This window comes from Malania oleifera, chromosome 3 (genome assembly GCF_029873635.1).
Source record: "Malania oleifera isolate guangnan ecotype guangnan chromosome 3, ASM2987363v1, whole genome shotgun sequence".
Lineage (NCBI taxonomy): Eukaryota > Viridiplantae > Streptophyta > Magnoliopsida > Santalales > Ximeniaceae > Malania > Malania oleifera.
In genome coordinates this window covers 54,731,025-54,803,113 of record NC_080419.1, presented here as the reverse complement: position 1 = coordinate 54,803,113, position 72,089 = coordinate 54,731,025, and the positions used below count along the sequence as shown (strand labels likewise).

The window sequence follows — 72,089 nt, the reverse complement described above, 5'->3', positions numbered from 1 at the left end:
ATCAATTTTTAATATGATTTTCACAAGTGATTTTCACAATAGTATTCTGAGCAAATAAATCTATCAATGTAAATATCTTTAAATATGAAAGAGGTTATGCTATGATATCAATATGTGATCAAACTATTTCAATAACAATGGTATTCCTATCAAATAAATGTATCAATATAGATATCATTAAATATGAAAGAATTTATATTATGCTATCAACATGTGACAAAACTACACAATAAAAATAATATTCACAGCAGATAAAAATCAATCCTTAAATATGAAAGAGTTTATGCTTTGATTTCAATACGTGATCAAACAACACACTGAAAGTAATATTAACAACATTCACAACATATAAATAAAAGTAATCTTTACATCATTCACAACAAATAAATATCAACTTAAATATGCTTAATTAGAAATAAAAGAGTAAAGCAAGAGAGATGACACCAGATTTTTATAAGTATTGTCCTAACAAGGCTTACGAATCTTATTTTGATGATAACAAATCAAGGAAATTTAGCATGTGTTGGTTAAAGTAATAATGTTTCAGGAAACAAACATATATCGAGTGCTCAAAATGCTCACAAGCCTTATTAAAATAGAAAGCTTATACTTCAAAGACAATCAAATGAAACCTTAACGAATATTGAAGCTTGGATGAAAGCTCAAATGGATATTGAAGTTTGGTTTCAAAGATAGAAAAATCTAATGAAGCTTGAAGAATGAAGTCAAAAAGGATTCAAAGAAATGGAAAAGCATGAAGACTTAGTGCTTAGAGTGTTTAAGTTTAAGAAGTCTCATGTAAGTGCTTCATTCGATATCAATATGGATATATGAAGCTCTTTAGGTTTCATTATATACTTAGAGACCAATTTTTGAAAACCCCAGAAAATGATTTTTAAAGTTACATACGAGTTTTTCAAAAATTAAAGCATCAAAGTCTTGAAAATAAAAAATTATGGAAAATTGACAGCTCAACCGACTGACCCAAAAAGCCTAGTCGACTAGCATATTTTATTCCAATTTTTTGCTGAAATAGAATAGGCCTAGTCGACTAACCCCAAACAGAATAGGCCTAGTCAATTGACCCAATTGACTTACCTACAGAAATTTCAAATTTTAAACAGTAACGGAAAATTTCCAAAATTAAGTTTTTGAATTCTAAATGTTGTAAAAACTTGGGAAACACTCCAAGTAATGTCGGAAACATGAAATTACTTTCTAAACTCTATAAGTACTCCCTAAACCCAAGGATTTTTACACAAAAAGAAATACAATCAGCATTCAAGCGTTGATATTGTAAACTCTTCAAAAGCTCTCTTTTGCTCAAACTCTTGCTGAAGATTTCTATTGAGATTTTGCTAAACAAAGCCTACGGTTCTTTTAGTAATTACCGAGTTTATCAAATTTAAGAAAGAACCCCTGGTGATTAACTTATTGAGCTTCAAATTTATTCTTTATTGATATGTGATTTAAAGTATATTAGTGCTCTTATTAATTAGCTCTATTGTGAGAGTGTCTTTGTACAAAAGAATTTGTTCTTGTTTCTTGTTTCTTTTTGATAGTTCAGGTTGTTGAATCATTGAACCAAGCGTGGGGTATCGCTTGGAGAGGAGGGCTCTATCCTATTGAAGGAGTGTTGCAAAGGTTTGCTCCATCCGTAAAGGAGTGGTATAGTGGAATATTTAGGTGTGTTGCCTAAGGCGAAGACGTAGTTAGGTATAGCCGAACCTTGCAAAAACTCATTGTCACTCTCTTCCCTAATCTCTTTAAATTTCAGCATTTATAAACTGCGTGGTTGTGTACTTAATTTACTGGATATTAATTTGCCTTTGGGAATTGCGGAAACCATAAGGGAGTATGATGATTGATCAATATATTGCAGAAACCACAAGGGAGTACGTTGATTGATTAATACCAAAGCTTATTAATATATTGGTTGGATTTTCTATTTCATATTGCGTGGTTGTGTACTTAATTTACTGGATATTAATTTGCCTTTGGGAATTGCGGAAACCATAAGGGAGTACGATGATTGATCAATATATTGCAGAAACCACAAGGGAGTACGTTGATTGATTAATACCAAAGCTTATTAATATATTGGTTGGATTTTCTATTTCATATTGCAATATCAAGCTTACTTCATTGATTGGTTTGAGTGTTGGTTGTTACAAATTAATTGTACTTGTGAAGTTGATTGTTGTGATTGCAAATTAATTTGAAAAAGGGGTTAATACTAAACTAAAGAACTTGTAAAACAAGAACTTAAAAAGAAAGTTTTAAAAACCTAATTCACCCCCCTATTGGGAGTGCACCTTAGTTTTCAATTGATATCCGAGTGGAGTTATAGCAAATCTTAAATTAGAAGCTATATGAAGATCTCTATGGCACACCTAGGCGTATCTCCCTTTGCCGAGGGTCAATCCTCAACTAGACCTCCCATTTTTTTTGGTAATAACTACACTTTTTGGAAACAAAGAATGAGAATCTATTTACAAACTATGGATTGGAAAGCATGGAAAGTTGTCACACAAGGTGACCTTATCCCCACTAAAATCATAGACGGTAAAGAAAAACCTAAAGAGGAAAAAAATACCGACAATGAACATAAAATGCTACAAGTAAATTCAAGTGCAATGAATGTATTGTATTGTGCTTTTGATATAAATGAATTTAATAGGGTCATGACATGTAAATCAGTTAAAGAAATATGGGATAAATTAGAGGTAACCTATGAAGGAACTGTTGATGTTAGAGATGGTAGAATTGACATGCTCATAAGCGAATATGAGGCCTTTAGGATGAACTTAGATGAAACTATTACTAATATGTACACTAGGTTCACTCATATAATAAACTACCATAATGCCTTAGGGAAAACTACTCTACATATGAGATGATTTGAAAAATCCTTAGAGGACTTCCACCAATTTGGGAACCTAAAGCCACATAAATTACCAAAGGAAGAAATCTCAAAAATACCTCCTTAGACAAATTAATTGGATCGCTTCTCACCTATAAGATAGCTATGAATGAAAGTAATTCTGAAAATAACAAACAAAAGAAATCAATAGCCCTTAAGACTGCAAAAGAAAGCTTTAGCGAAGAAGAAGATGATAATGAATTAGATGATGATGAAATAGTTTTACTCACTAAAAGACTCGAAAAATTCTTCAAGAAAAATAAGAAATTTTCTAGAAAGTTTAGAGGTGCAAAATCTGGAAAGGGAGAAACAAGTAGAAAGGAAACTAAGAATGAACCTCCTACTTGCTACAATTGTAAAAAAGTTGGACATATTAAACCTGATTGTCTATAGCTCAAGAAAGACAAAAAGAAGAAGAAGGCTAGGGAAGCTACTACATGGGATGACACAAGCTCAAGTGAATCGGAGAACGAATCAAGTGAAGAAGAAGGAGCGAACATCTGCTTGGTGGCAAAAAATGTTGAGGTAAATTATTATTCTAGCTCATCAAAAGAATCAAGAGATGAATCATGCAGTGACTCATGTGAAAGTATGCCATCATATAAAGAAATCCAAGCTAAGTTGTTTGCATTAGATAATAGGTTTATAAAGAAACATAGCTTTAAAAGAACAAAATGAAACACTCAAAAATCAACTAGAAATTTCAAAATAAGTTGAAAAAGAAAAAGAATCATACATTGATGAACTTATGAAGAAAATCAACAATATGTCTCAAGAGTTGGTAAAACTTCAAGTAAATGGTGAAAACAAGAAGGAGTTAGAAATAAAAGACTTTAAAAGTAAAATTGAGGATAAGGATAAAAGCATTTACAATTTTACAAAAGGAAAAGAGGACTTTGAAAAATTAATTGGAACCCAAAGAATGTGATTAGACAAAGAAGGAATTGGATATAATGGAATTGAGAACAAAAAGAAAAAGAATCTATATATGGGATACTTTGTAAAGGAATGAAAGTATTATGCAAGTACATCTTCCACAAATATCTATGAACACACTATGTGCCTCTTGTGTAAGAAAAAAGGAACATGTAAAATTTGAATGCCCATTTAAAAGAAAAAAAATTTAAAGTCAACGAAGTAAGGAAAGTCAAAGAAAATAAATCTAAAATAAAAAGACCTAAGAAGGTTTGGCTACTTAAAATTAACACATTGAACCCTTCTTGTTGGTTTGCTTTAGGACAACCCCATCAAAAGACAAATGGTACTTGGACAACGGGTGTTCAAGGCACATGACTGAGGATAAATCAAAATTCACCACACTAATGTAAAAAGATGGTAGATACATCCTGTTTGGCGATAATGCTAAAGGTAAAATCATTGGAATTGGAAAAATAGCTAAGGAACTCTTTTTGACCATTGATGATGTTTTGTTGGTAGATGGGCTGAAACATAATCTCTTAAGTATAAGCCAATTAAGTGATAATGGATTTGACATAATTTTCAAACAAGACAAATGCATTGTTGAAAATAGAGAAAAACATAATGTTCTATTCACTACTAAAAAAATTGATAACGTGTATTGCATAAATTTGGACAATCTAAAATCTCAAAATATCACATGCTTAGCAGCCATGAATGAAGCAAGTTGTGTTGACTTTATGAGTCCTTCCTGTTTTGATCATGACAAATCCAACGGTTCTTACCTATGCACTGAGTTCTTTGAATAGGATCATCCGTTGTATGTACTAAGGGTAGGAATACAAGGAAGCCATAAGGAACGCAAAGGCCACATCAACTATGGCATTTGAAGAGCAGAGAGGCTGAAGAACCAAAAGGAAATGAAGACCATTTATTTATTGTAAATTGCATTTTTATTTTGGGTTTGTAATATTATTATGGTCTGTAATAATTGATGCATTGCATGCTTGATAGGTAAAACAAGCTCAATGGCCATAGATTGTACTTAGGACCCCATGCACATAAATGAAAAATCCCTTAAGCTAAAAATGTCACATTTATACAAATAGGGACAAAATTTAGGGTCAAAATTATGCTTGTAAATAGCCCTGGTCAACCAACCCAAACTAGTAATAACTATCTTGGTCAACCGAACACTTTGATGGCTGAAAAGTCAAAGTGTTGACTAAGCCTCAGTCGACCGAACCCTAGGTAGTGTAAAAGCCTTTGTCAACCAAATCGATTAGAAGTCAACATGTTGACTTTATGCGGTCAACCCTTCTGAAATGAATGTAAAGTCCTCAGTCGACCGAACCGAAACATGTCTGACCCCCAACTTTTCAGCCAACCAAATGTGTAGTTCATTTTGGCCATGGTCGACTGAACCTAGATGAGTGGTCAACTGAACCTTAGCCATGGTTGACCAAACCTACAAAGGGTTCAAAATCGCCTTGAGACAGTCGACCATTTCCGTAGCTCAAAATTGCCATGGTTGACCAAACTTAGTAATATGGTCAATTGAACCTCTCGGGTTGGCAAAATTTTTACCGAGGTTAAGTTGGGTTATTTTTCATTAAACATAATTAAACATTTTCATAAATACCCATTGAGTCCCAAACAGTTATAATTTTTGGAGTGTCAATATATACTTCTTCATTTGTCTTGATTAGCATTAGTTTAGAAAACATCATTAGCAAAAATCTTCTGAATTTTTGAACACTCATTTTTCTCATACAAGCTTACAAATCCCATTCGTACTCATCCTTCTTGTTAAAATACTTTGGTAAGAGTGTTTTAAAGATCTTCCATATAAGCTTACACTCTCATATTCTCTGATTATTGTTAATTTTTATTAAGAGTAAGCTTGAGTTTTTTCTTGTGATTTAATTCATAAGTCTTCTTTGGGAAAACTCTCTAGGGCTTGTGAGTCTTGTATTCTTGTTGCAAGATTCAAGAGCTTGTCTTGTGCTTTTAGCAAAACAATTTAGACAAGTTAGAAATCCAAATATATCTTATACTTAAGACTTGATAAATTATTTTTGACATTTTTGTTTGTGTTTTTAAAATCTTTGAAACCATATTTATGACAGATATATATATACATATATATTGTTTTAAAGAATCTATCATAACACGCTCTCATATATTACTTGCTATATTTGCATTATCTAAAGAGTAGCTATATTAATCTTCATTGAGCTTATAAATCCTATTATATTGAGGTGCATTGATTTTATTGGTACATATATGCTTTTTGGATAAGCACGCATATCATACACGAAAATTTATATTTCATTATCAGTTGTATTCCAGGCCTAACCTGAGGGGGTCTTGATCTAGCCCGTAAGGATTAGTTGTAAAGGTTGGGGTCAGCCCTGTTAATCTGACCTACGGTTTCCCTTTTCCATTAAGGAAAGGGTGTCGTATCCTATGTCGCTCCACCTACAAGTGAGCTTTAGTGGAATCCTCGGACTTGCGAGCTAGAGGCGTAGACGTAGGCACATTTGCCGAACCTTGATAACACATTTGGTATCATCTTTACTTTATCTGCTTTGCTATATTATGCTTGCTTGTTTAAGATTTATCTGGAGTAAATTAATTGCAGTTGCGTCTATCTGTTTATGTTTTAAATGCTCTAAACTGACTCTAGGTTTGTGAAATACTGCTGCTGATTAATTAACCTAGAAATAAAATTTTTAAAATATCTAATTCATCCCCCTCTTAGGATTACACTAAAGTCAACAACTGGTATCTGAGCCTAGTCGCTTAGACTTAATCAATTTTCTGCAAAAAGATAATAATGGCTCATCCTAGTGTAACCCCTTTTCCTGAGGGACGCTTGTCCACACATCCTCCTGTTTTCAATGGTGTGAACTACACCTTTTCGAAATAAAGGATGCATATTTACCTTCAAAACATTGATTGGAAGGTGTGGAGAGTGGTCTCTAGAGGAAATTATGTTCCCATGAAAATTATAGAGGAGGCTAGAGTACCTAATACTGAGGATGAATACAATGATGATGACATAAAAGCAATAAATGTAAACACAACTACTATGAATAATTTATATTGTGCACTTGATGCAAATGAATTCAATAGGGTTATGGCATGCACAACATCTAAGGAAATATGGGATAAATTAGAAATTGCTTATGAGGGCACTAGAGATGTTAAGGATAGTAGAATTAACATATTGACTAGTGAGTACGAGGCATTCAGGATGAACACTAGTGAATCCATACAAAGCATGTACACTCGTTTCACTCACATCACTAACTCTTTACATACATTAGGCAAAACATATCCCATATACGAAATGATTAGGAAAATTCTTAGAGGATTGCCATTTGTTTAGGAAGTAAAGGCTACTATTATAGCCGAGGGTAGAGACTTAAATACAACGAATCTAGATGAACTAAAAGTGTCACTTATCACATACGAGATGGCTATTAATCAGAGATTGAATGAGCAAAATATAGTAAAGAAGGTAACTGCCTTAAAGATATCTGCTAACACCTCTAGTGAATGCAATGAACCAGAACAGGAGAAGATATGGCTATGCTTACCAAGAAATCCAATAAGTTCTTTAGAAAGAATAATATACCATATAGAAGATTCCAGAGCTTAGTATTTGAAAAAGGAGAATCGAGCAAAAGAAAAGAAAAATCAAATGCTCCCATATGCTACAACTGTAACAAAGTTGGGCATGTCAAACCATATTGCCCACTATTAAAAGATGAATCAAAGAAAAAGAAGAAAGCAATGAAAGTCGGCACATCATGGGACAAACATAATAGAAATGATTCAAACATGGACTCTAGTGACTCTGAGGTTGCTAACTTTTGCTTGATGGCACACAATGATGAGGTACTATCATTTTGCTTCTTATCTTCTAACTATTCTGATGATGATTTTGATTCTGACAAGATGCCTACATATAAAGAGCTGCAGTATGAATATATTCGCGTCTCTTAAAGAAAAGGATTTGAAAATTTTTTAGCATGAAAGAAAATTGGAGGAAAGCTCCAACAATATCTATAAATTTATAGAGGACCAAAACAATTTTGAAAAACTTCTTGGGGCCCAAATAAATTCGCTTGGTAAAGAAGGTCTCGACTTTAATGAAATTAAAACATAAGACGAAATGATCTGTATTTGGGACATTTTACTTGTAAATCAAAAACCCACATTCCACCTAAAGAATCATTCAAGAAAATGACTTGTTTTAAATGCAAATAGAATGGTCATATTCAATTTGACTGTCCATTAGAAATAGAAATGTGAAAATTAAGAAAGTATGGAGAGTCAAAGGTGAACCAAGCACAAACCCCTTTGGACCCAACATAATTTGGGGACCAGCATCAGTTACTTAAATATTTTAGCAGGTGTGCTTAAGGTCATCCTCATCTAAGGACAAGTGGTATATGGATAGTCGCTATTCACGACATATGAGTGACGACAAGGCCAAGTTATTGTCCATTGCTCCCAAGGAAGGAGGGTTCATGACCTTCGAGGACAATGTAAAGGGTAGAATCATCGGAGTAGGTAAGGTTGGTAAGGAACCTTCCCTTGTTATTAACAATGTCTTATTAGTTGATGGTTTAAAACATAACCTACTGAGTATAAGTCAATTGTGTGATAAAGGTTATAGAGTGCCCTCTAAAAATGACAAATGCATTGTTGAAAATAAATATGATAACAAAATTCTTTTTACTGCTAATCGTCATGAAAATGTTTACACCACTAGTTTTGATAACTTAGCTTCACAACATGTAACATGTTCTTTGCTATAAATGAAGCAAGTTGGTTATGGCATAGGCGTTTAGGGCATGCTAGCATGAATCCACTATCAAAACTTGTGAAAAAGGATCTTGTTAAAGGCTTACCAAAAACACCTTTTGTGAAAAATAAAATTTGTGATGCATGTCAAATGGGTAAGCAAACAAGATCTAGTTTTAAGACAAAGAAAATAGTATCTACTACTGGGCCACTTCAAATGATGCACTTAGACTTATTTGGTCCTAATCAAGTTCAGAGTCTAGGAGGAAAATTGTATGCATTTGTAATTGTAGATGACAATTCTAGATTCACATGGGTACTATTTCTTACACATAAAGATGAATCATGCGAACAATTACTAGACTTTGTAGAAGAATCCAAAATGAAAAAGGGTACAAAATAACACACATTAGGAGTGATAGGTGAACTAAATTTAAAAATGAAGGCATAGAGAACTACTATGACTTAGAGGGCATATCTCACAATTTCTTTGCGCCTAGGACCCCACAGCAAAATGGTGTTGTAAAGAAAGAATAGGTCCTTGAAAGAAATGGGTAGAACGATGCTTAATGAACATAAATTACCCAAATATTTCCAGGCCGAAGCAGTGAGCACTACTTGCTATTGAATTAACAGAGTTTTGATTAGGCCCTCTCTCAATGAGACTCCCTATGAATTATGGAATGGCCATTGACCAACATCTCTCATTTTCATGTCTTTGGCTGTAAATGCTTTGTCCTTAGGAATAATGAGCACCTAGGAAAGTTTGACTTGAAATTTGATGAAAAGGAATTTTTCTAGATTACTCACTTGATAGCAAGGCTTACTGGGTATTTAATAAAAGAACCTTAACTTTTATTGAGTTCATCCATGTAGTCTTTGATGAATCTAATCCTTTTTATAAAAGAGCTTATGAAGATGATATTGAAATTAGATCAGGATTAGAGAAGCTCTCCATTGAAAATAATGTAGATAAGAATTCAGAGACTAATGATAAATCAATTGAAGATAATAAAGCTGAAAATGAAGTTCAGGAACTATCTAAAGACTGGAAATTCATTAGGAACAATCCTTTGGAACAAATCATAGGTGAACCATCTCATGGAGTTGCCATTGTTGACTCTATGAGTCCAATCCTGTTTTGATAATGACAATTCACTTGGTATTTGATCTGTGCATTAAGAATGTGAGCAGGAACATTACTTAGCATGCACGGAAGGTGATGAAGTCATGGAAGTCACGCGGATTAAAGCATATATAACCTGACACAATCCATGGAACTAAAAGAGTAGAAGAATGAAGATGCAAACGTCAAGTTCAAGATAGTCATGAGAATGGGTATTTAGAATTGATTGTATTTGCATATTTTATATGATATAGCTAGAAGCTCAAAATAGGCCCTACACATGCATCTTATAAAAATCTTCTAGGGTTAAACGTGGACTTAGAGACCTTAATTTGAACCCCAGAAAATGTTTTATAAGGGATCAAAGTAAGAGGGCAAAATTGATTTTGAAACTGAAAATAAAAATTCTAAAGTTGGTTTGCCCAGACGACTGAGGTGTACCCTTAGAAGTTTGAAGATGCAACCTCAGACGACTAAAGTTTTACTTCATACGTCTTAAGAATTTCCTCAGAAGACTGAAGAATTATTTCAATCATCTGAAGAATTAATTTTGAAACATAGAACAAGCAGAACACCTTTAGATGTCGGAACCCTCAGTTTAGTCATCTGAGCTGGGACTTCAGAAGACTAAACCTACAGTTCAGTCGCATGACCTTGTATCCAGACTATAATTTTCAGTGCTTTAAAGAACATCATACTTCTGAACTCGAACGCTCAAACGTCTAAACCCGCAGAAACTTTAAAAATCTAAACTTTAGTGAGAAAACACGTGAGTTATTCACTTAATCAAATTGATCCAACGGTCAAGACTTAACCTAAGGTTGAGATTACTTATAAAAACAACCTCTAAACCCTAGTGCCTCATTTTTGGCATATGGTTGGGAGCCTTGAACCTATACGTAACTCTGGAAAGAATTGAACACATTGCTAAGCTCTTGCCTGCGATTTCAAAGCATTTACATCATATCTAAGCTTGCGCTACATTGATTTTTCAAAAGGAGTTCCAGCGAATATTGTGCAAACAACTTGGGTATTGAGGTTTGGCAATCAAACTAATTATTGTTTATTCTCAAAGACTTTTTCATCTCACAAACTTATTGTTCAATATTCATTTTGAGAGATTGATCTTGAGTTATTAATTATATATACATTTTGTGAAAGATCACTACTTGAGAAAAGTTTTTGTTTAAAACTAAAATATTGAAGAAATTTTTAAATACATCTTCATTCAAAGATTTGCTATTTGATTAGTGTCAGAATTATTTGATTGCAAATACTAAGAGCTTCTAAATACATATTCTTGAAGAATATTATTTTTGAAACATAGTGTTTAAATCTTTGCAATATTCAAAGTCGTGTATTCATTCAAAGATTCAACTTTACAAATTATTGATAGCAAGAACATAGATCTGCGCATTATTGAAGATTATTTTTGAAAGGATCTTATTTTCTAATCTTGCATAAAGTATTCTGTAATCGAACCATACGTTACTCCAAAGCATTTATTTATAAAATCATTTTTGGGAGATATCGATTTAAAGGGTAGATTTGTGAAGCATATCATTCATATAACAATCTCATCATTATATACAAACTGAGCTTCAAGTTTTATTATATGAATATGTATTAGGATTTCTATTGTGCTCTCTAGCTTGTTTAGAAGCAATATTGAGTTTTGTAGAATTGTAATTTTATATTGTAATCATGGTTTGGGTTGTGAATCGGGGACGAGGAAGTTGTGCCTCTTGTAAGCAGTAGAATAGGAGGAAGTTGTGCCTCTTGTAAGCAGCGCATTGTAAGGGAAGCTTCGTCCTGGTTAAAGGAGCAAAGATTTAGTGGAATCCTTGAGTGGGTTGCTCAAGGTGAGGATGTAGGCCGGGTTGGCTAAACCTTGTAAAATCATGTTTGCCTTCTCTCTTCCCTTAACTTTTTAATTTCTGGTTGCATTTCATTATCAGCTTTTGCATGTTTGTATGTTGATTAATATTACATGCACTTGATAATTAATTGGGTATAATTGAATTTATTGAGATAATAATTTGAATTAATTTCAAGCCCCCTACGATTATTTTGTTAAATATAGAAATAGGTATTAAGTGGTAAAATAAACTTAAATAATTTTGAATTACCCAATTCACTGCCCTTTTGGGATAACACCGAAATTCACAGCCACACATTCTTCCTTAAGAAATCTGGTTAGTCACTATGCATTTTTATCTCAGGAAGAACCTAAAAATATTAATGAAGCCATAGAGGATGAATCATGGGTGCTATCTATGTAGGAAGAGTTAAATCAATTTGAAAGAAATAAAGTCTGGATCCTAGTTCCTAGACCTAATGATCACACTATTATTGGAACCAAATGAGTTTATAGAAAAAAAAAAAAAAAAGATGAAAATGGAATAGTGACAAGAAACAAAGCTAGGTTAGTAGCCCACGGGTATAATCAGGAGGAAGGGATAGACTTTGAGAAAACATATGCTTCTGTGGTTAGGATGGAAGCCATTCACATGTTACTTGCATATGCCGCTTTTGAGGATTTTAAACTATATCAAATGGATGTTAAAAGCACCTTTTAAAATGACTATATAAATGAGGAGGTCTATGTAGAACAACCACTAGGATTTGAAAACCATAAATATCCTAATCATGTATATTGATTGTCTAAAGCCTTGTATGAATTAAAACAAGCTCCTAGAGCTTGGTATGAGAGGCTTAGTGGTTTTCTTTTAAAAAATGGATTTACCAAAAGTAAGATTGACACTACACTTTTCATTCAATCTAAAAATGATCACATGCTCCTTGTGCAAATATATATTGTTGATATAATATTTGGAGCTACAAATGATGAATTGTGCAATGAGTTTGCCAAATGCATGCAAAAAGAATTTGAAATAAGCATGATGGGTAAACTAAGTTTCTTCCTATGACTTCAGATTAAACAAGCCAAACATGGGACTTTCATATGCCAATCAAAATATGTTAGAGACTTACTCAAGAAATTTAGTATGAAAGATGGTAAAATTCTAGGAACTCCTATGAGCTATTCCACTAAACTTGACAAAGATGAGCAAGGTATTCCTGTTGATGTCAAACTTTATCGTGACATGATTGGTAGTATCTTGTATCTTACAGCTAACAGGCCTGATATTATGTTTAGTGTTTGTATGTGTGCTAGATTGCAGGCTACACCTAACGAGCCTCACTTGTTAGCAGTTAAGAGGATAATTAGGTAACTTGTTGGGACTATTGAATTAGGATTATGGTACCCTAAGCATACTTCATTTGAGATTGTTAGTTACACGGATGTTGACTTTGCTGATAATAAAGTAGATCAAAAAAGCACTAGCGGCACTTGTCATTACTTAGGACAATCTCTAGTTTCTTGGTTCTCTAAGAAACAAAACTTAGTTGCCTTATCCACAGCCAAAGCTAAATATATTGTAGCTTAAAGTTGTTGTGCTCAAATGCTTTATATGAAGTAACAACTCATGGATTTTGCTTTGCACTATGACACGGTTCCAATCAAATGTGATAACACTACTGCAATCAATATCTCAAAAAATACTATCTCACATTCGCGAACCAAAAACATTGAAATTAGACTTCATTTTATTCGTGATTATCTGCAAAAGGGGGATGTGACACTTGATTTCATGTGCACTAATGAACAATGGGCTGACATATTCACAAAACCTCTTTAGTAGGATAGATTTATACAGATTAGACATGAATTAGGTCTAATCCACAGTAAATATGTCACCTAGAAGTATGATTGAGTGCATAAACTAAAGGGGAGCCACTTAGCTTAGAAAACTTCAGCTCTAAAAATTTAAACATTCTCTCACATCAATTTTTATATACTTCATACTTTTTGAGATCACTTGTGTTATCCATTTTACAATACATGATTATACTATCTTTTGGATATTGGAAGTAATGTATTTATTGTATAAACATCTTTGATCCCTACTGGAGTGCTTGAGCTTATTGATGTGAAATATTGTAAACTATTTATTGAATTCAATGAGGTCTTTGATTTACAGATTTTTTTTTTGGGAAATTATCTACTTTCAAATGGCATGCGGCCAAAATTTCTAAAAATATTCCCAAAACTATATCTTGTAGTTGAATGACCATTATCCACTGCACACTTATAAGCCTTTGTCTAAGGTCATTTTCACATGATTATATCTTTTCTACCTCAACCCTTTTGCTGATGCCAAAAGGGGGAGAAGTATGCAAAACTAGGTAAATCAAATAAATCAAATTGGGTTGTGCTATAACTATCAAAAATTTAAAATTGCATAATGAATTTTTTGGGTGTCTTTCTTCCATATATGCTTGAGATTTATTATAAATTTTTATTATGCATATTATCAGGGGGAGCCTATTAGGCTTTTCCCACTTTTGCTTATTGTATTTGTCATCATCAAAAAGGGGGAGAATGTTGACTCTGAGTCCTTCCTGTTTTGATCATGACAAATCCAATGGTTCTTACCTATGCATTGAGTTCATTGAACAAGATCATTCGTTGCAAGCACTAAGGGTAGGAGCACAAGGAAGTCATAAGGAACGCAAAGACCACATCAACTATGGCATTTGAAGAGCAAAGAGGCCAAAGAACCAAAAAGAAATGAAGACCATTTATTTATTGTAAATTACATTTTTATTTTAAGTCAATAATATTAATATGGTTTGTAATAATTGATTCATTGCATGCATGATAGGTAAAATAAGCTCAATGGCCATAAATTGACCTTAGGACCCCATGCACATAAATGAAAAATCCCTTAAGATAAAAATGTCACATTTATACAAATAGGGATAAAATTTAAGGTCAAAATTATGCTTGTAAATAGCCCTAGTCGACTGAACCACACTAGTAATAACCAGCTTGGTTGACCGAACACTTTGATAGCTGAAAAGTTAAAGTGTTGACTTAGCCTCGCTCGACCAAAACCCTAGGCAGTCTAAAAGCCTTGGTCAACCGAACCTGTCAGAGGTCAACATGTTGACTTCACGCAGTCGACCATTCTGAAATGAATGTATTGTCCTCGGTCGAGTGAATTGAAACGTGTCTGACCCCAAACTTTTTGGTTGACCAAATGTGTAGTTCATTTTGGCCATGGTCGACCGAACCTAGATAAGCGGTCAATCGAACCTTAGTCATGGTCGACCAAACCTACAAAGGGTTCAAAATCATCTTGAGACCGTCGACCATGTCCATAGTTCAAAATTGCCACAGTCGACCGAACTTACCAATATGGTCGATTGAACCTTGAAAATGGTTGACCGAACCTCTCGGGTCTATGAAATTTTTATCAAGGTTAAACTGGGTTATTTTTCATTAAACATAATTAAACATTTTCAGAAATATTCATTGAGTCCCAAATGGTTATAATTTTTGGAGTGTCTATATATACTCCTTCATTTGTCTTAATTAGCATTAGTTTACAAAACATCATTAGCAAAAATCCTCTGAATTTTTGAATACTCATTTTTCTTATACAAGCTTACAAATCCCATCCTTACTCATCCTTCTTGTTAAAATACTTTGGTAAGAGTGTTTTAAAGGTCTTCAATATAAGCTTACACTCTCATATTCTTTGTTTGTTGTTAATTTTTATTGAGAGTAAGTTTGAGTTTTCTCTTGTCATTTAATTCATAAGTCTTCTTTGGGAAAACTCTCTAGGGCTTGTGAGTCTTGTATTCTTGTTGCAAGATTCAAGAGCTTCTCTTGTGCTTTTAGAAAAACGTTTTTGACAAGCTAGAAATCCAAATATCTTTTGTACTTAATACTTGATAAATTATTTTTGAGATATTTGTTTGTGCTCTTAAAATCTTTGAAACCATATTTGTGATTGATATATATGTATGTTTGTGTGTGAATATATATATATATACACACACATACATACATACATACATACATACATACATTCATATATATAATGTTTCTAAGAATCTATCATAACACACTCTCACATATTACTTGCTATATTTGCATTATCTTGAGAGTAGTTACATTAATCTTCATTGAGCTTATAAATCCTATCATATTGAAGTGCATTGATTGTATTGGTACATATCTACTTATGGAGCAGCACGTATATTGTACACAAAAATTTATATTTCATTATCAATTGTATTCTAGGCATGGCCTCAGGGGGTGTTGATCTAACCCGTAAGGATTGGTTGTAAAGGTTGGGGTCAGCCCTATTAATCTGACCTGGGGTTTCCCTTGCCTAGTAAGGAAAGGGTGTTGTATCCGGTGTTGCTCCACTCGCAAGTGAGTTTTAGTGGAATCCTCAGGCTTTCGAGCTGAAGGCGGGGACGTAGGCACACTTGTCGAACCTTGATAACACATCTAGTGTCATCTTTACTTTATTTGCTTTTCTATATGGTGCTCGCTTATTTAAAATTTATTTGAAGTAAATTAATTGTAGTTGCATCTATCTTTTTATGTTTTAAATGCTATAGACTGACTCTAGGTTTGTGAAATACTGTTGCTGGTTAATTGTCTTAGAAAGAAATTTTTTAAAATATCCAATTCACTCGACCTTTTGGGATTACACTAAATTCAACAAGTTGATTATGGCATAGAAGACTAGAACATGCTAGTATGGACTTACTATCCAAATTAGCTAAAAAGAACTTAGTTGGAGGACTACCAAGCACTAAGTTTGTAAAAGATAAAATAGGTAATGCTTGTCAACTAGGAAAGCAAACTAAGTCTAACTTTAAGAAGAAGAAACATATTTACACTAGCAGACCCTTAGAGCTTATTCACTTAGATTTATTTGGCCCTACTAAAACACAAAGTTTATGAGGAAAGCAATATGCTTTCATCATCATTGATGACTACTCTAGGTTTACTTGGATACTCTTCTTAGCTTCAAAAGATGAAGCTGGCAATATGTTGATGAACTTATGTAAAAGACTTCAAAATGAAAAGGGATATGGTTTTTTAAATATTATACTACAAAAAAACTGATTTTTAGTGACAAAAGTAATAGTGACGAATTCAATTTCATCACTAAAAGTTGGTATTAGTGACGGTTTTTAAGAATCGTCACTAAAAGTCTTAGCATTAGTGACGGTTTTAGCAGCCGTCACTAATACGACACTATTAGTGACAGTTTAAAAATCGTCACCAATACTTTCGTCACTAAAATAGCGCAGTAAACAATTTTAGCGCGAAAATTTTTCAGGAAAATATTAGTGACGATTTTATGGTATTAGTGATGGTTTTGAAACCGTCACTACTAGTTTTTTTTATTTAAAAAATATTAAAAAAGAAATGGTTAAGGGTATTAGGGACGGTTTGGGAGAACCGTCACTAATAAAGGGGTATTAGTGACGGTTCTGAAACCATCGCTACTAGTGTTTTCATTTAAAAAATTTTAAAAAGGAATAGTTAAGGGTATTAGTGACGGTTGAGGAGAACCGTCACTAATAAAGTGGTATTAGTAACGGTTCTGAAACCGTCGCTACTAGTGTTTTTATTTTAAAAAATTAAAAAAAAATAGTTAAGGATATTAGTGACGGTTTGGGAGAACCATCACTAATAAAGAGGTATTAGTGACGGTTCTTCAACCGTCGCTACGAGTGTTTTTATTTAAAAAAATTTTAAAAAAGAAATAGTTAAGGGTATTAGTGCGGTTTGGGAGAACCGTTACTAATAAAGTGGTATTAGTGACAGTTCTGAAACCATCACTACTAGTGTTTTTATTTTAAAAAATTTTAAAAAAGAAATAGTTAAGGGTATTAGTGACGGTTTGGGAGAACCGTCACTAATAAAGTGGTAGTAATGACGGTTCTGAAACCATCACTACTAGTGTTTTTATTTAAAAAAAAATTTAAAAAGAAATAGTTAAGGGTATTAGTGATGGTTTGGGAGAACCATCACTAATAAGGGGGTATTAGTGACGGTTCTGAAACCGTCGCTACTAGTGTTTTTATTTAAAAAAATTTTAAAAAAGAAATAGTTAAGGGTATTAGTGACAGTTCTGAAACTGTCGCTACTAATATTTTTATTTAAAAAAATTTTAAAAAAGAAATAGTTAAGGGTATTAGTGACGGTTTGGGAGAACCATCACTAATAAGGGGGTATTAGTGACAGTTATGAAACCGTCACTACTAGTGTCTTCATTTAAAAAATTTTAAAAAAGAAATAGTTAAGGGTATTAGTGAAGGTTCTAAAACCGTCGCTACTAGTATTTTTATTTAAAAAATTTTTAAAAAGAAATAGTTAAGGGTATTAGTGAAGGTTTGGGAGAACCGTCACTAATAAGGAGGTATTAGTGACGGTTCTGAAACCATCACTACTAGTGTTTTCATTTAAAAAAAATTTTAAAAGAAATTATTAAGGGTATTAATGACGGTTTGAGAGAACCGTCACTAATAAGGCGGTATTAGTGACGGTTTTGGAACCGTCACTGATGATCAAAATATGAAATCCTCGCCTTTTTACCTGCATAATTTCCCCCACTTTCCCAAATTTATTCTTTCTCCTCCCGCCTCCTTCTCCCTCCTGTCGTCTCTTCTTTCCCCAAATTCAGATTTTCATTTCCCCAAAATCTGATGATCAATGTTGTGCTTAAGCATGTAAAAGGCGGAGATGGCCATGATGGAGGCACCGATCAAGGCGGCCATGGCCAGATGTAGCAACGACACCAGTGACTCGCAAAGCTGATGATCAATGTTGTGAGTTTTTTCCCATTTTATTATTAAAAATAAATAAAATATCAAAAAATACTTTGACTGGGAAAAATTTTCCCAAAGTAATGCTCACGTAATCTTGCAGCTTGATGCTGCGAGATTTAAAGTGATGGGCCGCTGGAAAGACAACGTGTGGCAAGGAGAGAACCAAATCTCGCAGCTTGGAGCTGCGAGATTTAAAGGGAATAGCCAATGGGAAGTTGACACGTGGCGCATAAGGGGAGAAAATCTCGCAGCTCCAAGCTGCGAGATTTAAACAGAGAAGCCTCCTGCTGATTGAGTTGCAGGGAACTTAACTGGATGCTGCCGGAGGTGGGAGAAGGCTAGAATGCGATGGCGACGGAAAAGGATACGAGCAGCGTGGGCAGCGACGCCGGCAAGGATGGTAAGCGACGACGGCGGCAAGGGGTGTTGGCGACGGTGGCGGCGAGGACTGGTTCTGCTTTAAGAGGTGTTGCAGGGTAAGGACGGGGAGGTTGCCTGAGGTGGTGATGCGTGGTGGTTGTGTCGGTTTTCTGGTGCGATCCGGAGCTGATAACGACGACGATGATGGTGACGATGGTTGCCGAAGTTGTTTGCAGTTGTGTGGTGTCGTGGCCGGATCTGCTGGTTCGTCGGGTGAGGTGGTTAGGTTGCCGCAAGGAAGGCTGGGCGAGTGGAGCAGGGGGTTGTTGTAGTGCTGGTGATCGCGGCTGCGGAGCAGAGAGCGGCAGCAGCGGTTATTGTTGCTGCGAGTTGCCGAGAGGAGTGGGTTGTCGTCGGAGTTGCAGAGGCTTGAACTGACGGCGTTGGTGACGGTGAGGCTCGACTCCTTTAAATCTCGCAGCTTGGTGCTGCGAGATTTGCTCCCCTCCTCTGCCACGCGTCCCCTTTCCACTGGCTATTCGGTTTAAATCTCGCAGCACCAAGCTATGAGATTTTCTTCCCTCCATGCCACGTGTCACTCTTCCAGCGGCCCATTAGTTTAAATCTCACAGCATCAAGCTGCGAGATTACGTAAACATTAGTTTGGGAAACTTTTTCCCAATCGAAGTATTATTTGATATTTTATATTTTTTTAATAATAAAATGGGAAAAAACTCTCAATGTTGTGCTTGAGCATGTAGAAGGCGGAGATGGCCATGATGGAGGCATCGATCAAGGCGACCATGGCCAGATGTAGCGACGACACCGGCCATGGCCATAACCATCTTCCACCCTCCCTGTTTCACTAGCAAAACTCACCTCCGCCACCCTCTAGTACGACCACCCGGCACCACCATCATCTCCAAGCAGCAGTGGCAGTACCCAATACCCGTGACCACCAATCTCCATAACCTCTGTCAACCACCAGCAACACCAGCGAACCAAACCACCCTCACCAATCACTGTAACCACCAAACCACCATGCCCCTCCGGCCCCATCACCCCACGTAAACCAGCTCTCTGGAGCTTAGTCTGCAGCCCTCGTCACCTTCATGGATCCTCATATCCCTCTGTCTCATCCACTATCATCCTCACCACCCATGGTTAGAAGGTAGCCACTGAAAGGGGGATTTCGCTTGGACACGCCCAAATCGATTTCCATTTCTCTTTGGACTCCTCTGTTCCTGCTCCTGCTCCTAGCACTCAAACTAATTATTCCCTTTCATGGAGGTGTGACCTATTAATTTTTGATTGCTTCAGCGAGTTCAACTTGCCAAAAATTTCAAAGGGGTAAACTCTCATACTCCCCCTCTGTGTCTCTCTTTTCCTCTCTGTCTCTGTCTACCCATCTCCTTGTGCATTTTTTTTTCTTTTTTTGGTTGCTTTCTTTTGTGACTTCTTCTTCGGGACTCCCTACAAGAGAAGAGAGAAAGCAAAAACAAAGCAAAATAGTCCCCATCGTCATTTGTGAGAAAAGGGTTTCAACCTTTGTAATTATCACACTCCATGGATCTCTTCGTTTATTATTGTTACAGTGATATCTGAATTTTTTTTGTCAAATTATTGGGCGCATTTTCCTTTTTTGGGCTGCTGTGTTTTGTGAAGTTCATGAGTGTCAATCTAGGTTTTCGAAGGATTTAAAGTTGAATTTGGGAGTTGTGTTGTTCAACTTCGGTAATTGTTACACTTCTTATTGATTGTGGTTTCATCTAAATTTCTCTATTCGATTCTCGGGTGTACTATTTTGTTTCACTTCTGGATTTTATGAACTTCCTAAGGACTTTTGTTTGTTTTGTTCATTTTGTTTATGAGAAGTAATCGGATGTTGTGTGGGATTTGGTAGTTTTATACCTGAAATCTTTGGAGATTTTGAGAATCGGTGGGTTTTGAAGATGGTGTAAGGGGTTTTTGGGTAGTTCTTGTTTCCAAGGGTCTTGCAGCTTTACAGATTATCTTTGCCCCCACCACCCCACCACCCCCCGCCCCCCCTTCTGATGGCGTTAGCATGTGCTATGGCATTCTCTAACTTCTGATCTATAAGTTTTTTTCATTTGGTTGTTTGGGGAGAACACCAAAGTTTGATAGAGAACTAGAACTATGATAGGGAGCAACATGATTGTAGAAAAAGGGGATTGTCTGAGTTAGGGGCTCTTGTTAAGGGACTTGGCTTTTTAGAGAATTAGAACTGATGGTTTTGGGTTGCAGGATTCTAGAAAAATATTATGGTCTTTTGACCGAAGGGTGACCTGGATATTTTTGGGAAGGGAGCATGCTCATGGCTTCAGTTACTGATTTTTTTTTGCCTCCATTTACTATTTCAGAATGAGGAACTAGGGCCACTTGCTCCACACTCGAAGATTATGGAGTCTTGAAAGAATTGGAAATCTATGCAGTGTCAATTGTAGGGTCTTTTTTCCAACTGCTGTATCTGTTAGATCTTGCTAGGCTAAGCAGAGCTTTATCTCTTCTGCATAATAACTCTCACTGTTCATGCACACTGTTTCACACAAGAACCTGCTACACACACTGCCTACACATAAGAAGAAAACACACACTAAACCACAAACACAGGAAAACACTCACTGCAATACATAGTAAAACACACACTTACATGCATGTTTGATGGGGCTTTTTGTCATTATTTATGGAATTAGTGCTGGCTAAAGTATTATTTCCTCATGAAAAGTTAAATGTCTATTCCTGCCTACTATGCCAAGATCCTTGGTGAATTGGGTTGATTAAAGTTGCTTGTGAAGAATCCTTATCTTGATGATTTATATTGACATGAGAAGGCTATGTTATGCCTGAGAATCCCTATGATGCTAGTGAATTTTAAAGGAGGAAAGAGATTTTGATGCATCCTTCTTTTCCTGATTGTGTGATGATGTGGTTGAAGACATCATTCTCTGAATGAGTTTGTTTGATTATCCTGATCCTCATCCTTTTTTAGATGCCTTCCTAGGTGGGTGAAATTAACTTGAGAATATCAACAGACTTCAGTTAATAGTATTGAGTTATTCTTTTGCAAGATGCTAACATTCTAGTGAATTGCAAATTCGTATGAACAGTCCAAAACATGCTACATTTTCATTCCAAGAGATTAAATCTAGTGTTCCAAAGTTTTAATTCAATATTTTTTTCTTATATGACATCTATTTTAATCATAAAAGTAGAACATTATTGCATCATAATTTTTCTTTCAGTCATTATTAACATACTTATTAAAGAAAATCTTTTTTCAATTTCTAAACGCCTAACTATACTCTCTTAAGTATATAAATGCCATAACACTTTTTTCACCTATCTACGCGCACACTTAGCTTACCTCATTTTTGAGTATTTGCTGCACCATGATCCCATTCCCATTCCACAAACCAACACCTTTTGTATCCTTCTACATTGTGGTTAACATAACAGCCTGTTGAGTTGTGGGAATTTTCACTTGTCAACTGTGTTTTCCCTTATCGCTTCTTTGGGCCTCACAAATGTTAATCATAATTTTTGTAGAACTGAGCCTTGCTTGGTCTTTATCTGGTCTTTCCTTTCCTGTATTTTGAACATGGGTCTGGCTTGGTTGTAATTTTAGTCCTTGTCAAACTCTTAGGACAGAAAAATTTTATGGTTTTTAGAACTTAAATACATTGAAGGGTCTTTGCTGGCCTAGCAAGGTCTTTCAATTGATTTTGGTGATAAAAAAAAAAGGATGATTTAACTTAAAAAAAGTTGAGTTTTGATGTTTCAGGAAATATGAATCAAGTGTGATTCAAAGCAAAAGCTCAAATTTAGATCAAGTATGATTTATGAGAAGAATAAAGTATAAGTCAAGTATGAAGATATCTTCTCAAAGATTCATGAAGGGTCTGATATTGTTGAAGCTCAAGAAAATTGTTTAAGATATCTTAAGAGATGAGAGGACTCAAGCTTGAAGGCCTAGGAAACATATATGTAAGTATTTCAAAAGGCAAAATATCTTTAAAATATATTTTGAAGCTTTTTCTAAGAGATTATTAATGTTTAAAGACTTATTTAAATTAAATATTTATTTCATGAGAGAACAAAAGAGTTTTTTTTAAAAGAAAGTAAAGAAGAACTGAAGTAGAGACTTCAGTTGACTGAACTTTTCAGTTCAGATGACCGAAGTAAAGACTTCAGTTGACTGAACATTGAGTTCAGACATCTGAAGAATTACTTCAGTCAACCGAAGAATAAGTTCAGCTGACTGAAGAATTTCCAGAACAGGCAGAGAGTTGCAGCAGTAACTTCAGTTGACTGAACCTGTGACCTCAATCAACTGAACCTGCGATTTCAGTCATCTGAACTCTGACTTCAAATGACTGACTCTGTATCCCGTTTTAATTTTTGAAAGTATAAGACACTTCAGTCAACTGAACCTGTGACCTCAATCAACTGAACCTGTGACCTCAGTCAACTGAACCTGCGATTTCAGTCAACTAAACTCTGACTTCAGTTGACTGACCCTGTATCTAGTTCAAATTTTTAAGGGTTTAAGGAACTTCAGTTGACTGACCACGATACTTCAGTCAATTGAACACTATTCAATGGACAAAATTTTAAAATTCTTATTTTTAAAATATAGCCGTTTGAAACCCAAATTTTCTAAACAACTTAGGAAACATTTTAGGAAACTCTTACAACAAGGGAACCTACTTCAAAGCCTATAAATATATGGTTCTTGTGAATTAAGAATTATTCAAGTATTGAAAACTCTCTTAAAGCTCTCTTGTTCTAATATCTCTTACTCAATCTCTTGCAAAGCTGAACGTATTGTTGTTCTGATATTTTGTTCATCAAATCCTGAAGAATTACTGATTTCTCATCTGGAGAAAAGGATTTTGGTGAATTCTTTGAAAAGCTTCAAAAGTTTATTTCATTGTTGATATTTTATCTTTTGAAGTACATAGTTCTTATCTGTACTAATCTGCTCTTTGAGTGAGCTTCTCTTGTACATCAGGTTTTGATATTTCTTTTGTAGATGTTGAACGTTTCCAGGCTGTTGGAACGTTGACCAAGCCAGGATATATTGTTTGGAGAAGGCGAGCTCTAGCCTTGACCAAAGGAGTGATTGTAAACAGGTTTTGTTCCACCCGGTAACGGAACTACGATAGTGGAAACCTTTGGTATTTTGCCAAGGGCGAGGACGTAGGCTGCGTTGAAGCCGAACCTCGTAAAAATCTTGTGTCTTTCTCTCTATTTTATATACGTTATTTTCTGTGTTGTATGATTTCAAAGTGCAGGTAATAAGTTTTAAAGAGAAAGAAATAAAGATTCTTGGTATTTTAGAAAGTACGTTTTTGATTAACCGTTTGCGGAAACCCAAAAGGGAGTACGTTGGTTAATCTGCGGAAATCTTAATCAAGAAAGGTACATACTGGAAGTTAATTCAAAGCTGGTGGTACATATTCACAGGGAAATCAACAAAATATATATTACCCTTGATTAAGTGGTTAAATTGTTTAAACGTTATTGATTATCTTGTTTGTTTGAATTACAAGTATTCTAAGGTGTGTCTATATATTATTTGTTGTGTTCTATCTAGTATCTAAAGAACTAGATTAAATATATATATATATATATATATATTAAAATAAAAAATTTCTAATTCACCCCCCCTTTTGGGAAGCAATTCCTAATTTCAGTCTTCTTTGTAGTTGTATAATCCACTCGGTGTTGTCGAGCACCGTAATAAGCTTGCCGGATTCAAATAATCCAAAATATAGTGCTGCTCGTTGAATTGATGAAAAGCATTACAATATTTATCTCTTAATTTTAAGGTCCATGAATACTGATCAACACAACAATAAATCAATATTATTTTTATTTTAGTAATCACATATTTGGGGAGTAATTGTAGAGTTACGAGCCTACATGATAAAAGGCCAAATGAGTTTTAAAATAGTTCATTGATTTACTTTTTGTCACATAATTCATATGTCATGAATATATGACTGTTACATTATTTAATGCTTATTATATGAAGCTCATGTGCACTCGCAAAATTCATTACTAGTTGGATTATTGTGAATTGTTTATTGTAAACACCTAGGTTTGGAGCATATCTCTATGGAAAATGTCATATTTACAGGAGAAATGCAGCCAAAATTTTTCAAAAAGCTTATACTAATTTTTTTAACTTTCTTAATTTGCAGGGTTTGCAACTGTGACAACGTCAGAATAATGTCATGCACTACAGATGCAGCTTTTCACTTTTTTTGTTATTTAAACAGATGAAATGTATTTGAATTTAATAATGTATTTGTATTTAAATTTGAATTTGTATAAATGTATTTGAATTTGAATTTGAATTTGTATAATATATTTGTATTTAAATTTGAATTAGAATTTTAAATAATTTATGAATTTTATTACAATTATAATTTAATGTTATGTATAAGAAAATGTAATTTAATTACAGATTTTTACAGGAATTAATAATTGGAAAAAAAATTAAATTCACTAATAATTGTCCAATTTAAGTATTAGTGACGGTTTCAAAATCGTCACTAATACTATGGCTTTAGTGACGGTTCTAAAACCGTCACTAATAATAGAGCAATAGTGACGGTTCTAAAATCGTCACTAATAATAGAGCAATTGTGACGGGTTTACAACTGTCACTAATAATAGAGCAATAGTAACGGTTTTAGAACTGTCACTAATAATGGAGCAATAGTAAAGATTTTAAAACTGTCACTAATAATAGAGCATTCGTGACGGTTTTAAAACCGTCACTAATAATGGAGCAATAGTGACGTTTTTTTGTCGATATGGTGTAGAATTTATAGTGACGGGTTTAGGTTTTTAGTGACAGTTTTAATTCGTCACTAATACTCTATTATTAGTGACGGTTTGAAAAATTCGTCACTAATAAGTATTAGTAACGGCAGGTATAGCGACTAATTGAAAATTGTCACTAATACTCAGAAAACCGTCACTAATACTAGTAGTGACGGTTTTGTGAGTATTAGTGACGGTTTCAATAACCTTATTTTTTGTAGTAGTGATCAAGGAAGAGAATTCAATAATGACAATGTTGATAAATTTTGCAATGAATATGGATTAAAACAATTTTTCAACACCTAGAACTCCATAACAAAATGGAGTTGTTGAAAGAAAGAATAAATCCATTCAAGAAATGGCTAGGACCATGTTAAATGAACACAAATTACCTAAGTACTTTTAGGCTAAAGCGGTTAATACCGCATGTTATGTAATGAATAGAGTTTCCATAAAATTAACCTTGAATAAAACCCCTATGAACTATGGAAAGTAAGAAGGAGTAACATAGCTTACTTTCATGTTTTTGGATGTAAGTGCTTTACACTAAATGATAAAGATAACTTAGGAAAATTTGATGCAAAATCAGATAAAAAAATATTTGTAGGGTATGTGTTGAATATCAAAGCATCTAGAATCTATAATAAAAGAACACTCACAATTATAGAGTCAATTCATGTAACCTTTGATGAAGTAAATCCGTTTACACAAGCAATTGATATTGAAGAAGTTAAAACTGATGCTACACAAAAACTAGAAGACTTAGAAATCATAGAAGTGAAAGAAGAGAAAAATGAAGTAACTCCAAATAATGATTCTACTGAAAATTTTGAATTACCTAAAGAATGGAAATTTGTAAGAAATCATCAATTAGATCAAATCATAGGAGAACCATCACAAGGAGTATCAACTAAATCTTCATTGAAAAACTTATGTAATCATTATGCATTTCTATCCCAAGAAGAACCTAAGAACATTGGAGAAGCGTTAAGTGATAATTCATGGATAATAGCAATGCAAGAAGAATTAAATCAGTGTGAAGGAAATTATGGAAATTAGTTCCTAAACCTAATGATCATTCAATAATTGGAACTAGATGGGTTAGGAATAAAAAGGATGCAAATGGTATTGTAGTAAGAAATAAGTCAAGACTCGTAGCCCAAGGATGTAATCAAGAACAAGGAATAGACTACGATGAGACTTTTGCTCCCGTAGCAAGAATGGAAGCCATAAGAATGTTATTAGCGTATGCATCTCACAAAAATTTAAACTTTATCAAATGGATGTGAAGAGTGCATTTTTAAATGGTTTTATAAATGAAGAAGTCTATGTAGCACAGCCTCCTGGTTGTGAGGATGTAAATAACCTGGATTATGTATTTAGATTAACAAAAGCATTATATGGGTTAAAACAAGCTCCTAGAGCTTGGTATGAGAGGTTAAGTAGATTCCTACTAGAAAATGGCTTTTCAAGAGGAAATGCGAACAACATCTTATTAATAAAATCTAAGAATAAAGATAAGCTTCTTATGCAAATTTATGTAGATGATATTATATTTGGTGCTACCAACGATGATTTAAGTAAGGAATTTGAAAAATGTATGCAAAACAAATTTGAAATGAGTATAATGGGAGAGTTAAGTTACTTTCTAGGATTACAAATCAAGCAAACTAAAAATGGTACATTTATATATCAATCAAAATATATAAGGGATATGCTTAAGAAGTTTGGAAAGTAGCACGCCTATAGGAACACCAATGAGTACTCACATAAGTCTTGACAAGGATGAAAAAGGAAAACTAGTTGACATGAAATACTATCGAGGTATGATAAGTAGTCTGCTATACTTGACAACTAGTACGTTAGCTATACCATGATCCCAAGAGGGGGGGGGGGTGAATTGGTATTTTAAAATTGATGCCCTAGGTCAATACCCTAACAGCAGTATTTTCACAACTCTAAAGTCAATCTAGTGTAAGTAAAATAAATCAATTGCAATATGTAGTAGAAATTAAATAGCACAATTCAATCAACCAAACATGCACCATAAAGTAATAAAAAGTAAGTGACACCCAGAAGTGTTATCGAGGTTCGGAAAATTGCCTATGTCCCCACCTTGGCTGACGAGCACAAGGATTACTACTATAATGATCACTTAAGCGAATGGAGCGGCACTTAAACAACCAGGTCAATTAGCACAGGACTGACCTCAACCTTTACACACAATCCTTACAGGGTTGGATTACCGCCCCTTTAGGCCACGCTTGGAATACAACAATATTTTTCTCAATAAGACTGGTACAGTGATTATGCTTTCATGTAAAACAGATATGTATCCAATATAAGCAATCACATACACATCAACAATATGGATATAGTATAAAGCTCAGTGATCTAAATAGTTCTGCAAACAACACTCAATAAGGTATGATCAATGGAATGCTCAGTAGTGTTCAATACAAGCAATATCTTTGAAACTAGGTAAAGCAAATTTTAATAACCAAACATAATTCCAAAGATATCAATTAGATATTCAAACTAGCTCAAGAAAATTTTCTTCAATGAGATAAGCACACTACTAGTTTGAAAAATATTTTGGCTTGTTGAAAATATTTTTGCACAACAAAAATCAAAGCTATGAGAGTCTTGCAACAACTATACAAAAACCCCTAAGCTTGCTAGTCTATCCCAACAAAGATTTATAATATGAAATCAGTGGGATAAAACTTAGCTAAACTCCCCAAAAATAATATCAATATTCAATCAAGCAAGTGGGAGTGTTAGCACTATCTAGCAATTACAATCACGCTCACAAAGCTCTTACAATACCAAGATGTATCAAAGGAATGAGTGTTTGAGGGTATTTGAGCAAAGTATGATTTTTGAGTAGAGAGGATTTTTGGCTAATGATTTTTTGCTAATTAATTACTAATCCTCACAAATGAGCCTATATTTATAGGCAAGGTAAAAAACATAACCATTTGGGACCTTCAGGGTATTATTAGAAAAGTTCTAAAGTGCTTAGGAAGTATTAGCCCAAATTAACCTGTGTTTACCTTGGGTAAAATAATTTTAACCCGAGAAGGTTTAGGTGGCAAAACCGAGGTTCGGTCGCCTGACCAGACTCATTTTTAAAAACCCTTAAAAGTAGTTTGGCAACCCGAGTGTAGGTTCGATAGCCCAAACAAAAGTCAGAAACATTTGTTTGTAGGTTTAGGTGGTCGATCAGTGGGTTGGTAGCCCGAACACAAATTTTTGGTCACCCGAGCCATTTTTGAACTAATTTCCTCGGTTGTCCGAGTTGGTAAGGGGTCGCTTTTAGATGGTTCGGGCGCCCATGAAAGATATGCATAAAATGGTTCGGTCGCGCGAGGGCTAATGTCAATTGTTGACTTTTCAACAGTTCGAGCACTCGAGGAGTTTTTAACTCTTGGGGTTCAGTCGCCTGAGCTCTCTCAAACTTCTATATAATATTCAATTTAATTCAATTTTAACACTCCTGAATTTTGTATGATATATGTGCATAAGTGTTGGGACCTAGAGTCATATTAGGGTTTTACTGAGCTTACCATATATCTTATATGCATGACATGCAGGTAATTATAGACTATATACTTAGTTACTATTACATACCCATATTACATTAATTGAATTTACAATATGAAATAGAATTTTCAGGGTCTTCATATCTTACTTCAAGTGTCATTCCTTGAAATGATCATATAAGCCTGCATATACATTTGAAAACCATCAAATACCTAAGTATTTGTCATTATCAAAACCAGGTGTGACCTATAAGGTCAACATTCTCCCCATTTTTTATGATGACAAATACATCATGCAAAAAATGGGTATAGCCTTAGAAGGCTCCCCCTAATAATGTGCATTATGTAAAAGTATTTTCCTTAAGTGCTTGCAACCCAATTTTTGCCTCTTATTCATCTTCCCCTTTTGGCAACAGCAAAAAGGGCTATGAAGGTAATAGCCTTAGGCAATGGGTAAGAATCGTTTGTATACAAGATAAGTCTAGGAATTTTTTTAAAATTTTCGAAAGCATGCCGTTTGAAAGTTGGTCATTCCCAAAAAAAAATCCTATATGAAAATGACTTGTTTTGAGTTTTAAGATCTAACAATTTATCCCCAACAACTCAATTCAAACAGTACCAGTATGATCAATACATAAAACATAAATGCATTCATCATCATGCAGTAGATATGAGAATTGTGCATTGCAAAGCACAATCATTTTCATAAAGTCCAAGCCAATGAAAGATATTAATAGTTATTTTAGTTATTAGACTTTGAAATTATTTGAAAGCTCCCCCTAAGTTTATGCAAACTATGAAATATTTAAGAAGCATCTCTACTATGCATGAGATCTAATTCACGTCTAATTTGTATGAACCTATCTTCTAGAAGTGGTTTAGTGAAAATGTCTTTGCATTGCTCACTAGTGCATACAAACTCAAGAGCCACATTCCCTTTCTACACATGATCACGAAGGAAGTGATGTCTAATTTCAAGGTGTTTTGTTTGTGAATGTGAGATAGGATTTTTAGAGATGTTGATTGCACAAGTATTATCATATTTAATCTGTACTGTATCGTAGTGCAACCCAAAATCTATAAGTTGTTGTTTCATATAAAGAGTTTGAGCACAACAACTTCTAACCGTGATATATTCTGCTTCGATTGTAGATAGGGCAATTAAGTTTTGTTTCTTGGAGAACCGAAAAACGAGAGATTGTCCTAAATAGTGACAAGTGCCACTAGTAGTCTTCCTATCAACCTTACTACTGGCAAAGTCAGCATCAGTGTAACTCACAATCTCAAAGGTAGTATGCTTAGGGTACCATAGGCCTAACTCTATAGTTCCAACTAGATACCTAAGGATTCGTTTAACTGCTAATAGATGAGATTCTTTAGGGGCGGCTTGAAACCTAGCACACATGCATACACTAAACATAATATCAGGCCTACTAGCAGTGAGATATAGAAGGCTCCCAATCATGCCACAATACAATTTCACATCAACAAGGATCTCTTGCTCATCTTTATCAAGTTTAATGGAAGAACTCATAGGGGTATCAAGAATTTTACAATCTTCCATATTAAATTTCTTTAACAAGTCCCTGACATATTTAGATTGGCATATGAAAGTTCCATATTCAGCTTGTTTAATTTGTAGCCCTAAAAAGAAACTAAGCTCACTCATCATGCTCATTTCAAATTCACTTTGCATTCATTTGGCAAACTCATTACACAACTCATCATTAGTTACTCCAAAAATGATATCGTCAACACAAACTTGAACTGGGAGCATATCAACATTTTTGGATTTGATAAAAAGTGTAGTGTCAATCTTGCCACGGGTAAACCCATTTTCTAGCATAAAATCACTAAGCCTCTCATACCAAGCTCTAGGAGCTTGTTTCAATCCATACAAGTCCTTAGACAACCAGTAAACATGGTCTAGATATTTATGATTTTCAAAACCGGGCGGTTGTTCTACATATACTTCCTCATTAATATAGCCATTTAGGAAAGCACTTTTAACATCCATTTGAAACAATTTAAAATTTTTAAAAGTGGCATAAGCAAGTAGCATACAAATGGCTTCCATCCTAGCAACAGGAACATATGTTTCATCAAAGTCTATCCCCTCTTCCTAACTATAACCTTGGGCAATTAGTCTAGCCTTGCTCCTAGTTACTACCCCATTCTCATCTTTTTTATTTCTATATACCCATTTAGTTCCAATAATTGTATAATCATTAGGCCTAGGAACTAGAGTCCACACTTTGCGTCTTTCAAATTGATTAAGTTCTTCTTGCATGGACATCACCCAAGACTCATCCTCTATGGCTTCTTTAATATTTTTAGGTTCTTCTTAGGATAAGAAAGCATAATGACTCACTAAGTTCTTCAAAGAAGATCTTGTGGCTACACCACGGGATGGTTCACCTATGATTTGATCTATAGGATGGCTCCTAATGAATTTCCAATCTCTAGGCAACTCCTGAACTTCATTTTCATTGTCATTATCTTCAGATGATTTATCACTTATTTCAGAATTTTCACTTGCATTATTTTCAATAGATAACTTGTCTAAGCATTTTTTAATGTCAATATCATCTTCATCATCTTTCTTAGAGAATGGATTAGATTCATCAAATACGACATGGATAGATTCAATGACAGTCAATGTTCTCATATTGAATATTCTATATGATTTACTATTAAGAGCATAACCTAGGAAAATGCCTTCATCATATTTAGAATCAAATTTCCCTAGATGTTTAGTATCCCTAAGCACAAAGCATTTACAACCAAAAACATGAAAATAGGAAATATTAGGTTTATGGTTGTTCCATAATTCATAAGGGGTTTTATTAAGTGACGGTCTAATCAACACCCTATTCATGAGATAACAAGCAGTATTTATGGCCTCAGACCAAAACTGTTAGAAATGGTGTATTCCCAAGAGGGGGGAGGGTGAATTGGAATTTTAAACTTTTCTCATAGATTGAACTAGATGTTGGCAAGATATTAAAACCTAGGGACTTTCTATGTAGTTCCAAATACGCTGATAAATATAATATTCAGAAATTTAAATCAAGCGCATCATCCACATAATAACATACGCGTGCAGTAAATATAAAGTGCAGAAATATAAACAAACACACGATATGTTATCGAGGTTCGGCCAACTGTGCCTACGTCCCCGCCTCTAGCTCGCAAGCCCGAGGAACCCACTAATAGCTCACTTAAGGGTGGAGCGGCACCATTTACAACCAAGTCAAATTAACACAAGGCTGACCTCAACCTTAACCAGGTCAATTAGTGGGGCTAACCTCAACCTACATGCCTTAATAGGACGACGCACCTAGCTTTCCTAACCGGGTCTAAGCCAATCTGGGACTATTCCAGGGGTAGTCTCCCTCTACAGGCCCGTGCCTGGAAATACAACAGATGTATATTACAATCAAATGGTACAATGAATTTTCTTTCAAGTAAAGCATATATGCACCCAAATTCGCGCAATAACATACACCACAAATATGATTCAATATGTAAGCTCAATGTGGTCTAGATAGTTCAACTCTTAAAAGTATTTTCTATCAGTGTAATGCATACGTGAGTGTGTCAAACAAGCAATCTTTGTATCATAAGATATTCAGCCAATAAGTTCACACAAAGATGACAAGTCTCAAGTATTTGAATCAGCATGGTATTTCAAGCATGTAAGTATCACATAAAGTATATGCTTGGATTGCAAAAAGAGTTCAACCTTTGTATTCAACTAGAGATATGAATCAATGAATATTGTAACAAATATTTTTCTCACACAAACAAATATCTCTTTAAAATATTTATCAAGATAAAGCACACTAGATATTTGAAGGTATTTTGAAAATATTTTGTAACCAAAAACAAATACAATCTTCTCAAGATCTTGCAATGAAGGTGCAAGCTTAGAAGATCTATCAAAGTCTTCTTAGGATAGACTTATCAATAAAGTCCCCTAAGAATCCTTAGGTTTTGCTCTCAAATAAAATCGTATCTATCAAATAGAACAAGGAGAGCAAACCTTTGTAAAAAAACAGTCAATCTACTTACAAAAGATTTAGACACTAATAGAGGGTAAGCTTGAGTGAATGAGGCTAAAAGATGAGTAGTATAGGCTTTTGGATTTTCAGAGAATTCTCCCTTAATCAACGTAGCTAATCATGTCTAATTTTCACAAATGGTCTCATATATATAGACATGGGAGAAAATATGACCGTTGGGGACCTATTAGGTATTATTAGGGAAGTTTAATGATGTTTAAAGCATTTTAACCCTGTTTAAAAAATATTTAACCGCGGTAAAAATCAGGGCAACCCAAGAGGTCCGATTGACTAGGTCACATATGGTTCAGTCAACCAAGGGAGTTTTGAACTAAAGGCTCGGTTGACCAGCAGAGGGTGATTTTCCAATTTTTCGAGGTTCAGTCGACCAGACCATTTTGAACTAACTAGTTCGATCGACCAGACCGCTGGGATTTCTCCCAAGGACCCTCAGTCGACCAGGTAGTTGGAGAACAAACTGGCTCGGTCGACCAAATGGTCAAATATTTGTGTTGACCTTATTGGTCACGCCCGGTTTTGATTATGACAAATACTCATTGTATCTAATGAGTAGTTGAATTTTTGTGCAGGAATCAAGAATGATAAGATCAAGATGTGCACAAAGCAAGAAAGGCTTGAAGACAATTTCATAAACTCTTAATTATAATATTTTCCAGTAAAATTGTCTGTAATAGTAATTAGGGTTTTTCGGTTTGTAATAAGCTCACACACATCACATGAATGATTTACTTTGTAAGCTCAAACCGAACCATAAAAAGACCTTAGGGTGTACCTTCGGTCGACCGACACCGGACTTTTTCGGTGTCTTCAAAATTGGACCCCAAGTGACCTTAGGACACTCACCTTTGCACTTGTATGTAATAGGCACTTGAATAAGGTTTTTATGTTGCAAGAAGGGACCGAAATGCACACTTGGTGCACCTTCGGTCGACCGGCCAACTCAGTTCAAATTTGCCCGGTCTACCGAAACCGGTCCGGGTCAACTATTTGACCCGGTCCCGGTCGACCGACCCCTTATAGGTCATTTGACCTCGGTCGACCGAACACCCTGAGAGTCAACATTTTGACCTCCCGGTCGACCGACCAAAATTGTACTCCAACTACTTGGTCGATCGAAGGGTCTTGGGAAAATTCCCAACAACCCGGTCGACCGAGCCGAGCAGTTCAAAAAGGCCTCAGTCGACCGAACCGCGATATTTTTGAAAATCGCCTTTTTCCGGTCGACCGACCACTCAGTTCAAAATGCTCCCGGTCGACCGAGCTACTTGAGTCCTGGTCGACCGAACCACTTTTGGTCGACCGGACCTCTCGGGTTGTTCCCATTTTTACCGTGGTTAATATTTTTCTAAACAGGGTTAAAATGCATTAAACTCCATTAAACTTTTCTAATAATACCCTATAGGTCCCCAACGGTCATATTTTCTCCCTTGCCTATATATATGTCTTCAGTTGCAAAGATTAAGGGGGATTAGCCACTTTGATTAGGGAAAATTCTTTGAAAATCCAAAACCCTATAATACTTATTCTTAAGCCTCCTACACTCATACTTACCTTCTCATACAAATTGAACTCTTTGTAAGTTGATTGAGTGCTAGTCTAAGTAGGTTTGCTCTCCCATTCATATTTGATTGCTTTATTATCCTTGAGAGCTAAACCTTGAGCATTCTAAGGGGACTTTATTAATAAGTCTATCCTAAGAAAACTCTGATAGATCTTCTAAGATTTGCACCTCCATTGCAACATCTTAAGAAGAGGAAGAGTGTAATTGTATTTTGGTTGCAAAACATTTTCAAATATCTACTGCGTTATTAATCTTGAAAATACTTGATGAGATATTTGCTAGTGTGATAAAATCTTTGTTGCAATACTCGTTAACTCATATATCTCTTGTTGAATACAAAGATTGAATATCCTTTTGCAAACCAAACTTATACGTTGCTAGAGCTTCATATACACATGTGTATTGAGAAAACTTGTTGATTGAAATATATGAAGTCTGGATAATATCTTTGTTTGAGCACTTAGATTGAATATCCTGTGATACAAAGATCATTTAGGTTTGCACTCTCACGTACGCATTACACTGATAGTAAATCTATTTGAGAGTTGACATCTTAGACCACACTGAGCTTACAAATTATTTCATATTTGTGGTGTATATTATTGCGTGAATTTGGGTACATATCTGCTTTACTTGAAAGCACAATCACTGTACCCTTTCAGTATAATACACATTGGTTGTATTTCCAAGCACGGGCCTGAAGAGGGAGACTAGCCCTGGAATAGTCCCGGATTGGCTTAGACCCGGTTAGGAAAGCTAGGTGCGTCGTCCTGTTAAGGCGTGTAGGTTGAGGTCAGCCCCGCTAATTGACCTGGTTAAGGTTGAGGTCAGCCCTGTGTTAATTTGACCTGGTTGTAAACGGTGACGCTCCACCCTTAAGTGAGCTCTTAGTGGAATCCTCTAGCTTGCGAGCTTGAGGCGGGGACGTAGGCACAGTTGGCCGAACCCCGATAACATATCGTGTGTTCATTTATATTTCCGCACTTTATATTAGCCACACATGTATGTTATGGGTGAATGATGCGTATGACTTAGATTTCACATTATACTTATCTACGCATTTGGAAATTGAATAGGCAGACCCTAGGTTGTGTATATACTGCTGTTTATCTGGCTTAACCTAGGTGATAAATTTTAAAATTCCAATTCACACCCCCTCTTGGGAATACACCAATTCTAACAATTTGACTCAGGGAGGTTTCGGTCGACTAGGGCTTTTTGAACTACCTAGTTCGGTCGACCAGGGCCTTAGTCAACTATTGACCCAGGCCTGGTTCGGTCAACCAGGGCAGAATGAACTGCCCAGTTCAGTCGACCGAAAGTGCACCAAGTGTGCATTTTGGTCCCATTTTGAGACATACAAACCCTAATGAAGTGCCTAACAAACATATGTGCAAATATGTGTGTCCTAGGTCACTTATGATTATGAATACACAGAAAAAGTCCGGTGTCGGTCAACCGAAGAGGAAATCCTAAGGTCTTTCTAAGGTCCTTTCTCATTCATGGTTTTTTTAAGCTTACGTATTATCATACATGTGATGTGTGTGAGCTTATTACAAACCAGAGCCCTGGTTACTATTACAGACCAATTTTCACAAATGAAATGTAATACAATTGTAAACAATAGTTGGTCTTCAGGCTTTACTTGCTTTATGCCCATCTTGATTTTTAACAATCTTAGTTCCTGCACAAAACCTCAAACACTCATTAGATACAAAGAGTATTTGTCATAATCAAAACCGGGCGTGACCGATAAGGTCATAAAAAACTATTTAAGTAGCTTATGTTCATTCAGCATAGTTCTACTCATTTCTTGTAATGACCTATTCTTTCTTTCTACCATGCCATTTTGTTGAGGGGTCCTAGGTGCAGAAAAGTTATGTGATATGCCCTCTAAGTCACAATATTTTTTTATGCCTTCATTTTTAATTCCAGTGCCTTTATCACTTTTTATATGAGTTATTTTATAGCCTCTTTCATTTTGAATTCTCCTGCAAAGCTTAGTAAACTGTTCAGATGATTCATTTTTATGTGAGAGAAATAAAATCCATGTGAACCTAGAAAAGTTATCAACAATGACAAAAGCATATGATTTACCACCAAGACTTTGCACATAATTAGGACCAAACAAATCCAAGTGAAGCATTTCAAGTGGTTTAGTGGTCGATATAAATTTCTTTTTCTTAGAACTTGACTTTGTTTGCTTACCCATTTGACATGCATCACAAATTTTATCTTCACAAATGATGTTTTAGGTAAGCCTTTCACTAAATCATTTCTTACTAGTTTTGACAATAAGTCCATGCTAGCGTGTCCTAAGCACCTATGCCATAACCAACTAGTTTCATTTATTGCTGAAAAACAAGTTACTTGTTGTGAAGCTAAGTTATCAAAAGTAGTAGTGTAAACATTTTTTTGTCGATCTGTAGTAAAAAGAACTTTATGATCTAATTTACTTTCAACTATGCATTTATCATTTTCAAATGATACCTTATATCCTTTATCACACTATTGACTTATGCTCAATAGATTATGCTTCAACCCATCAACTAATAGAACATTATCAATAACCAGGGAAGGATCCTTGCCAACCTTACCTACGCTGATGATGTGTCCCTTTGCATTGTGACCGAACGTCACATACCCTCCATCATTGGGAATGATTGACGCAAATTTTTCCTTGTTGCCAGTTATGTGCTGTGAGCACCCGCTATCTAGGTATCACCTATCCTTGGAAGAGGAAAATCTAATACACACTTGGAAGATAGATTAAGTAACTGATGCGGGTCCCCAAATTTTTTTAGTTCCACGGGGATTAGTAACTGGATCACCCTTAACTACCCATAACTTTCTAATTTTCACAGGCTTATTCCTAAGTGGATAATAAAATTGAATATGGCCAATTTGTTTGCATTTAAAACATTTCATTCTACACTTAGGATCTTTAGGTGGGACTTGAGATTTTGATTCATGTGTGAAATGTCCTAAGTAAAGATTAGGTCATCAAACATTTTCAATGCCATTAAAACTAGACCCTCTTTACTTAGAGAATTTCTTTGGGCACCGAGTTGTTTTTCAAAATTGTGTTTTCCCTCGGTGAATTTAAAAACAATTTTGGAGCTATCCTCCAATTTCCTCTCAAGCTTAGCTATAGTCACATTTTTTTCTTTCAAAATTGAAGCATGAGAGTTTTTTGCAATTCCAAACAATTTTGACCAATTTTTGCATTTCTTTTTCAATTCGTCATTTTCTTTGGTCATTTTATTCAATAGTTTAGATACACGAATATATTCAAATTATAATTCTCTAAAAGTAGGCATGTAATCAAAATCACAATCATCAAACGAATAATATGAAGATAAAGAGAGAGAAGATGATACCTCATCATCATGTGCCATCAAGCACAAATTAGCAACCTCTCAGTCTTGGTCTGAGTCTGAGTCACTGCTACTTAATTTATCCCATGAAGTGTCTGCTTTCATGGATTTCTTCTTTTTCCTAGCATCCTTTTTCAGTAATGGGCAGTCCGACTTAATGTGCCCAAATTTGTTGCAATTGTAACATGTGGGAGCATTTGATTTTTATTTTCTTTTACTAGACTCTCCCTTCTCAGATGCAGACTCTCTATATCTTTTGTATGACTTTCTATTCTTCCTGAAGAATCTGTTGAATTCTCTAGTTAGCATGGCCATATCATCCTCAGAGTCAAGTTCGCTGCATTCACTAGATGTATTAGTGGAGGTTTTCAATGCAGTCACCTTTTTCGCCCTATTATGTTCATTGACTCTCTCATTTATGGCTAATTCATAGGTAATCAGGGAACCTATCAATTCATCTAAAGTCATGGCCTTAAGGTCTCTACCCTCAGAAATGGTCATAGCCTTAGCTTCCCAAACAAAAGGCAAGCCTCTAAGAATCTTCCTAATCATCTCATATGTAGGACAGGTCTTACCTAATGCATGCAGTTAGTTTATAATGTATGTGAATCTAGTGTACATGCTCTGAATGGACTCCCCTACATTCATCTTAAAGGCCTCATATTTACTAGTCAGCATATCTATCCTACTATCTTTCACATCCCTAGTACCTTCATATGTGACTTCTAACTTATCCCAGATTTCTTTTGCAGTAGCACATGTCATTACTTTATTAAACTCATTCACATCAAGACCACAATACAAATTATTCATAGCAGTGGCATTCAAACTAACAACTTTCATATCATCATCATTATATTCTTCCTCAATTTTAGGAACTCTAGTTGTACCCTCTATTTTCATAGGAACATAATTTCCCTTAGAGACGATCCTCCACACCTTCCAATCTATATTTTCAAGGTAGATGTGCATCCTCTATTTTCAGAAGGTGTAATTAATACCTCTGAAAATCGGAGGTCATGTGGAAGATGGTCCCTCAGGGAAAGGGGTCACGATGCTATGAGTCATCTAAGATCTTTTGCAAAATAACTATGAGCCTATGTTACATGGCTCTGATACCAATTGTTAGTTATACCATGATCCCAAGAGGGGGGTGAATTGGTATTTTAAAATTGATGCCCTAGGTCAATACCCTAACTACAGTATTTTCACAACCCTAAAGTCAATATAGTGCAAGTAAAATAAATCAATTGCAATATGTAGCAGAAATTAATAGCACAATTCAATCAACCAAGCATGCACCAGAAAGTAGTAAAAAGTAAGTGACACCCAAAAGTGTTATCAAGTTTCGGCAAATTGCCTACGTCCCTGTCTTGGCTAACAAGCACAAGGATTACCACTATAATGCTCACTTAAGCAGGTGGAGCAACACCTAAACAATCAGGTCAATTAGCACAGGGCTAACCTCAACCTTTACACACAATCCTTACCGAACTGGATTACAGCCCCCTCAGGCCACGCCTGGAATACAATAGTATTTTTCTCAATAAAACTGGTACAGTAATTATACTTTCATGTAAAGTAGATATGTACCCAATATAAGAAATCACATACACATCAACAATATGGATATAGTGTAAGCTTAGTGATGTAAATAGTTGTGCAAACAACACTCAATATGGTATAATCAATGGAATGCTCAAGAGTGTTCAATACAAGCAATATCTTTGAAACTAGGTAAAGCAGATTTCAATAACCAAACAAGATTCCAAAGATATCAATTAGATATTCAAACTAGCTCAAGAAAAATTTTTTCAATGAGATAAGTACACTACTAGTTTGAAAAATATTTTGGCTTGTTGAAAATATTTTTGCACAACAAAAATCAAAGCTACGGGAGTCTTGCAACAACTATGCAATGACCCCTAAGCTTGCTAGTCTATCCCAACAAAGATTTATAATATGAAATCAATGAGATAAAATTTAGCCAAACTCCCCAAAAATAATATCAATATTCAATCAAGTGGGAGTTTTAGCACTATCTAGAAATTACAATCACACTTACAAAGCTCTTACAATACCAAGATGTATAAAAGAAATGAGTGTTTAAGGGTATTTGAGAAAAGTAGGATTTTTTAGTAGAGAGGATTTTTGGCTAATGATTTTTTTCTAATTAATTACTAATCCTCACAAATGAGTCTATATTTATAGGCAAGGTAAAAAATATAACCCTTTGGGACCTTCAGGGTATTATTAGAAAAGTTCTAAAGTGCTTAGGAAGTATTAACCCAAATTAACCTGTGTTTACCTGGGGTAAAATAATTTTAACCCGAGAAGGTTCGGGTGGCTGAACTGAGGTTCAGTCGCCCAACCAGACTCATTTTTTAAAACCCTTAAAAATAGTTCAGTAACCCGAGTGTAGGTTCGGTAGCCCGAACAAAAGTCAGAAACATTTGTTTGTAGGTTAGTGTGCCCGGTCGGCGGGTTAATAGCTTGAACACAAATATTCGGTCACTCGAGCTGTTTTTGAACTCATTTCCTTGGTTTCCTTAATTGGCGAGGGATCCCTTTCAAAGGGTTCGGGCGCCCGTGGAAGATATGCATAAAATGGTTTGGTCACCCGAGAGCTTAGGTCAACTGTTGACTTTTCAACGGTTTAGGCGCCTGAGGAGTTTTGAACTCCTGGGGTTTGATCGCCTGAGCTCTCTCAATCGTTTGTATAATATTCAATTTAATTCAATTTTGAAACTCCTGAATTTTGTATAATATATGTGCATGAGTGTTGGGACCTAGAGTCATACTAGGGTCTTACTGAGCTTACCATATATCCTATATGCATGACATGCAGGTAATTATTACAGACCATATACCTAGTTACTATTACAAACCCATATACATTAATTGAATTTACAATATGAAATAGAATCTTCAGGGTTTTTATATCTTGCTTCAAGTGTCATTCCTTGAAATGCTCATATAAGTCTGCACATACGCTTGAAAACCTTCAAATACCTAAGTATTTTTCATTATCAAAATCGGATGTGACCTATAAGGTTAACATAGTAGACCAGATATAACGTTTAGTGTATGCATGTGTGCCCTATTTCAATAAGCTCCTAAGGAATCTCATCAGATTGCGGTGAAGAGAATCCTAAGATATTTGATACGCACTATTGACTTAAGACAATGGTATCCTAAGGATACTGGATTTGAGGTGATTAGTTATTTAGATGTAGATTATGTGGGATGTCAAATTGATAGAAAAAGCACAAGTGGAATTTGTATTTTTCTAGGACGATCTCTTGTGTCTTGGTTCTCTAAGAAAAAAAATTATGTAGCCTTATCTACTACTGAAGCTGAGTTTGTTGCAGCAGTTAGTTGTTGTGCTCAAACATATGAAACAACAATTAAAAGACTTTAATTTAGAGTACTTAGAAATTCCTATAAAGTTTGATAATACAAGTGCAATAAATATTTCCACAAGAACCAAACATATTGACATAAGACATCATTTTTTAAGAGATCATGTGCAAAAGGAAGATATTCTACTTGAATTTGTGAACACTAATGACCAATAAGTGGATATTTTTACCAAACATCTACCAGAAGATAGATTTATATCTATAAGATGAGAGCTTGGATTGTTACACAATAGAGAGGTTGTTTGAAGAACGAATTTTAAAAGAGAGCAAGGTCCACCGACTGACCTCGAGTCTAGTCGACTAACTAACAGAGCTTAAAAATGAATTAAACGCAAAACCCTAACATTTCGAGCCGTCAGTCAACTGACCCTATCTTGCTTCTCTCTTTCCTTCATTCCCTTTTGATCGTAAGCACTCCAAATTCCAAAAACCTCTGATCAATCTTTGAGACTCATCACCCTATATCATTCACCCACAAAAATCTAGGTTTTTAACCATTCAAAACTCATGATGCTGAGATAAAAAATGGTTGGGCATAAGACTTCCTCACAAGCTACTGAAGACTCCTCCATTGAAAAATGGCTCATCACTCCAAATGCTATGAGTTTCTACAGAAATCATCTTCATTCGACAGATTCGATTCTGGGTAAAATTCTTGATACTTCATTTTTCAAAGAAAATTTTCACCACATCCTATCAATGTTTAGTAACTTGGGTTGGAAAAATTTTGTTACCTACCAAGCCAAAGGACACTTCCCTAGGCTTGTAAAAATTTTCTACACCAACTTGGTTGAAGGAGAATCGGTAATCACTACCGAAGTTATGGGCAAGTCCATTGCTCTTACACCTCAAACCGTGGCCAATATCTTCAACATAAGCCAAGGAGAATTTGAATGTCTTCAATTTGGATCATCATGGATAATGGAGGCAGGATTTACTCCCGAAGAATTTTTTCCATTAATCATGGTTAACGAACCTGTTTCCTTCAAAAATCCTCCATTGTGCAAACAACTGAACCTCCAAGCCCAGATACTTCAAAAGATCATCACATATAATATCCTCCCTTAAGCTAATTCTCATGCTTATGTCTCATACCTGGATTGCTTTGTGTTGTGGTCTTTGCTCAAAATCAAGAAACTTGACTTATCAAGCTTAGTTCTTAAATGGATGATATCACATACTGAAGCTCGCCAGGTCATTCTACCTTATGGAGGAAATTTGAATCTGATCTTTGCTCATCTACATGTTCCCTCTCCTACTAACTTTATATTAAACGTAACCATTATGATCTTTTCAATTCTACCATGCTCAAGAAAATGGGACATGAAAAATATGAGCAAGGTTGGTTTCTCAAAGGTAGTGGAAGGCAAAGGCAAGCTCTTGAACCACAACCCCCAGTTCAACACCCTACCTCTCAAATTGATGCTATACCTTCCTGGTTCCTTCCTTTTTATCACCAATTCACCACCTTCAATAGTGACATGAGATCTGGACTCCAATCTCTTCAAGAGAATTTTGCTTCTCTTCAAACCAACTATTCCACACTTGATCAATGACTTGGTTGTATTGAACAACATCTGGCTAGTTCTTCAAGTGGTATAGATCCTATTGATATTAGCTCTGCTCCTGCAAGTGATGATGAAAATGATGGAGAAGAAGAAACAACAGAAGAAGAGGAAGAAGGTGATGATGAAAGCACTAGAGAAGATGAAGGAGATGCAGCTAATGATGATGATGATGCTGCAAATGATTGATTTTTTGTTGCTCTTTATGCTTTGTATCTCAGTTTCATGATACTATGTTTCTATTTTTTTTAATATTTTATATCTCCCGGTGTTTTTGACACTTTTGTATGCATCTAGATGAATATGATTTTCTATTTTGTGCTTTCAAGTGTCTGCATCTGACTTTGCTTTGATACTTTTTGATTGATGTCAAAAGGGGGAGAAAAGTCTTGAGAAAAAAATGAATGATGCAACATTGATTCTGAAAAAAGATAGATCTTAGATATGCTGATGCAAAAATGAATGATGCATCATTGATTCTGAAAAAGATAGATCTTAGATATGCTAATATGCTGATATGAGATATGATAATATGAGATATAATATGAGACATAAACACTGATATATATATATATTTTCAAATATGAACTTAAAAATTGATTTTGACAACATCTGATATTTCATTATTTCAAATTGTTAAAAGTATGCTTGTTGTAAAGGGGAGCCTTTATCAAGGTTAACTCACTTTTGCTCCTTATTTGTCATCCTCAAAAAGAGGAGATTGTTGGCCTAACAAGACTTACGAATCTTATTTTGATGATAACAAATCAAGGGAATTTAATATGTGTTGGTTAAAGTGATAATGTTTCAGGAAACAATCATATAAGTTCAAGATCGAGTGCTCAAAATGGTCACAAGACTTATTAAAAGAGAAAGCTTATACCTCAAAGACAATCAAATGAAAGCTTAATGGATATTGATGTTTGGATGAAAGCTCAGCTAGACATTGAAGCTTGGTTTCAAAGATAGACAAATCTAATGAAGCTTGAAGCATGAAGTCAAGATGGATTCAAAGAAATGGAAAAGCATGAAGACTTAGTGCTTAGAGTGTTTAAGTTTAAGAAGTCTCATGTAAGTACTTCATTCGATATCAATATGGATATATGAAGCTCTTTAGGTTTCATTACATACTTAGAGACCATTTTTTGAAAACCTTGGAAAATGGTTTTTAAAGTTACATTTGAGTTTTTCAAAAATTAAAGCATCAAAGTCTTGAAAATAAAAAATTATGGAAAATTGACAACTTAGCCGACTGACCCAAAAAGGCTAGTCGACTGACATATTTTATTCCAATTTTTTGCTGAAACAGAATAGGCCCAGTTGACTGACCCATTTGACTGACCCCAAAAAAAATAGGCCCAGTTGAATGATCAGCAGAAATTTCAAATTTTAAACAGTAATGGGAAATTTCCAAAATTAAGTTTTTGAATTCTAAACGTTGTAAAAACTTGGGAAACAATCCAAGTGACGTTGGAAACATGAAATTATTTTCTAAACTCTATAAATACTTCCTAAAGCCAAGAATTTTAACACCAAAGCAATACAATTAGCATTCAAACATTGATATTGTAAACTCTTCAAAAGCTCTCTTTTGCTCAAACTCTTGCTGAAGATTTCTACTGAGATTTTGCTAAACAAAGCCTACAGTTCTTTGAGTAATTATTGAGTTTCTCAAATCTAAGAAAGAACCCCCAGTGATTAACTTCTTGGGCTTCAAATTAATTCTTTATTGATATTTGATTTGAAGTATATTAGTGCTCTAGCTTGTACTAATTAGCTCTATTGTGAGAGTGTCTTTGTATACAAGAATTTGTTCTTGTTTCTTGTTTATTTTTTATGGTTCGGATTGTTGAATCATTGTACTAAGTGTGGGGGTATCGCTTGGAGAGGAGGACTATATCCTATTAGAGGAGTGTTGTAAAGGTTTGCTCCACCCATAAAGGAATGGTATAGTGGAATCTTTAGGTGTGTTTCCTAAGGCAAGGACGTAGGCGGGTATAGCTGAACCTCGTAAAAACTCAGTGTCACTCTCTTCCCTACTCTCTTTAAATTTTAGCACTTATAAACTGTGTGGTTGTGTACTTAATTTGCTAGATATTAATTTGCCTTTGGGAATTACATAAACCATAAGGGAGTACGTTGATTGATCAATATATTGTGGAAACCACAAGGGAGTACGTTGATTGATTAATACCAAAGCTTATTAATATATTGGTGGGATTTTCTATTTTATATTGCAATATCAAGCTTACTTCATTGATTGGTTTGAGTGTTGGTTGTTACAAATTAAATGTACTTGTGAAGTTGATTGTTGTGATTGCAAATTAAATTGAAAAGGGGGTTAATACTAAACTAAAAGAACTTGTAAAACAAGAATTTAAAAAGAAAGTTTTAAAAACCAAATTCACCCCACTCTTGGAAGTACACCTTACTTTCCAATAAGTTTTGGCATTCCATGCCTATGTCCTTGCCTCATGCAACCCACTAAGGATTTCACTATCCATCCTTCAATAGGTGGAGAAGTCTCTCTCTCCTAGTAGCTAGGCGGAGAAGCCTTTCAAAACCCTCCTTCAATAGGAAAAGTAGCCTCTCTCCTTTACTTAGGCATTTCCTCTCTCCTTTAGTTAGGCGGAGTAGCCCCTCTCCTTCACTACGCAGAGTCGCCTCTCTCCTTCAATAGGCAAAGAAGCCTCTCAAGCAAAAATCCCTTTCACTTGTCAACAACTCAATTCCACAATTGTTAGGATACAAGAAGTAATCAAAATCAAGTTGTACAAGAATAAATCTTTGAATAGAGTAAATACGTATACAAGTAAAGCTCTAATACACTCTCAGAAGAAGATTGCAATGAAGATTATGTGTCCCTAAAATGCACTATTTTAGGCCCCTATTTACCTATGTTTTGTTCTCATTTATCTAGTAATTAACCTTTCTTATCATGGTTCGGAGTTGTGGTTTGTTCATATTTCAGGAAAATTACGTTAAAATCGAGGAGTTAAGCAATGCAAGATGTCAAGGGAGTAATTGGGAAGCACAAGGCTCAACCAGATGCTCAACAAAGTCCTCAAAGCCTTAGTTCATCAAAGAAAATAAGACCCTGCTCGACCATGCGGTGCGACCAGCAAACACAAGGGATGACCAGGCCACAAAATGAAGACTCCAAAGTGCAGACTGAAGTAGAGAAGCTGAGAAGTTCAACCAAAGGCATGACCAAAAGACCCTGAGGGGTGACTAGGTCGGCTGAACATAAGCCTGACTGAAGTAGATATCTTGAGAGTTTTGAACAGGGCGCAACAACGAGATCCTCTAGGCGCGACTAGGTTGAGGAAGCCTACAGACTAAACCCTTAAATTCCAGAGTCTTGACTAGGGCGCGACTAGAGGAAGACAAGGGTGCGATCTGGTCGACTGTGTTCAAACTCAAAACCTGTTTCGCGAGATTTCTGCCAAAACTTTCCCGATTTGAATTCAAATTCTTGTAAACCCTTTTGGGTATAAAACCAAACTTCAAATATGTGATTAGGGTTCCCCTTTGGCCCCTCTTTGGTTAGTGGCAGACCTATAGTGCCTTTAGCTGCTATTTAAATTAGATTTGCTACTTTCTTTCAATTCCATGTCTGGTTTTTATTCGAATTCTTCGAAGGCCTGTGACAATCTTCAAGTTTTGAGAGCTGCTACATAGATTAGTTGGTTCTCAATTGTAATCTTGATTGGTAGTGATAGACCTTCGAGCTTCAATTAATGTCATTTCCAATACTTGTCTATTTACTCTGCTTTGATTTCAATTCTGCAATTTAAATACCATGTCTTTAATTTCCATGCACATTTAATTCTCCTATTGTGATAAAATCCTAGGGGATAGGATAGCATAGCTAGGGATTTAGTCACTTATACGTAATAGGTTAAGGTTTCTATAGAGTGTTTCGTGCTCTCTGGATAAGGTATACCTTGGTTTCTGATCGCGCTTTGAACAATTGGTGCACCTTGGCTACCCTATGCCCCTCGAATGGCTCATTTGACTGCCTAACTTAGTACGAATAGCTGACCGAACATAGTTATCGCGAACAAGAGCCTAAGCTGGATTCATGATTTGAGACTTGCTTTCTGGGAGTAGCTTTAATTACAATTTACTTTCATTGCTTGTGTAGTTTAGAAAACAACCCAAAAATCTCATCTTTTTCCTTTTATGCAAAGCGTAGTAAACTAGGCTAAAATTGGTAAACCACTGCATTGATTCCCTGAAGATTGACACTCGACTCACTCCTTGTTCAGCTAAACTTGGGCTTAGTTAGGTTATAAATATTATTTTTGGTAGTTAAGTACCAAAGACAGCAAGCCTATCAAATTTTGGTGTCGTTGCCATGGACTCAGTTACGGTAGTAAGCCAATTTCAAGTGTAGTAACTACATGTTTTGTTTTTCTTTATTTTCTTTTGTTTTAAATTTTAGTTTGATATTTGAAGTCTTGATTGTGTGCTAAACTTGCATATGTTGGGTTTGCACTCCTTGGATCCTTAGTTAGTGCCTATAAACCCTGAAATTGAAAGATTCTGTAAGTCAATTAAGAAATCTACCTCTAGTCCCGAGTTAGCTGAGTCCTCAGAAACTAAATTCATGGCTGAACCTTGATGGTTTCCCATTTATCAAAATCCAGAACCTCTTGCTCCCCATCAACCTGTGGCAGAGAAGCAAACTCTTCGGCCTCTTAGAGACTACTTTACACCCAATGCATACACCTTACCATCTTACATCTGGTTTTCAGATGTTGAGGCGGCATAGTTTGAAATCAAGACCTCTAACATTGCCTAACTTCTTTGGGAATTCGACTGAAAATCCATACAAGCATCTAGATGAGTTTCTTGAAATTTGTTCCACCAACCGTATACCTCACTTTGGTGATGATGCCCTCCGTCTAAGGCTATTCTCATTCTTTTTTAAGGATAAAGCCAAATATTGACTGAATTCCTTAGAGTCGAACTCAGTGACTAACTAGGCCACCATGCAATACAAGTTCGTAAAAAATTACTTCCCTATTGGGAAGACTAACCAGTTGAGAAAGGCAATCACCACTTTTTCACAAATAGATGGGGAACAATTTTTCAATACTTGGGAACGATTTAGGGATCTTTTGGGTAAATGCCCACATCACCAAGTCCTTAGGTGGCAATTAGTTAAGACTTTTTATGAAGGGTTATCTGAACGAGATAGGTCCATGGTTGATGCATCTTATGGAGGTACTTTCCTCACAAAGCACGAGAATACGACTTGGACTCTCTTTAAGACCCTCGTCGAGAATTCTTAGCAACATACTGTTGCTACTTGTAAACCATCCCAACCTTCCTCTTCCCATCCTAAGGGAGTTTATGAGTTAACCACATGCCATGACCTTGCACCCATGCTACACACCATTGTGAAAAAAACTAGATCAATTCTTGTCCTTAAGACAACAACCTTAGCTTGTCGTGTGTGCAGAGGTGTGTGCCATCTATTCTGATCCCTCTCACACCTCGTATAATTGCCCCCATGCACCTCCCACACCTGAGTTTGTGTAGGAGGAAGTTAAGGCCACCCATAATTGGTACGACATGCTGACCAATAATCCCTACTCTAACAAGTACAATCCTAGGTGGAGTACACATCCTAACTTCTCCTGGAGGCCACAAGTTCTGAATTTTCAAGCTCAAAGACCTTAACAATCACCCACTGCTCCACCTCTTCGCCCTTTTCTAAATCCTCAAAATCTTCCCGTGTCTTCCCCTCGATCTTTGGCTTACCAGCAACCATCTCCTCCTCAGCCCCAATATAATAGATCTCTTCAAGGGACGATGTTGAAATCCCTTAAGGGCATTGAGGCTAATCGTCAAATTGATTGACAATTACTCCACTCCCACTCCCAGTCTATTGCCAAGCTAGAAGCCACCATGGACCAACTAGCTACATCTTTGAGTAGGAGAGATGAGGGTAATTTGCTAAGTCAGCCTCTAGTGAATCCTACGGGCCAATATGGGGTAGAATGTGAGCTGGCTACTAGTCCTTCAACGTATCATTAGCAAGGCCAAGCTGTGACCATTTTTAGGAGCTGTAGAGAGGTAAACAATAGGGTTGGGGAGAATTTAGACCAATGAAAGGGTAGGGAGAAGATGAGGGAAGAGCCCAAGGCTGAACCATATAATCCTCCTTCCTCCAATTCTATAACTGATACTAAGACACCTACCCCCTCCAATGATGGAGCACTTCCCCATTATGTCCTTGTAGCCCCATGCCTTGCAACCCTTCATGCACCCTCAAAATCTAAGAAGGAAACCAATACTGAGTCAATTATGGACACATTCAGGCAAGTCAAGTCAATATTCCTCTCTTAATTGCTATCAAACAAGTAACTACATATACCAAGTTCCTCAAGGACTTGTGCACCCAAAAGTGCAAGTTTAGGGTGCACATGAACAAACAAGTCAGGCTAACCGAGCATATGAGCTCAATTCTATTAAGTCACATTCCTTCAAAACTTAAGGACCTCGGTGCTGCCACTATCTTATATGCAATCGATGTTTACACTATCGATATGGCTATTTTAGATTTAGGAGCAAGTGTAAACCTCCTTCCTTACTCAGTCTATAAATAATCCAGTTTATGAGAGCTTAAGCCCACTCCGGTCATATTGAACTTTGCTTATCGATTAGTGAAAAGGCCTCAGGGTGTTGTTGATTATGTCTTAGTGAAGGTCGGAGAGTTTTATTACCTTTGGACTTTATATATAGTCCTAGATATGGAACCTACCGACCCGACTAAAGATTCAATCCTTGTCCTCTTAGGACAACCATTATTAGCTACGACTAATGCCTGCATTCGGTGTAGGACTGAGAACATGGACGTATCCTTTGGCAATATGTAGCTCTGGATGAATGTGTTTCATGCTTCCCAACATCCCCCTGATGACGTCCAATCTGTGGACGTTGACATGATTGAAAATGTGTTGAGAAAGTGGACCCCTCGATTCTTTGGAAGAATCCCCTTGAGGACATACTTAAGCCTGATAGCCCCTCTATATCTGGCTTATAGGACCCATACGAGCAGATCTTTGCCATTTATGACTCGGTCTCTAACTTAGAGGGAAGGCTTTGGGTAAGTGAGAAATGGTTTAATGGGGGTTTGGTGGAAGAAACTCCCATTTTTTAACATGGGTGAGTTCGAAATTAGCGTTCATTGCATCTAATTGAAGATGGTAAACTTAACGCTTCTGGGAGGCAACCCAATTGCATTTCTTATTTTTCTTTTTTCTTTGAGTCCATAGGTTTCTCATTGTAAAGTAGGTCGAGTCTAGGATCCATTGAATAGGTTATAGGTTAGTTGAGGTGCGACTAGGGCGCAACTAGCACTCACAAGTGCAACCTGGTCGAAGCCCTGTAAGTCTGCTGGTCTTCCAAATTTTTGAGAAGCTCGACCATGGCGCGACCAGCACTGCCTCTAGCGTGACCTAGTCGAGCCCATGAATCTGTTGAGCTTCCAAATTCTCAAGGAGTTCGACCAAGGCGCAACCAGCACTCCACTCTAGCATTACCTGGTCGAAAGCATGTTTTCCTAATTCAGTTAGGGGTGTTACCAGGGTGCGATTAGAAAAAAGCTGGTGCGAGCTGGTCAAAACTGTAAAATCATTTAAAACTCCCTTCTTTCCTAGTTTTGCGCACACCACCTTATGCACCCACTCCACCACGGCCTTCTTCTGCTAGCATTCCATCTCTAGCCCTAGCATCACCTAAGTCACTGTATCGGGCAATTTTTCCAACGATGATGCAACTGCTTTGAGCCCGTCATCTGATGCGGCTCGCCGATCTTATGTGAGCACTCCATCCATTGCTTCCGGCGATTCTGATTATGACGCGAGTGGTTCTACTCAGGAGTAGTGCTGGCTGTATAGGATCTTTCAATATGAGCCCTCCTTTGTACTTGTATTATGCTTGTGTACCCAGTTTGTTTTTTTTTTTCTTCTTTTATTTGTATTAAATAATTATTAATGACATTGTTAATTATACAATATTAATTTTGTAAATAAATATATTTTGAAAATAATTAACACACTATAATAAAAATAAGTATTAAAATACCACTTATTTAAAAACTAATCAAATACCACTTATAACTTTCAACATCTTTTAAATTTAGAAGTTTTTCTAAATTATACTTATACACCACTTATAACTTTCAATATTTTTTAAATTTAGCAGTTTTTCTAAAATATACTTATACATAAGTGGTTACAAAAAATTCAATAGAATGTATGACCTTCACTCGAGAAAAAGATAGAGTGGAGTAGTTGTAGATTACTAATTGTCAGGAGAGAGAAATAAGCTTGAAGAGAGAGTGGAAGAAAATTTAAGGGGGAGAAAGAGAGACTGAAGAGTCATTGTACATCATTATCATTTTGAAATTGACATCCATTTTTTTTAAATGACTACTTATGATTAATTTAAAGTAATCTTAATTACTATTTTAAAATTATTTTTTTTTAAATAAGTAAGGCCCATTTAATTCTAAAAAGTAATTTTCATTTTTTGTTTAAAATTTTTGAAAAAATTGCAAAAAAAAATATATAGCTAATTTTTCATTTTACGACACTTATATGAAATAAATGGATAACAATAAATTGTTTTGATATCATTTGCTAGTGAAAATAATTTATCTTTTATTTTTTATTTAAAATAATTATAGTAATGCCACCTTTTTTAAAAAAAAAATTCTAAATTTATACACAAATGTTGCTCTTACAAGGCTTAACATCCTGTTTTGATACTAACAAACAAGTGAAACTTAACATATTTGATTGAGTAATGTCTTTTCATGACTCAATGATGAATGCAAGGTTAAAGAATTCATGAAAACTTGTACTTCAAATAAGGATGATCATATGAAACATAAGGCGTGGATTCAAAGATGATTTAATAGAGCTTGAAGATTATGAGAACAGGGCATATTAAAGTGAACTTGTTAAAAGCCTAAAGTACATTGAAAGCTTGAAGAAAAGATAGACTCAAAGTAAGGACATACATGAAGACTTCAAGGGTTGAAGGGTTTAAGAGTTTTAAAGAAGTTTCTATGTAAGTACTTCATGTAATACTCAATATAAATTGAATTGAAGCCTATTAAGAACAAGAAACTTGAATTGAAGCTCATTGAAACCAATTATGAAGACCTGAAAATACGTTTTCTTAAATTAAAATAATAAAGGTCTCAAATGAGAAGAAGTTTTCAAAGTTAAAATTTAGTTTTCTAGAAGGCAGGTGACTGCTCATTTTAAAATTTTAAAATATGGCAAACAGTAGGGTCCTAGGCGATTGTTAGGAACCTGCCAGACAATTGGGTTGGCCAGGCACCTATTTGTGCTTTGGCAGGCGACTGCCTACCTTCTGAGTTTCAAGTTTGAACTATGGCAGGCGACTGACAGATCGTGGCAGGCAACTGCCACTCGAACAGTGTTTAAAAAATTCCAACGGTAATATTTTTAATTTTGGTTTCTAGAGCACTACTCTTTTCAAGAACTTGGTCCATACTCCAAGAAAACTTGGGGAATAAAGAATTAACTTTTAAACATCTATAAATAGCCCCCAATACAAGGTTTTTAAAAACCAAGAAATTTTTTTAGCAATCAAGAATTCTCGAAGTGCTTTAAATCTCTCTTGTTCACATCTGGCTTTTACTACTGAGTTGTTGTCAATCCTAACTACGAATTTGTGTCTTCAAAGTCTGAATCTTTAAATCTAAAGAAGTTAAATTCGGTGATTTAATTTAATCGAGTTTCAATTTCCTTATATTGAATTACATTGAAAGTATATAGTTTTGAAATTGTACTAATATGCTCTTTGAGAGAGTATACTTGTACGCAGCTTGTATCTTCTGTTTCTTGTAGATCTTTGACGTTCCAAGGTGTTTGGATCGTTGGCTAAGCGTGGGGATATCGCTTAGAGAGATGAGCTCTAGCCTAATTGAAGGAGTGATCGAACGAGGGTATATCGTTTGGAGAGACGGGCTCTAACATAATCAAAGGAGTGTTGTGTAACGGTGTTGTTCCGCCCAGCAAATGAACCGGTCTTAGTGAATCCTTTGGTGGTTTGCCAAAGCGAGGACGTAGGTTGGGGATAAGCCGAATCTCGTAAAAACTTGGTCTCATTCTCTCATTCCTTTGCTCTTTATTTTTAGCACATATAAAACTGCGTGAATGATTCATATTTATTAATCATATAAACTACGTGGATTGGATATTAAATAAACTGAAAAATTAATTTATTTGTGGCCTTGCGGAAACCGAAAAGAATTACATTGGTTGATCAATAATTTACGGAAATCATTAGGAAGTACGTTAATTGGTCAACACCCTAAAACCTTTTAAGTGAAGGTTTATTTGAAATTTGAATCTTGGAAAGGGTGTTGGATTTTATATATATATATATATATATATATATATATATATATATATATATATTATATTGAAAAATCAAATCTATTAATAACAGGGCTTTATATCAGCAAACATATATTATCATTATCTGCAGGGTTTGGTTAAAATTCATATCTACAGAACTTATATAAACAAACAATCATCTTAAGTTCGTACATTGCTAAAGTGTTGTATACTTTAATCTTGGTTTGGTTTACTTTCAAATTGTTTGATTGATTGATTACTTGAATGGTTGAATGTTTGTGTGGTTGTAAATTAAATAAAGAAATAAGTTTTTGCTAAAAGTTTGAAGAATCAACAACAAATTAAGAATTCCTAAAAAGATTTAAAAGAAAATTTTTAAAACTCAATTCATCCCCCTTCTTGGACTACACCTTAGTTTTCAACAAAAATTGGAAAAAGTCATTTCATTATTTTTCTAAATTTTTAACTCTTATATTACACATGAAAGCATGCAATTCAGGTTTTAGACTTTAATTTGTGTGAGCAATGCAAGAATTTCTTTTAAATATGTTCAAATCCAAATTCGAAACCCAAATCTATTATTTATTTTTAAATATTATCAATATAATTTAAAAAATTAGAAAATCAGTTGTCTTTTTCATGATTATTTTAAAAATTAAAAATAAAAAAATTACTCATTTTCTAGGTTTCTAATACAATTTTTTAAAAGTTGGAAAATAAATAAAATTTTAAATTGACGAAATATTTCTTATGTGAACGACCTTTTCAGATGTAACCCAAACAACACTATAGATTAGACAGACAATTTTTCTCGAGCAGATGGAGCGCATCTGAAAAAGCTGAGTCACATCGCACCCAGCTCAATCACCTCATTGATCCACGCAGGGTCCAGACAATTAATAAGCCCTCAATTATATATCAAAGGACAGCACCATATAGACCCAAAATCAGAGTTTTCTCCCGTTTTAACCCTTTATTTTTTAAATATATTAAATAATATTTTTTTTAAAAAAATATTTTTTGGAATAATCCTGAGGTAATCTCGCTACTTGGAGTAGCGAGATTTGCCACGTGTCATTTCCATAAAAAATATATTATTTAATATATTTTTTTTAAAAATGATAAATCGAAAAATAAATTATTCTGCGTAATAAATCAGGAAATAATTTATTATGCAGAATAATTTATTTCCCGATTTATTATTTTAAAAAAAATTATTAAAAAAATTTATTGTATAATAAATTGAAAATTTGAACTTTATTTTAAATTACCAATTTTAATTGCACCTGAAATTTTTTAATATATTTTATCATTAAAATATATTAAATTATTCTGTGAGATTTCTGCCACGTGTCACGTTCCAGTTCGATGCCCTCATTAAATCTCGCAGTTTCGAGCTGCGAGATTTGGTTCAGCGTCACCACGTGTCACCTGCTCGCTGTTTCTCTCATTGCCACGCATCCAAGTCAGAGCGGCTCATGAGTTTAAATCTCACAGCTTCATGCTGCGAGATTACGTAAGCGTTATTTTGGAAAAAAATTTCCCAATCTTATTTTATATTTTATTTCTTTTTAATTATAAAACAATAAAAACTCCTCCACATCCTATCCAAAGAAGGGAAAGAAAGGACCGGCTGCAATTCGACACTACCCCACCACCCACACCCCCAACGCAATTCGTCACTTCCCGCGTCACCTTCTCAATAATTAACTCATTCCCCAGCCTTGCGAATTCGTAGATCAATTTCTTTATGTAAGCATGATTAATTTATTCTATTCATTCGCACTCCCCATTCCAGTATTTAAAGCCCATATATACCCACACTTGCTCCGTCAACTCGCTGCAAGCCAGAAAACCCTCCCCCTAAGCATCCGGATACCGATCCCGCCAACCCACGCCCTCTATGGCCCATCGCCACGTCGTCCTCGTTACTTTCCCGGCCCAAGGCCATATCAACCCAGCCCTCCAACTCGCGAAGAGACTTCTTCGGACCGGCGTGAAGGTCACCCTCGCCACAACTGTGTCCGCCCAACGCCGCATGAGCAAGGCCATCGTTCCCGAGGGGTTAACTCTCGCCACCTTTTCCGACGGCTACGACGATGGCCTTAAACCGACCGACGACGCCAACCTCTACTTTGCCGAGATCAAGCGTCGCGGCTCCAAAACTCTCACCGCCCTCATCGAGTCCAGCGCAACCCGAGGCCACCCCATCACTTGCTTGGTCTACACCCTGCTCCTTCCCTGGGCTGCTGTGGTGGCGCGTGAGCTTCACATTCCGTCGGCCCTCTTTTGGATTCAACCAGCTACCGTCTTGGATGTTTACTATTTCTACTTCCACGGTTACGAAGACGTCATCAAGAACAATAGCAGTGACCCCTCATGTTCAGTAAAATTACCACATTTGCCATCCTTGACGAGCCGTGACCTGCCCTCCCTCTTGCTGCCCTCCTCCAACATTGCATACGCCTGCATCCTCACAGCATTTCAAGAGCAAATAGAAGCACTTGATGCCGAAACCAGCCCGAAGGTTCTCGTGAACAGTTTCGATCAATTGGAACCGGAGGCGTTCAGAGCCGTCGAGAGTCTTAATTTGGTCCCAATAGGACCGTTGATTCCATCCGCATTTTTGGACTGTAAAGATCCCTCCGACAGATCTTTCGGATGCCAACTCTTTAAATGTTCGAGTGATCAGTATATAGAATGGCTGAACTCGAAGTCCGAAGCGTCGGTTATTTACGTGTCCTTCGGAAGCATCGCGGTGTTATCGAAACAACAAATGGAGGAGATTGCACGCGCGCTGCTAGACACCCAGCGGCCGTTCTTGTGGGTGATAAGAGCGTCTGCAAGCGGGGAATTAGAAGTAGAGGAAGATGACAATAAGCTGAGCTGCAGCGAGGAATTGGAAGGAGCAGGAATAGTGGTGGCGTGGTGTTCGCAGGTGGAGGTTCTGGCGCATCCGGCGGTGGGCTGTTTCATGACCCATTGCGGGTGGAATTCGACGTTGGAGAGTCTGGTTTCGGGAGTTCCGGTGGTGGCGTTTCCGCAATGGACGGACCAAGGGACGAACGCAAAGCTGATTGAAGACGTGTGGAAGACGGGGGTGCGCGTCAGGGTGAATGGGGAGGGCGTGGTGGAAAGTGACGAGATGAAGCTGTGCTTGGAAACTGTTATGGATGGGGGTGAAAGAGGGGAAGAAATGCGGAGGAATGCAAAGAGGTGGAGGGAGTTGGCAAGAGAAGCTGTGAAGCAAGGAGGATCTTCGGATAAGAATCTTAACGCTTTTGTGAATGAGATTGGAGAATGTTGTTAATCAGCACAACCTGCACTTATTTGACTTTTTATATATAATAGAGCAAAAAGATTATTATTTTTTTTTTTAATGAGCCCCAGCCACTTTGGATAGGCACCAAACATAGGAATTAAAAGTCATCCGTCCATTGACGTACTCCTGATAATTCATTTAATAATTGAGAGAAAATCAAACTCGTGAACTTGCTGTCTCCAAAAAGATATTAACCTTCGAATAGGAAAATTTTTTACATTTCCATTCATTCTATTTTATTTTTGGGCACTTAATACTTAAAACATGCTTGTAGTATGTATTTCTAACAATTCGTTTGATTTAGTAAAATAGTTATTTATTGAAATAAAATTTAATATAATTTAAATTTTGACAATTGAGGGAATAATTATTCCTTATATTTTCATTTTTATTCCATTCAATATGTAATAACAAATGAATAGACATCCACATAATAAAATTTGTGAATAGTTATTCCTTATCTATTATTTATTATGAATTCATAAAATGTTAGATTGTTATTTGTTTTGTAGTAACAATATAATTTTTTATATAATTAATTGTAACTAATCTACTAAAATTAATACATTCTTGAGAGTAGAGGCATTCCACAAATTAGATGTAACATATATTAAGAAAGGAATAGATATCTCATGACAAAATTTAGAAATAGTTATTCCTTATCTATTCCTTATCATGGATTCATAAAATATTTCATATCATTATTTGTTTTATAGTAACAACATAATTTCTTGTATAACTAATTGTAACTAACTTATTAATTAAAACTAATATGCTTTTGGGAATAGTCATTCTGCAAATCAAACGTAACCTTAGTAACTACGAATCCATACTGATACAAGCCCATGTGACTGGACAGTTGTCGGTAAAGTAGTGTGGACTCCAGATTGTTGCATTCATTCAATTTGAGTTCATGTTATCACAGATTCATGTCATATAGCAAGACTGCTTAATATTTAGTTCTAAATTAAAAAAAAAAAATTTATCTTTTTGGCAAATATAAGGGAAGTGGAGACTTCAGAGGTTTATATCTTCTTGATAAATTTTAAGGAGACTCCTATCTTTTTATCAAGTCTTAAGAGAGGTAAGTGTCTTTTTGATAAACTTAAGAAGTTTTTGTATTTTTATCAGATCTCAGGGTTGGTTAATATCTTTTTATCCTATACATATATAAATATAATTTTAGGCGTTCATTGTGCTCTATATGCATATATAGGTTCTGAGGGGGGATTAAAAGATAGGTGTAGTTAATTTTGTATTAATTTTTCCTGTTTTGTAAAAAAATTAAATTAAATTATAAAAATGTATTGATTTATTTTGATAATTTTCTATTTCATTAATTTTTTTAATTATTGCTAAAGAGATGAAAATCGGGATTTATGTAACGACCCAAAAAAATAAATAAATAAATAAATAAAATAAAAAAATTATTAATTAAAAAAAAATTTACTATTATTATTAATTAATTATTATTAAGAAAATTAATTAAATTAATAAATTTAAGGATTTTGGATATATATATATATCCAAAATCCTTAAATTTATTAATTTAATTAATTTTCTTAATAATAATTAATTAATAATAATAGTAAATTTTTTTTTAATTAATAATTTTTTTATTTTATTTATTTATTTATTTATTTTTTTGGGTCGTTACAATTTATATTGTTATTTATTTTTGTAATCATTAGTTTAATATATAGAATTAATTTCATGAATTAAATCATTATTTTTTATGCATAATTTTAAATTGAAATTGAAACAAAATGGGCATGTTAATTTAACATATAATTAAAATGAAAATATACATAAAAATTTTAAAACACAAGGAAATGAATTTATAAATATGTTACTTATTTTCAGTTAGCTTAGTGAAATTTTAGTAAGAATATTAAGAAAAAAAATACAAATTTAAAACTTGTAGTAACATATTAGTGTCTTTAAATATTATTATTAAAAGAATAAGAAAGCACTTGCAATAAACCCAGTGTTTATAACAAGAACCAGAAGCTGATTTGAATTCACAAGTTTGTTACAAAGGCAACCAAAATATGTCTATGACATCGATTGAAAGTGATTAAGGAATTATTAATTGCATATTCATGATAGAAATAGTTAAAGAGCATATGGAGTTAAAATTAGGATATAGAAATAACTAACCCTATGTTTAGTAGTGCTTTAAATTTGAAGTTGTATTGAATTTGGATAAAATGTAATATAAAATTATATTGAAATTTGTCCCAATCCATCAAAATTCAAATTCAAGGTTTGAAATCCATATTTCTAAATACAATATAAAAGTATTTGAGGCACAAGCGTGTTTGAAACTACGACCATCCCCTCTCCACCCCTTACCCCCTATAGCCCACCACAATGCTATGAATTGCTATTTCTCAATAGGAAGAGTGTCATAGGTTTTTATACCACACCCAAGTATACAAATTTTTTCTCCTCTTTAGTCCAACTTGGAAAAGGGAATTCTAATTCAATTGCAACAAAGGGTCTCAACTCTGCATCAACGAGGAATAGTGATTCTAAACATAAGTTGGTATGTTATTATTATTTATGCAAATTCTTGTGTACCTATCTAAAATGTGATACGAAATGTTTCGTAGTCAATAATGTAGCATTTAGAAGCACATAGTTGATTATTTAGAAGAAGATGGTCACAGATTGAGTAATGACCAAAGACTTGGTCACACCCTAGATATGCAGGACTACAAACCAAATGTCGCACAATAAATAAAATAGTCATTTGAGAGACTAAAAAAGGAACTCATAATCAACCGCCTAGAAACCAAAGGTTGAAGCCAAACAAAATTGCATAAAAACAAGGGGGATAAACAACAGAATCAAAACTTCAACTTGTTGGTCCCGATAAGCACCCAAGATGAGGATGAATTGGGAGCAATAAAAAGCTCATTCTATTAAGAGTTTGATGCACATGATGTAAAAATAAAGGAATACTTCATTGTTAGAAAAGCTAGGTTCTACTATGCAAACAATCCTTTAGATTTTCTAATCAAGCACATATATATGCTTTCTTAGCTCTCTCATTGACAAATGACACATTAAAGCAAGTGAAAGAAATAGTGAAGAGTGACACTCAATTTATAGTGGTATTGTTTCTTGACCTACGTACATCCATTTCGCAAGTCAATCAACTTAATGTAAGGACCTGACCCGAGAAATGTGAATTAAACAAATAAGAAAAGGGGAAGAAATTTAAAAAAGGTAAAAATAATAGGGTTCGTCGATGAGGCTCCTTCTCTCGTCGACGAAGTCTCTTCTGTGACTCGTCGACGAGGTTCAAAGGATCGTCGACGAGTGGATGCCGAGAGATTTCTAAAAGTTTGGAATCTCAAGCTTGTCGACGAGGCCAACTCCGTCGTCGACGAATGCCCTTCTTCTACTCGTCGACGAGCACTCCACTTCATCGACGAGTCTGGCCGAATCAACTAAATTATAAATATCTATTTCATTGCTTCATGGTTAATAAACTCAAAACTCTCTCACTCTCTCTCTCTCTAGAATCAGCGAGATCTCTCTCTCTCTTCTATCCTCTGTTGTTTGTCACCCGAATCCATGATCTGACTTTACTACATGGATGAGGGAGAAAACCTCTACGGTTATAGCAGATCAGATGTTCGTTTTGAGGATTTTCGGGTTTTATCCCGAAATCGAGGTAAGGGTCTAAGTTCGTTTTTGGTTTAGTAGATTTGCAGTAAATAAAATTGTGTTGAAGTAGTGTTCTTTGGTTTATAGGATCTGAGAACTCGGTTCGCTGTTTTGGGAGCCGTATAGTTCGTGTTTCAGAGTTCGGGGAAATGTAAGGGGATTTGTTTACATCAATCACTTTAGAAAACTAAACCACTAAAAAGTTAGCTTATGTTTATATGCACATATTAACTGCTTATTTGCAAAGTTTCACCAAGTAAAAATGTCAAATTTACGATTTTATGGTTTTGGTAAAAATGAGGGTTTTGGCGTATGGTCTCCAAACTTTTTAAAACTTCTTTATTTGCATTAAACTTAATGTAGGAGATGATTGAACCCATTGTTTTCCATTTAAATGTTACTTTTCAAGTTATAAACTATATATATAGCAGATTTTTGACCAAATGAGTGTGGCACATGATATGAAAAGCTATATGTGAATCTATTTAAATACGTATATTAACTATGGGAACTGGAGTTCCATTTTTGCTATCTAAAAATGTGGAAAATAGCAAAAATGTGGAAAATAGGTGCCAGTTATGTTTACTTTTTAAGTCTGATTTCTGGTTTTGATTATGATAAACTGCATATTACTAATATGCGTGCCTAGTACTTGAGCAGGTTATTAATTTAGTGCACAAACATGAGAATGGATTGATGGAAACTTGAAAGTTTTAAAGATCATACTTCTGGCATATTCAATGAGAAAATGAAAGGCAAAAGAAGAAGACATGCTTATGCTTCATTGGTAAATGTATTTATTATATTTGAGTTTGTAATAATTTATATCGGTCTGTAATAATCTCTACATGTCATGCATGTAGATAATTGTAAGCTCAAAATGACCTTAGGCTGACCATAGGGAACCGAATGTCATTAGGGCACCCTTCGGTCGACAAAAGATCAACGGACGCTGTATTTTTTCAGTGTCCTCAAATACCTTAGAAGGCCTTTAGGTCCATGCACAAACACATTAGATGTCCCCAAAATCACTTAACACATTAGGGGAATTAATTGAAGTGAAAATGAACTTAATAGGCAAATTTGTGAGAGGTCGAGCGACCGAACCCGTTGTGTTCAAAATACTTTGGGCGACCGAATGGCTGAGAAGTCAGCGGGTTGACTTGTGAAAAGTAAGGTATAGTCCCAAGAGGGGGGGGGGTGAATTGGGTTTTAAAAATTTTTCGTTTAAATCTTTTTAGAAATTCTTAAACTTGTTGTTGATTCTTCAAACTTTCAACAAAAAACTTATTTCTTTATTTAATCCATACCCACATAAACATTCAATCATTCCAATCAACCAAATAATTTGAAGGCAAACAACCAAACCAAGATTAAAGTATACAACACTTTAGTAATGTAAGAACTTAAGATGGCTGTTTGTTTATATAAGCCCTATAGATATGAATTTGATTCAAGCCCTGTGGTTAATGCAATCCCTTTGATAATGAATTAACTTTCTCAAAATGATTTCCAACAAAACATTCACACTGTTCCCAAAATTCAGAATTCAAATAAACTCTTAGTTAATTTATCTTTGGGTGTGAACCAATTAACGTACTCCCTTATGGTTTTTGCAAAGTATGGTTTAACCAACATACTCCCTTTCGGTTTTCACAACCCAAATCAAAATTAGACTTTAAGTTTACTTAATTTTCAAATTTACGTAGTATATATGATTAAAAAATTAAATCATTCACGCAATTTATATATGCTAAAAATAAAAAGAGTAAGGGAAAGAGAGAGTGAGACCACGACTTTTACAAGATTCGACTTATACCTAGCCTACGTCCTCGCCTTGGCAAACCACCAAAGGATTCACTAAACCAGTTCCTTTTTTGGGCGGAACAACACCGTTTACACACTCCTTTAGTAGGCTAGAGTCTGCCTCTCCAAGCGATATCCCCTCACTCGGTCACTCCCTAAATAGGCTAGAGCAGCACCTCTCTAAGTGATATCCCCTTACTTAGCCAGCGATCCAAACACCTCGAATTGTCCAAGAACTACAAGAAACACAAGATACAATATGCGTACAAGTATACTCTCACAAAGAGCAAGTTAGTACAATTTCAACACTAGGTACGTCAACTATTTAAATACCAATAAGAAATAGAATTGAAGCTCAAGTGTAGAATTCACCAAGGGTTCTTTAGTGATTAAGAAAACTTGGTATGAGAACCGTAAGCTTGTGATTCAACAGAAATTCAGAAGGTATCTCCCAGATGGAGTATGAGCAATAGAGAACTTTGAGAGAGATTGAGAGTTTGATTTCAAAAATATCGTAATTGCCTTGGTTGTTAATTTCTTGGGGATTAAGGTAGTATTTATAGGTTTTCTAGGATTAGTTTCCTTGTTTCCCAAGTGACTTGGAGTGTGCTCCAAGTTTTTATAATGTTCACATTTGAAAAACTAATTTTTAAAATTTTCCCGTTAAGTTAAAAAATTTGAAATCCAGTGGAGTCAGTCGGCTAGACAGGCGACTGGCTAAGTGATTTTCACAGGGTTAGTCGGCTGGACAGGCGGTTGACACTTTTTTGTCTGTTCAGAATTTAACCCAAATAAATGTCAGTCGGCTGGCTCAACACAGTTAAAAATTGGTCAGTCAGCTTGACATTGTCAGTCAGCTGAGTAAACCTAGTGTTTTTCTAATTAGTTGGCTGACCAGTCCACTTTCTGGTTTTTCATTTTTAGTTTTTAAAAATTAGTTTTGCTCTCTTGATTTGATCTTTCATAAAGCATTTTTTAGGATTTTAAAATAGATCTCTAAGTCTATAAATATCTCCTAAAGAATTTCAACCATATTTCAAAAGATATTTAAACTATGAAGCACTTATATAAAGACTTCTAGGACATTTGACATTTTGAAGCACTCAAGTTGTCACGCCCCGAACCCTGAGATGGGACCCAAGGGTGAAAATGTAACCTAACCTGTCCTTGTATCATACAAATCATCACAGATACAATACAAAAGATCAGGGTCCGACCCCGTGGAGTTCCCAAGCACCCTAAATACATCCAAACACAAACATATATGCAGCGGAAAAACCATACATACATATGCAATACCATACCAGAGCAGACACAATGCTCTATCAAAACGTACAAACGGGTGCCAAACATATCCCAAAATGGCAACCCACCAAAATTACAGTCCTAGCACTTACCTAGTGCTAAACGCAGTACACTGGCCACTACGCTCCCTACACCACGACGCTAGTTTCGGTTACCCGAAGGACTTGTAAAAATGTACGTACAGCAGGGGTGAGACACCTCTCAGTAAAGAAGAACATAAGTTATATTGGTGTGAGCCATTTAAGTGTTATCATGATACAACATACACGCAGTTAAATGCATTCCAGTACTAATTTCCACAGTGCACACACGCACCCATACACATACACATGATCAGTAATCTTGATGTCGTCACACCCTTTGGCCTGAAGTCGATCCGCGACAATTCGGTGTTGGCCCGTAGCCAACCCGCGAAGCACGGCGCCACCAGCACATGGCTAGTCCCAGACTCCCATGGCATTGTATCGGCGCATAACTGGTGGATCCACACCCTTCGACCTGATCTGCCGGAATAGGCTCACGCCCTCAGACATAGAGCCGGACACTCATACCCACATGGCAGGCAATAAAACACGCCCTCGGATATAGAGTCGGATACTCTCAGTACTTGGAACAATTTCGGAACTGCGTTCCTATTAGCATTTCAACATAGCACCCACACATGCATGCTTATATAACCAAACAAACCACACCCATTTGGTAATCTAAATCATGGTTTTTCAAACAAATACAGTTTAAACAAGTCAAGGCACGACCATCCCAATATCACAGTATAAATCAACATATACCCATAGTTTTCAACATAACCCGAGATGTAGCCCGTCGCCCCTTTTTTCCCAAAACTGTAATAATGAAAAATCCATAGTTTTCCCCGTTAGATCCCCCCAAATGAGTAGCCAAAAACACACACAAGACCGTGAACCACAGTTCTACCGAGTCCGATTTAAAAAATAACCAATATAAACATAATTCCCCTTACCTTTTCCCCGAATAGCAAATCTCGAACTCCAAGGTCCCTAAACAGCGAACCGAGTTCCAAAACCTAAAAATCACAGTACATAATATACTCAAAAGACCGTTACCTACAAAACTACTGGATCAGAAATGAAAATGAGCCTTACCTCGATTATTCTCCAAAACTCAAAAATCTCCGAAACGAGATTCCGATTCGTAGAAATTGTAGATAATCCTTCCACGATCCTCATAGTAACTTTAGATTTTCGATTCCATCAACAATCGGAGAAGAAATCTAGAGAGAGAGAGAGAGAGAGTAGGGAGAGGTTTAAAGAGAGAGAGAAATAAGATTGAAGTTTCTTAGTGAGGAAGAAATGAAAATTTCTATTTATAGCCCTTTGACTCGGCCCATCTCGTCGACGAAATGGTGCCTTCGTCGACAAATCTTTCACTACCTTCGTCGACGAATCGGTGGCCTCGTCGACGAATCTGGGATCTCTAGTTTTTTCAAGGCTCTTCAGCTTCTCCTCGTCGATGAGCCTTTGAATTTTGTCGACGAGAAGAACAAAGGCTTCGTCGACGAAATCTGGCTTCGTCGACGAAATATACCAAATTCCCATTTTGCCCCTCTCTTGTTTAATTAAACCCAATTATCACGATTCAAGTTCTTACAATCTCCCCTCCTTACAAAATTTCATTTTCAAAATTTTCCATCTCTCATTCACAAAGTTATACATACAATCAAACACATATATACCACTTTCGAGACAAACTGGCGACCACTACAGCGTAGTCCCATCATACACATACGCATACATACCCTCGCTTGTGGCGGAGGAATATCGTGGTTACATATACGACGATCTCAAGAGTTCACAATACACATACTCCCAACAACTAAGCACCTATCCTAACCCATAGTAGGATCATGTACAAGTGCTCAAAACAACTATGGATACTTCCGACGTATTTCTATTTCCAATTCCCAAGAAGCTTCCTCAACCTCGTAGTTTCGCCATAATACCTTTACTAATGGTATCTCTTTAGTATGAAGCTTCTGAACTTTATGGTCCAGAACCTGAATATGTATCTCCTCATATGCTAAAGTATCCCCAATTTCCAACTCATCATGACTAATAACATGTGAAGGATCTAACACGTACCTCCTCAACATGGATACGTGAAACACATCATGGACCCTCGAAAGTGTTGGAGGTAATGCAACTCTATAAGCTACTGGACCCACTCGCTTAAGTACCTCAAATGGTCTGATATACCTCAGGCTCAACTTGCCCTTCCTCCCAAATCTCATCACCCCTTTAATCGGAGCGATACACATAAATACCTTACTTCCCACTTCAAACTCTAAATCCCGACGGAGAACATCTACATAACTTTTCTGCTGATTCTGAGCTGATCTAATCCTCTCCCAGATCAAACCCACCTTCTTAGACGCCTGATGCACGAGTTCAGGTCCTAACACCTGACATTCACCAACCTCATCCCAACACAAAGGAGATCAACACCTCTGACCATACAAAGCCTCGAATGGTGCCATCCCGATACTAGACTGGAAGCTGTTGTTACAAGCGAACTCCCCCAGTGGCATAAACTATATCCAGCTGCCACCGACATCCAACACATAAGCTCGCAAAATATCTTCCAATATCTGTATCGTTCTCTCTGACTGTCCATTAGTCTGGGGGTGGAACGCTATACTGAGAGTAAGCTTTGTCTCCAATGCCTCCTGTAAGCTCATCCAGAATCGAGAAGTAAACCTCGGATCTCGATTTGACAAAATGGACACCGGTACACCATGCATTCTCACAATCTCATGCACATACAAATCTGCTAACCTACTCAAAGGATAGCTAACCTTCATCAATATGAAATGAGCAGACTTCGTCAATCTATCCACGATCACCCAAATATCATTCTGTCCATGAAGCGCTGGGGGCAAACCGGTCACAAAATCATGAAATATGCTCTCATTTCCACACCAAAAAAGGCAAAGGCTGCAATGGCCCTGCTGGCCTCTGATGTTCAGCTTTCACCTGCTGACATGTCAGACACTACTCCACGAACTAAGCAATTTGCCTTTTCATACCAGACCACCAGAAGGTCTCGCGCAAGTCCCGATACATCTTTGTACTACCAAGATGTACTGTATACATAGAACGATGCGCCTCCTCTAGAATCATCCTCCTAATCTCATCATCATTCGAAACACACAACCTGGTCCCAAACCTCAGCACACCTCCCTCAGCGATGTTAAACTCTGTAGCTAGTCCCTATGGTACCTTCTTCATAACCTCTGCTAACTCTACATCACTAGCCTGCGTGGCTTTTATACGCTCAAATAAGGTCGGTTGGACCACCAAACCAGCAAGATAAGCCTAATGATCACCAACCACCAACTCAATACCTGAGCTTTCCAAATCCTATCTAATGTGACATCGAGTTACAACCGCAGATACAGCCGTAGGCCCTGACTTCCGACTCAACGCATCAGCTACCACATTAGTCTTCCCCGGGTGATAACTGATAATGCAATCGCAGTCCTTAATTAACTCTAGCCACCGCCTCTACCTCATGTTCAACTCCTTCTGCGTGAAGAAATATCTAAGACTCTTATGGTCAGGGAAGATCTCACACTGCACCCCGTACAGATAGTGTCGCCAGATCTTCAGTGCATATACAACAACAACCAATTTCAGATCATGCGTAGGGTAATTCTTCTCATACTCTTTCAATTGTCGAGAAGCATACGCCACTACCTTACCCTGCTACATAAGCACACATCCCAAGCCCTTCAGAGACGCGTCGTTATAAATCACAAAACCATCCCTCGAAGGAATGGTTAACACTGGAGCAGTAACCAATCAGTGCTTCAACTCCTGAAAGCACTTCTTGCAATCACTGGTTCACTCAAACTGAACTCCTTTCCTGGTCAATCGAGTCAGAGGCTCAGATAATTTAGAGAACCCCCCCACGAACTGACGATAATAACCGTCAGTCCCAGAAAACTCCGAACCTCCTGCACATTCTTCGGCCTCACCCAGTCGACCACAGCTTCGATCTTGCTAGGATAAACTAAGATACCATCACCAGTCACCACATGGCCTAAAAACGCAATCTAACTCAACCAGAATTCACACTTCTTCAGCTTAGCATACAACTTCTTTTCTCGCAGAATCTGTAACACTAACCTCAAATGTTCCACGTGCTCTTTCATACTCCTTGAGTATACCAGTATGTCGTCAATGAATACCACTACGAATCGATCTAGGTACTCATGGAAAACCTTGTTCATCAGATCCATGAACACCGCCGGAGCATTCGTCAACCCAAAAGGCATGACTAAGAACTCATAGTGGTCATATCTAGTTTGGAAAGCAGTCTTTGCTACATCCACCATTCTAACCCTCACCTGATGATATCCTGACCACAAGTCAATCTTCGAAAAGACTCGCGTCCCCTGCAACTGGTCAAAAAGATCATCTGTACGAGGTAAAGGATAGCGATTCTTCACAGTTACCTTGTTAATCTCACGGTAATCAATGCACATCCGCATCAACCCGTCCTTCTTCTTTACGAACAAAATTGGAGCTCCCCAGGGCGAAACACTAGGTCAAATGAAACCCCTGTCTAGTAACTCCTGTAACTGCTCCTTCAACTCTTGAAGTTCTGTTTGAGCCATCCGATACAGAGCTTTAAAGATCGGTGCCTTACCAGGCAGCAACTCTATCATAAACTCCACCTCATGATGTGGAGGTAAACCGTGAAAATCATCTGGAAACACATCCGAGAACTCGCTGACTACCTGAATGTCCTCGAGTCTTAACTCATCTCATGGCGGTTCCTTCACACAAGCTACATACCCTTGACATCCATCCAAGAGTAGCCTCCTCGCCTGTAGTGCGGATAGAATTTGTGGCACTGGACACACACATGATCCCATGAATTCATATTACTGCTCCCCAAGAGGTCTGAAAACTACCACCTTCTTACGATAGTCGATCACAGCATAACTGGTGAACAACTAATCCATCGCCAAAATGATATCAAACCTTGACATGTCGTATAGCACAAGATTCGCCGGTAGCAGCTTTCGCTAAATTTTCACTGGGCAGTACAACATCTTCCTACAGAAAGATACACTCCCAGATGGTGTAGTAACAGATGACACCTCATTTATATCTAGAGTTTCAACCCCACACCGTGCCACAAAATTCACAGACACAAAGGCATGGGTCGCACCCGAATCAAACAAAATAGAAGCTTTATTCAAAAGCAATAATAAGGTACCTCTGTCACCACGTTACCTGCATGCTCAGCGTCCGCTAGAGTAAGAGAATATACTCTGGCCGAAGCTATATTTGCCTGAACGGTCCCCCGAGGTCTCTGATTGCTCCCTCGGTTCCCACTAAATGCAGGCACATCTCGCCTCGGTGCTCAACAATCACGAGCCATGTGACCCAGCTAGCCATAGTTGTAGAAGTTACCCTCAAATGACTGGCACTCACCCTCGTGCCGTCTGTGGCACCTGGTACAATGACCACTAGTCTGACTCCCCTGAGAATCCTGGCGCTCGGTATTCTGAAGGTAACCCAAACCCTTGTTCCTTCTCTTCCACGATCACTGGCAAGATCCTATCTGAGAACCAGAAGGTAATGTCCTCTTCCTTGATTCTTGATCCACCTCGTCTTCTCGGATACCAGTCTCAATCACCATGACTTTATCCACCAACCCCGAGAACTCGTGGATCTGAGGCATACCCACTAGTCTGTAGATATCCTTCCCCAAACCCTTCTCGAACCTCCGAGTCTTCTCATACTCACTCAAGATCATACATGGTGCAAAACGGGACAACTTTATGTATCGAGCCGCATATTCCTGCACCATCAAACTCCCCTAAGTCAGCGCAGAAAAATCATCTACCTTCGCATCACGTATTGAAGCTGGGAAGTATCTGTCAAAGAACACCTCCCTGAAACGGCTCCACAACATCTCCTCAAGACCACCCCTCTGCTTCTCCAGCAAACTCACTGCAGTCCACCATCGACCCACCTCCCCAGACAGCTGAAAAGTAGCATAGAGGACTCGTTGCCTATCCGTGCAGTGTAAGACTTCCAAAATCCTCTCAATCTTCTCCATCCAGTCCTCTGCTGTCATCGGGTCAGGTCCTCTAGAGAACGTTGGAGGATGCATGCGTGTGAACCTCTCTATGGTGCACCCCGCAGCGGTATGAGAGCACTCGCGTCTCCTCACACTCCGCCCAATCTCTCATAACACCTGCCTTGTCAAACCTCGAGGCATAGAAGAAGACTCATCACTCGTAATATCCTCAGAGCCACTTCTCGGGTCATTATCTTTGGGCTCTATTCTGCAACACAATAGGAACCTATCAGTATCCCTAAAACACATAGAGTTAACACCATGATCTACACTAATCGTGTTAACTATTCCCTGCCAGGTCTAGGTCTATTCTATCACACCGACATGAAAGTCATCAATGATCTACCCTGCTTTTACTGGAATCATCATCCTAGGAAAAATACGGAATATTGATGACAAATCCTGGTTTAGCAACCGAATAACCCTCAACCAACTCTACCCATATCCACATCCTATACTATGGTATATACTCACAACTAAACCTAACCAAGTCTACAAAATCTAGTAACCTGGTTAGCTCTGATACCAAGCTATCACGCCCTGAACCTTGAAATGGGACCTAGGGGTGAAAATGTAACCTAGCTTGTCCCTGTATCATACAAATCATCATAGATACAATACAAAAGATGAGGGTCCGACCCCATGGAGTTCTAGGCACCCTAAACACATCCAAACAAAAACATATACGTAGCGAAAAAACCATACATACATATGCAGTACCATACCAGAGTCTATACCAGAGCAAACACAATGCTCTATCAAAACGTACAAAAGGGTGCCCAACACATCCCAAAATGGCAACCCACCAAAATTACAGTCCTAGCACTTACCTAGCGCTAAACGCGGTACACTGGCCACTACGCTCCATACACCAGGATGCTAGTTCCGGTTACTCGAAGGACCTGTAAAAATGTACGTACAACAAGGGTGAGACACCTCTCAGTAAGGAAGAACACAAGTTATATCGGTGTGTGGCATTTAAGTGTTATTATGATACAACATACACGCAGTTAAATGCATTCCAGTACTAATTTCCACAGTGCACACACGCACCCATACACATACACATGATCAGTTATCTCGGTGTCACCACACCCTTCGGCCCTAAGCCAATCTACGATAATTCGGCGTTGGCCCATAGCCAACCCACGAAGCACAGCGCCACCGGCATATGGCTAGTCCTAGACTTCCATGGCATCGTACCAGCGCATAACTAGTGGATCCACACCCTTCGGCCTGATCTGCCGGAATAGGCTCATGCCCTCGGATATAGAGCCGAACACTCTTGCCCACATGGCAGGCGATAAAACACGCCCTTAGATATAGAGTCGGACACTCTCAGTACTTAGACCAATTTCGGAACTGCGTTCTTACTAGCATTTCAACATATCACACACACATGCATGCTCATATAACCAAACAAACCATACCCATTTGGTAATCTAAATCATGGTTTTTCAAAAAAATACAGTTTAAACAAGTCAAGGCACGACCATCCCAATATCACAGTATAAATCAACATATACCCACGGTTTTCAACAAAACCAGGGATGCAGCCCGTCGCCCCCTTTTTCCCAAAACTGTAATAATGAAAAACCTTAGTTTTCCTCGTTGGATCCTCCCAAATGAGTAGCCAAAACACACAAAGGACTGTGAACCACAGTTCTATCGAGTTTGATTTCAAAAATAACCAATATAAACATAGTTGCCTTTACCTTTTCCCCAAATAACAAATCTCGAACTCCAAGGTCGTTAAACAGGGAACTGAGTTCCAAAACCTACAAATCACAGTACAGAATATACTTACAAGACCATTAGCTACAAAACTACCGGATCAGAAATGAAAATCGAGCCTTACCTCGATTTTTTTCCAAAACCCAAAAATCTCTGAAACAAGATTCTGATCCGTAAAAATTGTAGAGAATCCTTCCACGATCCTCGTAGTAACTTCAGATTTTCGATTCCATCAACGATCGAAGAATAAATCTAGAGAGAGAGAGAGAGAGAGAGAGTAGGGAGAGTTTTAGAGAGAGAGAGAGAGAGATAAGATTGAAGTTTCTTAATGAGGAGGAAATGAAAATTTCTATTTATAGCCATTTGACCTGGCCTAACTCGTCGACGAAATGGTGCCTTCATCGATGAATCTTTCACTACCTTCGTCGACGAATCG

At 36.3% G+C, this 72,089-nt stretch overlaps 1 protein-coding gene, 1 long non-coding RNA gene and 1 other non-coding gene across 3 annotated transcripts; 2 read left to right on the top strand and 1 right to left on the bottom strand.

Moving 5' to 3' along the window:
* The first annotated feature begins 19,605 nt into the window (after window positions 1-19,605).
* Window positions 19,606-25,284, top strand: LOC131150246 (uncharacterized). Its single transcript, XR_009135508.1, has 2 exons — window positions 19,606-20,204; window positions 25,082-25,284. It is a non-coding gene; the product is annotated as an uncharacterized LOC131150246 (long non-coding RNA).
* Window positions 25,285-48,310: 23,026 nt separating this feature from the next.
* LOC131152454 (small nucleolar RNA R71) lies at window positions 48,311-48,416 on the bottom strand. The gene has a single exon (XR_009135955.1). It is a non-coding gene; the product is annotated as a small nucleolar RNA R71 (small nucleolar RNA).
* Window positions 48,417-55,416: 7,000 nt separating this feature from the next.
* LOC131150245 (crocetin glucosyltransferase, chloroplastic-like) lies at window positions 55,417-57,050 on the top strand. Its single transcript, XM_058100853.1, has one exon. It carries the CDS (start codon window positions 55,580-55,582, stop codon window positions 56,984-56,986), a length of 1,407 nt encoding a protein of 468 aa, XP_057956836.1. The 5' UTR covers window positions 55,417-55,579; the 3' UTR covers window positions 56,987-57,050.
* The last annotated feature ends 15,039 nt before the right edge of the window (window positions 57,051-72,089 follow it).

What these genes read in the sequence shown, in the direction of transcription:
- LOC131150245 (XM_058100853.1), top strand. Translation starts at nt 55,580, where the DNA reads ATGGCCCATCGCCACGTCGTCCTCGTTACTTTCCCGGCCCAAGGCCAT.